Source organism: Helianthus annuus, chromosome 13 (assembly GCF_002127325.2).
Source record: "Helianthus annuus cultivar XRQ/B chromosome 13, HanXRQr2.0-SUNRISE, whole genome shotgun sequence".
Taxonomy (NCBI): domain Eukaryota; kingdom Viridiplantae; phylum Streptophyta; class Magnoliopsida; order Asterales; family Asteraceae; genus Helianthus; species Helianthus annuus.
Genome location: NC_035445.2, coordinates 127,080,426 through 127,152,514, shown reverse-complemented (window position 1 = coordinate 127,152,514; position 72,089 = coordinate 127,080,426). Strand labels below are relative to the sequence as shown.

The window sequence follows — 72,089 nt, the reverse complement described above, 5'->3', positions numbered from 1 at the left end:
AATGATCAGTGATCCTTCAACAAAGCCAACTCCACCCAATTGGGAGAAAGCCAAGCAAGTGGATCCGGATGAGGCATTGAAACTTAAGAGAATGAGAACATAACTTGTGGTTGCTGATTATGGTTCAGCTAGAACAATTGCCAGCTAGAACAATTGCCAGATGGTCAAAACTGAATATATTTGAGACCTACAAAAAGTTGGAAGAGCTTAGAGCCAAAGATCCTAATGTTTCTCAAAAGTTAGTCTATGCTACAACCACTGTTGGCAAGCCTCAACAGACCCTTACCTCCAAAAATATTCTTTCGTCATCTGCTTTATCCGCAAATGCCTTAAAATAATTAAAAGGGTAAAAGCAGACTAATGAGGAAGATGAGCAGAGGTTTGAAGAATACAAAAAAGAGGCATTAAGGTGTCAACTTGAGTTTCAAACTGTTGATGCTGCTGAACTCAAAGAAACACTTACAAAGTTAATCAGCAGACCACAATAACCAAACTCATCATTAATAAGTCTTGTCCTTGGACTTTGAATTACAATCCAAATGGCAAATCCAGGAGATGTTGATGAGAAATAAAGATCAAGAATAAAGAAGGGTTTTGGCATCTTCTGTTCTAGTGGGAGATTGTTGGCTCATGTGGATCACACCTTAAAAGAACAGATGATTGAAAGCCAAAACAGTCTTCAATCCACTATCCACTGATCCTTCATAAATGTGCTTGAAGACATTCTCCGCCCAATGGCTAAGGCATCAAACAACAACTGTTGATACGAAAGGTCTGCTACAAGCATAAAGTTTGTTGATTTATAAAGTCTGCTGGTTCACAAAGTTTGCTGAAGTAAACCACTGATGAAGACTAAAGTCTAATGAAGAAGGTCTACTGAGGCTCAACGGAGGATAGGCACAACAGAGGATAGGCTCATCAGACGTTGAATCAACAGATGGTAGATAACAGTGCTTTCAATGTAACAGTGTCTTTGTTTATAGCAGATGTTAGAAGTTGTTATATTTGTTAGATGTCATTGTCTTGGTGACGTTAGCCTAGATTCCACAGTGGTTTGCGCTGTACTGCAAATAGAATGATGCATGTACTGTTCTATTTATCACTTCACACACTTGACATTTTGTACGAGCAAACTGAGTGCTCTAAGGCTGAGGGAGAGTTTGTATTCATGCATACGTGAATCATTGTATTTTCAATCATTCAATTAAAAGTGTTCATGATGAAAGCAAATCTTCCATTGTTTGTAAATTAACGTTTATCTTCATTCCGCTACACTATTTCATATTTGTTATCATCTTCCATTAATCATCTTAAACTTTTGCAAACAATTGAAACTCAGTTCCCAACAATACAGATTTTATTACATAGTTTATAAATCAAATTGTTAGAGTTGGTACCTACAATTTATCACTCAAATTGTTGTTGATTTCTTTCTTGAATAACATATCTTTTTTTTTAGAAACCATTTCTGCGATCACCCCATTGATTGCATATCGAGTATATCCATTAGTTTTTTTTATTAAAATATAACTTTTTTTTATTATTTTGGTATATAAAATTATATTTATCATTCACGTTATGTTTCTTTGATTTTCATTTATGTTGCTGCATATGTAATAAAGTAAATATTATAGTTTGAATTGTCAAAGATAAAATATTGCTGAGATATACTTTGATAAACCATAATAACTATAATCTGGATTTAACCGAAAAATATATCACTTATAATCCGATTTTGGCTTTTTATTAAATTGCTTTAATAAAAATGCATGAGAAAAATTAAATTTCTGGAAATTTGCCTCTGGAATGCATTCGTAGTTCAGACAATTCACAGACAAATTCACTGGAAAACTGTAAATTTTCTGTAAGTTTTAAGCCATTGCGTTTTTAGAACTGCATTCCTGGTTCAGACAATTCACAGACAACTATTGTCCTGGTTCAATGCGTTTTAGAGAGAACACTTTCTTTGGTGTTTTTATGCCATTACGTTTTAGAACTAAGACATTTTATGCGTTTTCTGGTAATTGTGTTTTAGAAAAACACATTTTTGAAGTGTTTTTAGTCATTTCGTTTTAGGTAAAACACATTTTTAGGTGTTTTCGGTCCATTGCGTTTTACAGAAAACACTTTCTTTTGTTTTTTTAGGCCATTGCGTTTTAGAAAGGAGACATTTTTAAGTGTTTTCTGGCCATTGTGTTTTATAAATAAGACATTTCTTTGTATTTTTGGTGCATTGCGTTTTAGGTAAAACACATTTTTATGTGTTTTCAGTCCATTGCGTTTTAGAAAACAGACATTTTAAGTGTTTTCTGTCCATTGCGTTTTAGAAAAAAAGACATGTGTTTGTGTTTTTTGTGCATTGTGTGACAACTCGAACTTTACCGTCTCGTACATTACGTGTAACCATTGAACTAATGTGAATTATGTGATTAAGTTGTGTGATCGAGTGTTATGTGCTATATAATTTCATAAGAATGTGTATGTTACTACTTGAACCGAATGCCCAACCGAACACAAACCCACTCGGTCCATTTAGTGGACTCGAGACCATGAGATAGCCCAAGTGGGGTTTCGGCCCACTTCCTTTCCATACGTACATGTATCTCATTAGGGTTTTGTTTTCACAATCTTGGCAACCAAGAACACACACAAACACCAAGCTCTCTCTCTCTCTCGGCTCGGAACCGAAGACTGCCGAACACCCTTCGAAGCTTTTGAATCTGAATTCCTCTCTTCCCATCTCGGTTAGTATGATGTTCATGATGACGTGTTTATATGATTTTGTTAGTAACCGGATCACATGCTAGTTGGATCGATTGATGATATTTTGTATTTGGTTATATGTTGTATGAATGCATGATAACCGAATGGTATGTTTCTAATTGTTCTTGTTGTAACTCTGGATCGGTTTGTATACTTGTGCTTGTAATCGGCTGTGATGATTCTAATGTGCAAACATGTTTAGGGGAAGGCATGGTTGATCTAGAATTCGGTTATATAATTAGATTACGGGTTAGGTTTATGTAATTATTGTGAACTAAGGTCGAATATATGAACTGATGATATGAACATGCTTGAAAGATGTTATGAAATTGTTAAAAACTGTTAATTGATCTGAATTGTGAAACTGCCTAAGTTGTTTGCTAGAATCACGGATAAGTCAATGCAGGAATTATGGAAATCAGTTACACACACGGTTACGACTCAGATTGCGAGTCGAAACCTCACCGTCTCGACTCGAGACCACAAACAGCACCAGCCGAGACCATGGTTGCGAGTCCCGTTGCGACTCGTAACCGGACCATGACGAACCGAGATCACCATTGCGACTCGTAACCAGCTGTTGCGACTCGTAATCTCCGGTTGCGACTCGAGATCGCCGGTTGCGACTCGAGACGAGTTAATGCACGTACACTGTTGGGCCTTCACTGTCACGGGCCCAATCTGTTGGGCCCAACGATTGAATTTGTGGACTGTTTGCTATTGGACTGCGTATAGTATTTGGGCCGAGACCTTTATGATTGGACTTGTATAATTCTGGGCCGGGTATAGTCTGGGATTAGACATTCAAATCACAAGTGATGTTTACGACATGTTGACTGTTTACGTGCATTACGTGTTGCTATGACATATATACGTGAATTACTTGAACCAAACCTGACTTGTGTGGTAACCCTATTAGGACGTGGTTGACCACTGTTAGTTCAAGAACCCTCTTTCCTTTGTGTATCTGCCGAGCAAACCAAGGTGAGTTCACACAGCCAAGGCATGGGATTCCCGGGTTGGGAATTGGGTTGGATATGTTGAATATGGAAGGATTACTCGTACTTACGCATACTCTAGACTATAGACCATCGTCCTCAGGTTAGTCAGGACACGTTACGTAAAGCCTACGTAACCCAGTATTTGCCATTTGTCTCCCGGGTCGGGAGGACACGTTACGTAAAGCCTACGTAACCCAATACCATCCGCTGGCTTCCAGGTCGGAAGGCCACGCTGCGTAAAGCCTACGTAGCCCCCACGCGTACCATGTCCTCGGGGAAGGGCACGTCACGTAAAGCCTACGTGACCCTGTACGTTTTCCTGTTCTCGGTAAAGAAGAACACATGGTCGGAAGTTAGTCTAGTAAGTACCGTTAATGAGAAGCCCTCATTGGCCAGGATAAACATGGGAAGCCCCCACCAGTTTTATGAACACAAGGTTTGGGAAGCCCCCACCTTTAGTACACACTAGTATGGGAAGCCCCCACTAGCTATACTTATGCATTATGTTATGAACTTACTTTCTGTGAACTCGCTCAACTAGTTTGTTGATTATTTGCTGCATGCCTTGCAGGACCTTAGGTATTTTATGGAGCTTGCACAGGGAGGAGCAGGTCGTTGTGGGATTTGGATTCATGAACGTTATTCGAACTTATAATTATTTTGAGATTACATACTATGCTTCCGCTACTTAAACGATGTGTGGTTTTGAAACATCAATCATGTCATGATGATTTACATTAATTACTTTTATATTAAATGCTATGTTTGATATGATTGATGGCTTGATCCTGGTCAGTCACGCTCCCAAGCGGTGGTACTCCGCGGGTGGATTTTGGGGGTGTGACAGATTGGTATCAGAGCCATTGGTTATAGAGAACTTGGTTTTAATATGGGAAAAACGTTTTTATTAAAACCGGACTATAACCAGAACAGTGCTCTCAACGATCCACAACGACGCTTCGCTCCACGTGCAAGACTCGACATCCTAGGTAATAAGGTTATGTTTATTGCCTGTTTGCTAGAACTGCTTAGAACTTTGCTCGCATTACGTTTAGATACACATGATACTATAGCATGAGAATCCCTACGTGCTCACACTTTTCTGTCATCGCCCTACTCGCGAACCATTCTTACGTATGCTACTTGTTACAATGAAGATCATGTCTGGACGAATCAACATGACACAAGCCCAGCTAGAGGCTCTCGTTCAAGCTCAAGTTGCTGCGGCAGTTGCAGCAGCTCAAGCAGGTAGTATATCATGCAGTATAGGCACACACTAGGATCCTACATTAACTCTCGTATTTAACTTCGTCCTATTCGTACACAATAGGTCAACACGCGCAGCAGCCTGTCTGCACATTCAAGAACTTCATGGACTGTCGTCCAAATTCCTTCAGCGGCACCGAGGGGGCAGTGGGACTCCTCCATTGGTTTGAAAAGCTAGAATCAGTATTCGAAATGTGCGAGTGCCCTGAGGCTCGCAAGGTCAAGTTTGCCACCGGTACTTTGGAGGGAATAGCATTGACTTGGTGGAATGCCCAAGTTCAGATCTTAGGGCTGGCAGCTGCTAACGCCACCCCATGGAACGATTTTAAGGAACTCATCAAGCGTGAGTATTGCACGCGTGAAGATATTCACAAGCTGGAAGACGAGCTGTATAACCTGAAAATGGTTGGATCGGAAATCGAAGCGTATACTAAACGGTCGAATGAGCTGGCCGTTCTGTGTCCAACTATGGTGGACCCTCCATACAAACGCATTGAGTTGTATCTCAAGGGATTGGCGCCAGAAATTCAGAGCCACGTGACGTCGGCTAACCTCGAAAACATCCAGGAAATCCAACGCCTCGCTCACCGTATCACTGATCAGGCAGTGGACCAGAATAAACTACCCAAGCGTGTTAATGCTACTGCTAACGTCACCACCTCAGTTACTCCTGCTACATCTGGTGACAGTAAAAGAAAATGGGATGGAGATTCTAGTAAAGGTTCAGCATCCGTTCAGTCTCAAGCTCAGCAACAGAAGACTGACCACTTCCAGAGTCCTGGTCAGCAATCCTCTGGTGGTCATAGACGGGGAAGATATCAGGGTAGTCAACCCAGGTGCCACAACTGCAACAGGCATCACCACGGCCCATGTAACAAGGGTCGTTGTCAAAGGTGTCTTAAGATGGGTCACGAGGCCAAAGACTGTAGGAGTCCACGGCCTGCGAATCAGAATCAGCAGCCTCAGCAACCAGCTCCACAGAACCAGCAGCAGCAGCAGCAGCAGCCACAGCGTGGGAACCGGGGATGTTTCCAGTGTGGGGCTGAAGGTCATTTCAAGCGCGATTGCCCTCAGTTGAACCAGAACCAGAACCGCAACAACAATAACCAGGGCAACGGGAACAACAATGGGGGAAACAACAACAACGGCAATGAAGCTCGTGGTCGTGCATTCGTGCTAGGTCGAGGTGACGCAGTGAACGATCCCAACGTTGTCATGGGTAAGTTTCTCCTTGACAATATATACGTTACTGTTTTGTTTGATTCGGGTGCGGATACAAGCTATATGTCTGTGAAAATGTGTCGACTGCTAAAACGTGCACCAACACTTTTACCCACCAAACATGTAGTAGAGTTAGCTAACGGTAAAAGTCTAGAAGCCACGCACGTAGTTCAGGGTTGTAATCTTATCTTAGCTGGCCAAGCTTTCTCTATCGATCTCATTCCCATAGTTTTGGGTAGCTTCGACGTCGTGATTGGGATGGATTGGCTTTCCCAACACCAGGCAGAAATCTTATGCAGCGAAAAGGTTATTCGCATTCCTCGTTCTGGTCAGGAACCTCTAGAAGTTCAAGGCGACAAGAGTGGTGCCGTGGTTGGCATCATCTCTTTCTTAAAGGCTCAGAAGTGCTTACGTAAAGGTCACACAGCCATTCTGGCTCTCGTTACAGACGCATCAGCAAAGGAAAAGAAATTGGAGGATATTCCAATTGTACGTGAGTACCCTCAGGTGTTTCCTGAAGACTTACCTGGTTTACCGCCTCATCGTCAGGTCGAATTTCAGATCGAGCTCGCTCCAGGAGCAGCACCCATAGCTCGCGCACCATATCGTCTAGCTCCATCAGAATTGGAGGAATTGTCAAAGCAACTGCAGGAACTCTTGGAAAAGGGTTTCATTCGTCCAAGCTCTTCGCCTTGGGGAGCTCCAGTACTTTTCGTGAAAAAGCAAGACGGTACGTTCAGGATGTGCATCGACTACCGTGAACTCAACAAGGTGACGGTGAAGAACCGTTATCCTCTTCCGCGCATCGACGACTTATTCGACCAGTTGCAAGGGTCGTGTTACTATTCGAAGATAGACTTGAGGTCTGGGTATCATCAGCTGAGAGTCCGGGAGGAGGACGTCTCTAAGACAACATTCAGAACTCGTTACGGTCACTACGAGTTTCTTGTCATGCCGTTCGGGTTAACGAACGCGCCTGCTGTATTTATGGACCTTATGAACAGGGTGTGCAAACCCTATCTCGACAAGTTCGTCATAGTATTCATCGACGACATTCTGATTTACTCCAAGAGTCAGGAGGAACACGAGCAGCATCTTCGCTTGATATTGGAACTCCTTCGGAAGGAACAACTGTACGCCAAGCTTTCTAAATGCGACTTCTGGCTTCGTGAAGTCCACTTCTTAGGCCATGTAGTGAACAGGGATGGGATCCATGTCGATCCATCCAAGGTAGATTCGATCAGAAACTGGCCTGCACCGCGTACGCCGACAGAAATACGCCAATTCTTGGGTCTGGCAGGTTATTACAGACGGTTTATTAGAGACTTTTCGAAGATTGCTCAGCCGCTTACGTTACTGACACAGAAGGGTGTTACCTATCGCTGGGGAGAGCCCCAGGAGACTGCTTTTCAGCACCTAAAGGATAGACTTTGCAGTGCACCTATCCTCTCATTGCCAGAGGGCACAGACGACTTCGTGGTTTATTGTGATGCATCCATTCGGGGACTTGGATGTGTGTTAATGCAACGCGACAAGGTTATTGCTTACGCCTCTCGTCAACTGAAGGTTCATGAACGCAACTACACGACGCACGATTTAGAGCTGGGAGCTGTTGTTTTCGCGCTTAAGATATGGCGACACTACCTGTACGGTACCAGGTGCACGATTTACACCGATCACAGGAGTCTCGAGCATATCCTTAAGCAGAAGGATTTGAACATGCGTCAACGACGATGGGTCGAGTTACTTAATGACTACGAATGCGCCATCAAGTATCATCCAGGCAAAGCCAATGTGGTGGCTGACGCTCTTAGTCGAAAAGACACTTTACCTCGGCGCGTGCGAGCGCTACAGCTTACGATTCAGTCCAGTCTTCCTGCTCAGATACGAGCTGATCAGACAGAAGCACTAAAGCCCGAAAACGTCAAGGCTGAAGCCTTACGCGGCTCACGACAACAGATGGAACAAAAGGAAGACGGCGCCTACTATGTAACGGGCCGGATTTGGGTCCCTCTCTATGGCGGTTTACGCGAACTTGTAATGGATGAAGCACACAAGTCTCGCTATTCGGTACATCCAGGGTCGGATAAAATGTACCACGATATAAGCACTACTTATTGGTGGCCTAGTATGAAGGCCCACATCGCTACGTACGTTGGAAAATGCTTGACCTGTGCGAGAGTCAAGGTAGAATATCAGAAACCAGCTGGCCTACTTCAGCAGCCTAAGATACCACAGTGGAAGTGGGAAGAAATTTCCATGGATTTCGTTACAGGCCTACCCAGATCCCAGCGGGGAAATGATACCATATGGGTGATCGTGGATCGACTCACCAAGTCTGCACACTTCCTACCTATAAAGGAAACGGATAAGTTCTCCACTCTCGCAGACGTCTATCTTAAAGAAGTTGTCTCGAGGCACGGGGTGCCCACATCTATCATTTCGGATCGCGATGCACGATTCACGTCAGAGCTTTGGCAAGCAATGCACAAATCTTTCGGCTCACGGTTAGACATGAGCACAGCATATCATCCTCAGACGGATGGGCAGTCTGAGCGTACGATCCAAACACTAGAAGACATGCTTCGGGCATGCGTTATTGATTTTGGCAACGGCTGGGAAAAACACCTCCCTTTAGTGGAGTTCTCATACAATAACAGTTACCATACCAGCATTCAAGCCGCTCCATTCGAGGCATTGTACGGGCGTAAATGCCGGTCACCTCTCTGTTGGGCAGAGGTGGGGGATAGTCAGATCACGGGTCCAGAGATTGTAGTGGACGCCACAGAAAAGATTGCACAGATACGACAACGCATGGCGGCAGCACGCGACCGTCAGAAAGCCTACGCGGATAAGCGTAGAAAGCCATTGGAATTTGAGGTCGGGGACCGGGTTTTATTGAAAGTTTCACCCTGGAAGGGTGTGGTACGTTTTGGCAAACGGGGCAAACTGAATCCGCGGTACGTCGGACCATTCGAAATCATAGAAAAGATTGGCAAAGTAGCCTACAAGTTGAAACTATCAGCTGAACTCGGGGCAGTTCACAATGTCTTTCATGTATCGAACTTAAAGAAGTGCCTATCAGATGAAAACCTCATCATTCCTTTTAAGGAACTCACGATCGACGAGCGGTTGCAGTTCGTCGAGGAACCAGTTGAAATCACGGACCGGGATGTGAAGGTCCTCAAAAACAAGAGAATCCCTCTTGTTCGAGTTCGTTGGAACTCCAAACGTGGCCCAGAGTACACCTGGGAACGCGAAGACAGGATGACAGAAAAGTACCCCCAGTTATTCGAAACCAATGCTACCACTACTGAGGCTGAAGCTACTACTTCGGAATTTCGGGACGAAATTCCAGATCAACGGGGGGAGGATGTGACACCCCAGGAAAACCAGTGAACGCTATTACTTACCTAGCTTCCTCAGTGAGTGCATACCAAATTTCGGGACGAAATTTCCAATTAGTTGGGGATAATGTGACAACTCGAACTTTACCGTCTCGTACATTACGTGTAACCATTGAACTAATGTGAATTATGTGATTAAGTTGTGTGATCGAGTGTTATGTGCTATATAATTTCATAAGAATGTGTATGTTACTACTTGAACCGAATGCCCAACCGAACACAAACCCACTCGGTCCATTTAGTGGACTCGAGACCATGAGATAGCCCAAGTGGGGTTTCGGCCCACTTCCTTTCCATACGTACATGTATCTCATTAGGGTTTTGTTTTCACAATCTTGGCAACCAAGAACACACACAAACACCAAGCTCTCTCTCTCTCTCGGCTCGGAACCGAAGACTGCCGAACACCCTTCGAAGCTTTTGAATCTGAATTCCTCTCTTCCCATCTCGGTTAGTATGATGTTCATGATGACGTGTTTATATGATTTTGTTAGTAACCGGATCACATGCTAGTTGGATCGATTGATGATATTTTGTATTTGGTTATATGTTGTATGAATGCATGATAACCGAATGGTATGTTTCTAATTGTTCTTGTTGTAACTCTGGATCAGTTTGTATACTTGTGCTTGTAATCGGCTGTGATGATTCTAATGTGCAAAATGTTTAGGGGAAGGCATGGTTGATCTAGAATTCGGTTATATAATTAGATTACGGGTTAGGTTTATGTAATTATTGTGAACTAAGGTCGAATATATGAACTGATGATATGAACATGCTTGAAAGATGTTATGAAATTGTTAAAAACTGTTAATTGATCTGAATTGTGAAACTGCCTAAGTTGTTTGCTAGAATCACGGATAAGTCAATGCAGGAATTATGGAAATCAGTTACACACACGGTTACGACTCAGATTGCGAGTCGAAACCTCACCGTCTCGACTCGAGACCACAAACAGCACCAGCCGAGACCATGGTTGCGAGTCCCGTTGCGACTCGTAACCGGACCATGACGAACCGAGATCACCATTGCGACTCGTAACCAGCTGTTGCGACTCGTAATCTCCGGTTGCGACTCGAGATCGCCGGTTGCGACTCGAGACGAGTTAATGCACGTACACTGTTGGGCCTTCACTGTCACGGGCCCAATCTGTTGGGCCCAACGATTGAATTTGTGGACTGTTTGCTATTGGACTGCGTATAGTATTTGGGCCGAGACCTTTATGATTGGACTTGTATAATTCTGGGCCGGGTATAGTCTGGGATTAGACATTCAAATCACAAGTGATGTTTACGACATGTTGACTGTTTACGTGCATTACGTGTTGCTATGACATATATACGTGAATTACTTGAACCAAACCTGACTTGTGTGGTAACCCTATTAGGACGTGGTTGACCACTGTTAGTTCAAGAACCCTCTTTCCTTTGTGTATCTGCCGAGCAAACCAAGGTGAGTTCACACAGCCAAGGCATGGGATTCCCGGGTTGGGAATTGGGTTGGATATGTTGAATATGGAAGGATTACTCGTACTTACGCATACTCTAGACTATAGACCATCGTCCTCAGGTTAGTCAGGACACGTTACGTAAAGCCTACGTAACCCAGTATTTGCCATTTGTCTCCCGGGTCGGGAGGACACGTTACGTAAAGCCTACGTAACCCAATACCATCCGCTGGCTTCCAGGTCGGAAGGCCACGCTGCGTAAAGCCTACGTAGCCCCCACGCGTACCATGTCCTCGGGGAAGGGCACGTCACGTAAAGCCTACGTGACCCTGTACGTTTTCCTGTTCTCGGTAAAGAAGAACACATGGTCGGAAGTTAGTCTAGTAAGTACCGTTAATGAGAAGCCCTCATTGGCCAGGATAAACATGGGAAGCCCCCACCAGTTTTATGAACACAAGGTTTGGGAAGCCCCCACCTTTAGTACACACTAGTATGGGAAGCCCCCACTAGCTATACTTATGCATTATGTTATGAACTTACTTTCTGTGAACTCGCTCAACTAGTTTGTTGATTATTTGCTGCATGCCTTGCAGGACCTTAGGTATTTTATGGAGCTTGCACAGGGAGGAGCAGGTCGTTGTGGGATTTGGATTCATGAACGTTATTCGAACTTATAATTATTTTGAGATTACATACTATGCTTCCGCTACTTAAACGATGTGTGGTTTTGAAACATCAATCATGTCATGATGATTTACATTAATTACTTTTATATTAAATGCTATGTTTGATATGATTGATGGCTTGATCCTGGTCAGTCACGCTCCCAAGCGATGGTACTCCGCGGGTGGATTTTGGGGGTGTGACACATTGCGTTTTAGGTATCAGTCCATTGCGTTTTAGAAACTACACTTTCTTTTGAGTTTTTAGGCTATTGCGTTTTAGAATTAAGACATTTCTTTGTGTTTTCTGGCCATTGCGTTTTACAAATAAGACATTTCTTTGTGTTTTTGGTGCATTGCGTTTTAGAAAAATGTCATTTTTAGGTTTTTTTTCGATTGCGTTTTACGCAACTGGGTTTTCAATTTTTTTTCCGAAAATATAGCAATAGTATACTCGTTTTAAAGATTAAAAAACGCTCGTTTTTTTGGTGCAATTTTTATAAAAAAGTAACGTCGTATGAAAGAGTTATTAATGTTTAAAAAATGGGAGGAATTGGAGGAGAGATAAACTATTGGCTTGGATTGACTAAAACACCCCTAAACAAACTCACGCGCCTCTTTTCTTACCTTCAATTTCCCTCATTTAATCTTACCTCTTCATTAACTAAACTAAATGAATGGTAAAGATCAATTTCTAGCCTTCTTAGCCAAATAAACTTTCTATTGTATCTTCACCCACTATAACTACATCTATAATCAATAATACATTATTAGGAGAAAGGATCCTCATAAAAGTAAATTACACATATTTTTATATGGCATGTGCAATGTTTCGTTCACAAATTTTCTTTGCCATCAACTATTTTCTAAAGTGCTCCTCCTCACAAAAAAGTCAAAGAATTGATAATTAAAGGTATTCTTAAATGCAATTAAATTGATAAATTAATACAATTTAAGTTATAAATAAGTGTACACATAATGAGATAACGAGCTCTATATATTTATTAAATAAACATTTTATTAAATATTTGAAACACTTTATTTAATTTAAAGGAAATCAAGACGTATCTAATAAATAAACATTTTATTAAATATATTGTACTCTAAAAAAACTAATAAAAAATTAATGATGAATTGAAATGTAAATTAATAAACGTTTTGTAGATGACTTAGAAGCACCCATATATGTACTCTTAACAAAGATTTTATAACCATCTATATTATAAATTAGTAAATTCTAATAAAATTTATTTTGCTAAGAACTTTTACCGTATCAACAACTTTATTGAAGTGCATAACAAAAAAAAAAAAAAAACTAGAGTAATTGTTATATTAACAATAAAAAACCCAAATAATCATAATATTTTACTTATCATTTTCCATTAATCATCTTAAACTTTTGCAAACAATTGAATTCAGATCTTAACAATACATATTTTATTACATAGTTTATAAATCAAATTGTTAGAGTTGGTACCTACATTTTATCACTCAAAATTGTTGTTGATTTCCTTCTTAAATAACATATCTTCTTTTGAGAAGCCATTTCTGCAATCACCCCATTGATTGCATATCAAGTATATCCATTAGTTTTTTTTATTAAAATATAACATTTTTTTTATTATTTTGGTATACAAAATTATATTTATCATTCACGTTATGTTTCTTTGATTTTCATTTATGTTGTTGCATATGTAATAAACTAAATATTATAGTTTGAATTGTCAAAGAAAAAATATTGCTGAGATATACTTTGATAAACCATAATAACTATAATCTCGATTTAACCCAAAATTATATCAGTTATACTATTTATCACTACTACAAAATTAAGCAACTGCGACCAAAATTTGCTATCGAGAAAAACTGGATAGCAAATTCATTAACGTAAAACAGTTGGAAATTTTGCATTGGTAGCAAATTGGTAGGAAACATAATAAAAGTAGTAATTATACAACTAAATTTATAAAAGAAGTTAAACCACCTCTGTTGCCTCCAATTTGCCCTACATCTAACCCCGAACAACTCATCCTCATTGCCTCCAATTTCCCCTCATCGCTACTCCACCTCCACCGTAGCATGTCCACCGTAGCAACTCCACCATCGCACCATATCCACCGTCGCACCACCTCACTGTTGCCCAACCTCCGCCATCGCACCATTTCCGGATCATTGAAGAATCCTCACAATCTCCGTACGATTTCTCACTCTATAAATCTAATTTTGCCCTAATTTGTTGTAATATCTATTAGTTTTAGTTCGATTGTGTTTGTAAAGTTCACCGTATGATATTTTGACCTAATTGTCCGTAATTTATGTCCCCTCATCCCTACTCCACCTCCACCGTAGCATGTCCACTGTAGCACCTCCACCATCGCACCATATCCACCGTCGCACCACCTCACTGTTGCACAACCTCCGCCATTTCCGGATCATTGAAGAAACCTCACTATCTCCGTACGATTTCTCACTCTATTTTTCTAATTTTGCCATAATTTGTTGGTAATATCTGTTAGTTTTAGTTCGATTGTGTTGGTAAAGTTCATCGTATGATATTTTGAGCTAATTTGTCCGTAATTTATGTTAGTTTTAGTTCGATTTTGTTCGTAGAGTTCAACGTATGATATTTTGACCTAATTTGTTCCTAATTTTTGGTAGTTTTAGTATGATTATGTTCATTAAGTTAAATCTTATGATACTTGACCTAATTTGTTGGTAATTATTATTAGTTTTTGTTCGATTGTGTTCGTAAAGTTCATCTTATTGTATTTGACATAATCTTTTCATAATTTCTGTCAGTTTTCGTTCAATTTTGTTGGTAACTTTATGTAAAATTGTTGATAACTGGTATGGGCTGCGTATGGTTTGAGTTGATTTGATTACTTTCTTGTTGTTAAGTGACTGCATCTGTTCAAACTGAGAAGGAACTTGGTTTAGCTAGTGCCGATATTGTGGCTGCAAAATCAGCTGGGATTCAATGAAAAGGAAGCCGATAACTATCGCCCACACTGGAACCAGATTTCTTGTGGTTTGTCAACAAGGTAACAAGTGTTATAAAGCTTATATTCACTTTTAGATCTTGTTGAATGGTTGATTTTCTTTGGTTATATACAAATACATTAGGGGACGAAAATAGCGTTTTACTCTATAATTAAATATGATTCTTTATTGCCATGATTTTCAGGTTCCACTTGACTATTCACTCAGATCCTATTTAGAAGTTATCTTCTTAGATCCGATGATGAAGATAAAAGTGCAAGGGTCATTGGTATGTAAAGTACATTTTCAAGTTCTTTTTCATGAGTTAATCAAGATGATCACTTGATACCTTGGTTTAAAAAGGTGTGAGGTGCTCTAACGTGTTTAGGTTTCGAAAGCCACGCGGTGAGGCGAGAGCTTCACGTACGCAAAGTGTTGCTCTATGTACAAACGGAAGTTGCATCTGTCTCATTTGTTTGTACATTTTAGCCTTTTAAACCACGCTTGATACCTATAAACTTAACTTGCAACAGGTTAATAGCCGGCCTTTAGCAAAGTTTCTAAACAAGACTAGCATAGAAAATGGTTTTGTATCGGAAAAACCAGTTCAGCTCATTCTTGGACACTCTCAACTAGACCTGGAGCAGGGTAATTGTGGAATTTTTTTATATTGGCACGGCCGGTTGACCTATCGAGGCGAGTTTATATCATTTTATGTTCGTTTCTGTATTGTTTTTAGCATTCTTTTTTTCTTAATGTTTGTTTTATAATTTAAAATCTTTAATGCTTCTTACAGGCTTACAAAAGAGTTGGGAGCATGATACATAATGGCGAAAACAGTCATGGGCTTGTTGGAGTCATTGATGTGACTGATGTGATGGTATGTTTCTTAAAAAAACTTTTTGTTAAGACTGTTGCACCATTTGTTTTTGAAATTTTTGCTGGTATGGTTTATTATGCAGGATGATAGTGGTCGGGTTTGGGTGCATAACAACAAACAAGCGTTTGTAGATTGTATTAGAAGGAAGATAAGCTAGATATGATAGTATAATGTATTTATTATATTACATAAATGTAGTTATATTGATTTTTATAGGTAGTGGCGGTTACATATCTAACCGTCAAGTATATATGTATGTATGTATTAACAATATGATTCACTAATTTGAATAACAAGAACATCATCATTCTCTTATGTCCCTTAAACATCATCATTCACTTATGTATCGGAGAAAACGAAGTCTCACATATGTATATGTTGATTCGGAACCACTTACACAGGAACAAGTTGATGACTTATATAATGATCAGTTTTCAACTGGAGATGCAGCAAATTTCGTGTTATATGCCAATGCAGACCCTACCACGTATAGAGAAGCCCATAAAGATAACAAGTAGATAGAAGCAATGGACAAGGAAATGGAGTCAATTCAAAGAAATGAAACCGGGGAATTGGCTGATCCTTCAAATGATCAAAAACCCATTGGGGTTAAATGGATTCATAAATTAAAATATGATGAGCATGGAAATGTGAGTAAGTAAAAAGCGAGATTAGTGGCAAAGGGTTACAATCAAAAGTATGGAGTGGATTATCAAGATGTCTTCGCACCTGTCATACAGTTTGACACAGTCAGACTAATATTGGCCTTAGCAGCACGGAATGGTTGGCATCTACATCAAATGGATGTTAAAACAACGTTTTTAAATGGAAATCTAAGTGAAGAGATATATACGGAACAACCAGAGGGATATATTAAAATGGGAGAAGAACGAAAGGTATGCCATCTCAAGAAAGCCCTATATGGGCTAAAACAAGCCCCAAGGGCATGGCAGAGCAGGATAGATAAATTTTTTGGCTCAAATGGGTTCAAGAAATGTGTATACGAACACACTGTTTATTAAGAACACAAAAACTTGGAGGATGGTGATCTGCCTGTATGTTGATGACCTTATTATAGCTAGTGATTCACTAAACATGATAAACCAACTCAAAGATTCAATGAAGAAAGAATTCGAGATGACTGACCTGGGAATTTTGCACTATTTCTTAGGCATGGAGGTCAAGTATGAAGGTGGAAATATCACATTATCACAGCAGAAATATGCAAAGGGTTTGCTAAAAAAATTCAATATGGAAAGGTGTAATATAATCTCTACTCCTATGTAATATGGTCAGCGATTATCCAAGAATGATCCTGAAGATGAAGTGGATCAGAATTTATATAGAAGCCTAGTGGGATGTCTTATGTACTTGACGAATACACGGCCTGATATAATGTTTGCTGTTAGTAAGATTAGCCGATTTATGGAGAAACCGAAGAAAAGTCACTGGGAAGCCGGGAAAAGAATTTTAAGGTACATAAAAGGGACAATAAACCATGGAATCATCTACGCTAAGGGAAGTAAAGGGAAATTGGTTGGTTATAGTGACAGGGAAATTGCTGGGAATGTACATGATAGTAAAAGTACCTCAGGATATGTATTTCATTTAGGAACAGGAGCAATTGCATGGCAATCTAAAAAACAAAAGGTTGTTGCCTTATCTTCAACCTAAGCTGAATATATAGCATTATCAATGGCTGGATGCCAGGCACTCTGGATAAAGGGAATTCTCAATGAACTTCAAATGAATATGAATTGCCCACAGGTAATCTTCTGTGATAACAAATCCACAATTTGTCTAGCTAAAGATCCTGTCTATCATGGAAAAAGCAAACATATTAGAGTGAAGTATCATTTCATTCGAGATCTTGTCAAGGAAGATGAAGTTGAAGTCAGGTTCTGAACAACGAAAGATCAAGCTGCAGACATTCTAACCAAAGCACTGCAACCAAAGGACTTCAGCCGTATCAAAGGACTCCTACATGTTGCTGCTATCTAGCTTACGGGAGGGTATTAGAAGGAATATAAGCTAGATATGATAGTTAGTATAATGTATTTATTATGTTACATAAATGTAGGTATATTTATTTTTATAGGTAGTGGCGGTTACATATCTAACCGTCAAGTATATATGTATGTATGTATTAACAATATGATTCACCAATTCGAATAACAAGAACATCATCATTCTCTTATGTCCCTTAAACCCTAATCTGAATTCTAATCTCAATAGATTGTGAACCTTATGCTTTGCTTGAGGATTGGCTTAGTGAAAAGGCAGATGAGTACTTGGACAACACTGTCGACAAGGTCAATGTGGTAAGTCTCATTGCATTTATTTCTAAGTTTTGTTACAGATTGCGAGAACTCAAAATATTTACATCATATATATTGTATAAAATGGCTTTAATCTTACAAGTCTTGGTATTTGTAGTGTAGAAAAAAGGTGGAGTGCGGTACAAACCTGATCTACATTTGAATTCAATCGATCGCGACTAAAACAGTTTCAGATCTTCTTCACATAAATTTGATTTCTAAATCGATCGTTTGTCTCAAGCAACTCAGGTAAATTCGATTTCTAGTAAAACTTACATATTACTTTGGCGTTGTATCCGGTTCTAGTTGTGACATAAGATCTTGTGAAGAGAATTGGTGCTGCCACTGCAGCTGAAGTTAGAGCAACTGGTATTCCATATGCTTTTGCCCCTTGTATTGTTGTAAGTACATTAAGAAATACTTATATTGCTGTTAATATATTGTTTCAAAAAATCTGAACTTGTGCAAATTTCTTTATAGGTTTGCAGAGATCCAAGATGGGGTTGATGTTACGAGAGTTACAGTGAGGATTCCAAACTTGTTCAAAATATGACCGACGTTATTCTATGGTTGCAAGGTGAAATTCCTAAAGGATCACGTCTCGGTGTCCCATACGTTGCTGGAAAGTATGTCCCTTTGGTTCCAGTTTTACTTAAGACCTATAGTTTTGCATGTAAATTTTCTTTATTTTAAATGACCCATCATCATAATTCATCAGGGACAAGGTAGCTGCATGTGCAAAGCACTTTGTGGCAGACGGTGGGACGACTCTCGGCATAGATGAAAATAACACCGTGGCCAATCGGCATGAATTGCTAAGTATCCAGGGTGTATCAACAGTCATGGTGTCGTATTCCAGCTGGAACGGTTAAAGAATGCATGCCAATCGCGATCTTATTACTGGATACCTCAAGGACAAGCTTAATTTCAAGGTATATATTTTTACATCCAATAATTTTTTTCTTTTCTTTTAAAGTGAACTTTATTTTTGTTTTCTTGTCAGGGTTTTGTTATCTCAGATTGGGAGGGAATTGACCGAATTACTTTGCCTCCTCATTCCAACTACACTTACTCTGTCTTAGCTAGTATTACAGCTGGCATCGATATGGTTAGTATATTTTGTTAAATTATTAATGTATTTGTTTCATGAAATATGAAGTTTGAATAAATACCCAAGTTTGAATAAAAACAATTCATGTTTTTGGATGGTAAAAAACTATACAAGGTCAAAAGTCAATGTGATTAAGTAAAAGTGAAAAACAATTAGTATTATATTTTTTTAGTACCGATCTCTAGCCTATAAGTAAGCCCATTTATTAAGAAGCCTAAGTCGGAGCTCCACTTATGGAGCTCGAGTTGGCTCACGAGTCTAAACAAACTTGTTATTTATATACTTTTAGTTTGATATATATCGATATTATATATATTATTATATATAAATTATTTTGATAAATATAACTAAATATATTATGTTATATATAAAAGTTATGTATTAAATATGGGGTTTATAGACCAAATGAGCTCCCTCAACCACCAAACTAGTCTTTTGGAATGAGTTCTCATGTATTAAATGAAATTTGTTGCAGGCTCCCGTTGTCAAGAAGTTTCCCGGCTAAACTTTCATTCACTTGTTTCACATGCTTCTTTGGGTTGATCCAGTTGATAGTCATAGCGGCAGTTTTTGAGAGGGACCCCGTCTAATGAAAAATCATGCCCGGGGAAGAAAGTTTCACCATATTATACGCCCTAAGTAAATGCTTGCTCCATATTATGCCACATATAGATAACTAGATCTACATATGGTGCATTCAGAAAAATATATGTGTTACAGGGTATCATTTCATCTGGCGTTTTCCTATGGCTTCAAACATGGTGCATTCAGAAAGGTGGGCCTGTTTTTGTTGCTATGTTCCAGCCTGTGCAGATTGTTCGTGTTGCTAGTGTTGCTATTATGGCGTTTGCGATTCTTCATGATCAGTTGTACTTGGGTTATGTGATATTTTGATTTGGCTGTTTTTGTTATGAGAATCATTATTGGATGCTTGTTATGATTTTAAAATTTCTTTAATGGTTACATTTTTAGTTTTGCAAAGAATATAAACGGCATAGAAATAGGTATTAAAGGGCAAAAAGAGTAGCATCAGGCAACGCGGTAGCAATATGGTGAAAAAAGTGGTAGCAAAACCGTACCAAGAAAAAGGGTAGCAAAACGATTGCAACAAAAAGCTGTAGCAAAACGGTAGTAAAAAGCGGCAGCAAAACGGTCGCAAAAACTGTAGCAAAAAAATAAACGGTAGCAAATAGGTGGTAATAGGGCAATTGCTACGTGTGTATTTCTTACGGTGTTTTTGGTGGCAAAACGGTGACAAAAGGGCAATTGCCACTGTTTTGCGACCGAAAATGCGGTAGCAAAAGCCCTTTTCTCTAGTAGTGTATAATTTGGATTATTTGAGGAGATTAAAGAGAAGAATAAAACAAGTCTCTAACACAACTCAAAATTGTATGAATTACAATATGCATTATGTATAAGAGAATAATGAATACTGACAAATTAGTTAGACGATTTGATATATCTTATGATGGTGTGATCCAAAGCAAACACACTGATAACGAGTTATAAACAAGCCTAATATATAGCAAGAAGATGAGAAGGGATATTGGAATAGAAAGAGATGTTTAATGTTGAATGGTCTGCCATTTACAATAGAATACATGAACTATCTATAGGGGAAAAGTTTTGTAGAACTCGTTGATTTATATTAGGAGTTGATAATCTAAATATAATTATTTATAACACTCTGCCTTTATATTATTTGCAAAATTTAAGGTTTTTCAAGTCGAGGTCCCATTGAGAGCATCATCTCTATTCTTTAGGGATAGATGTAAGGTTAATCATTATCTCATCCTTATTCGACCCTACCTAAGGATGAGACATTTATTGGGTATGTTTATTTGTTATGTAATCATCTCCTTAGTTTTATCACTTTACGCATGTTTGTGTTGCCTAATGAAATAAATGAATCATAAAATCATATTTTTTTATTACTTTTTCATTTTGCTAGTTTTGTTACTTTAACTTTCTTAAAAAAATCATAAAAAAGTAAACTTTTCATATTTATTTAAAAAACATCCTTACATAATACGTTTCTTATGCATGTCTAATTCTTCTACATTGACAATAATCATGAATACAAAGTGATGCTACACCAGGATGACAAAAACCAAAACAATCATCATCGTCTTTACATGGCCGCAATATATTGGAGATATTAAGTGTGCCCTGAATCGAACTTTCAACAGCGGCGACAGTAGCTGAAGCTGATGTTTTAGCATTAGCATCCCGTATTGCGATAGTATATGTAAAAGTACAAGTATTCAACACTAACGCGACTAAAAAGACAATCTTAAACGAAGAATTCACCATATTTTTTATTGTTGTCTTGAGTGTTAGAAGGGAATAATCTTCTGTGTGTATTACCTCATGAATGATACAATTTATACAGAACATGTGATTGCTACGATCTTGGCCAAATCACTCGAATTAAGCTATTTACAATTATAATAATGATGACAGGAGTATGACTAGGTGATCACAATACTAATAATATAGTTTCCTTTTATACTAATATTGAGTTGTGAGTTTCAGAGACCATCAAGGCGTTATTTATAGCCATCACACTTTTAATTTTTAATGACAATGAAATTAGAAAAAAAATGTCATACAATGTCCAAGAATTCACCGTATTTTTTTCATGATGCTCTTCTTATGGTATATTATTAATGTCGAATATATGTTGGATTATTGATTATCAAACACTAGTAATTAAACTTTTTGCAATGAAAAAGAAAAATATTTAAGGTGTTTAATAATCTAACACGAAAATTTTGTGGTTTGGGAATAATTTACTAGCTAAAAAAGTTATCAAAACTCAAAGGTTTGTTTGTAAACAAATAAACTCTAGTGGTTATTAATTAAAGAGTTAATAAATATTCTGTATTTATTTGGTTATTAATTAAAGAGTTAATAAATATTCTTAATATATTTCTTACACTAGTTGATAAATAATAAATTTGTATCTATAACTATATCTATAATCAATAATACATTATTAGGAGAAAGGATCCGCATAAAAGTAAATTACATACATTTTAAGATGGCATGTGCAATGTTCCGTTCACAAATTTTCTTTGCCATCAATTATTTCCTAAAGTGCTCCTCCTCACACAAAAGTCAAAGAATTGATAACTAAAGGTATTCTTAAATGCAATTAAATTGATAAATTAATACAATTTAAGTTATAAATAAGTGTACATAATATCATGAGATAAGGAGCTCAATATATTTAATAAATAAACATTTTATTAAATATTTGAAACGCTCTATTTAATTTGAAGGAAGTCAAGACGTATCTAATAAATAAACATTTTATTAAATATATTGTACTCTAAAAAAACTAATAAAAATTAATGATGAATTGAAATGCAAATTAATAAACGTTTTGTAAATGACTTAAAAGCACCCATATATATATTCTTAATAGAGATTTTATAACTATCTATATTATAAAAAATAGTAAATTCTAATAAAAATTATTTTGCTAAGAACTTTTACCGTATCAACAACTTAATGAAGTGCATAACATAAAAAAAAAAAAAAAACCTAGAGTAATTGTTATATTAACAATAAAAAACCCAAATAATCATAATATTTTACGTATCATCTTCCATTAATCATCTTAAAGTTTTGCAAACAATTGAAATTCAGATCCTAACAATACATATTTTATTACATGGTTTATAAATCAAATTGTTAGAGTTGGTACCTACATTTTATCACTCAAATTGCTGTTGATTTCCTTCTTGAATAACATATCTTCTTTTTAGAAACCATTTTTCTGCAATCACCCCATTGATTGCGTATCGAGTATATACATTAGTTTTTTTTATTAAAATATAGCTTTTTTATTATTTTGCTATATAAAATTATATTTATCATTCACGTTATGTTTCTTTGATTTTCATTTATGTTGTTGCATATGTAATAAACTAAATATTATATATTGAATTGTCAAAGAAAAAATATAGCTGAGATATACTTTGATAAACCGTAATAACTATAATCTGGATTTAACCCAAAATTATATCAGTTATAATATTTATCACTACTACAAAATTAAGCAACTGCCACCAAAATTTGCTACCGAAAAACTGGATAGCAAATTCAATTAACGTAAAACAGTTGGAAATTTTGCATTGGTAGCAAATTGGTAGGAAACATAATAAAAGAAGTAATTATACAACTAAGGGCATGTTTGGGTAAGCTTTTTGAAACAACTTATTGACTTATTGGCTTTTTGAAAAGTCATAAGCTTTAAAATGATGTTTGGCAAAGAGGGTGTATGTGAGGGGGAAAAGCCAATAAGTCAATAAGTCACAAAATCCTGACTTTTCCAAGAAGCCAATAAGTCAATAAGTTGTTTCAATAAGCTTACCCAAACATGCCCTAAATTTATAAAAGAAGTTAAACCTCCTCTGTTGCCTCCAATTTGCCCTACATCTAACCCCGAACAACACATCCTCATTGCCTCCAATATCCCCTCATCGCTACTCCACCTCCACCGTAGCACCTCCACCATCGCACCATATCCACCGTCGCACCACCTCACTGTTGCCCAACCTCCGCCATCGCACCATTTCCGGATCATTGAAGAAACCTCACTATCTCCGTACGATTTCTCACTCTATTTTTCTAATTTTGCCCTAATTTGTTTGTAATGTCTGTTAGTTTTAGTTCGATTGTGTTCGTAAAGTTCACCGTATGATATTTTGACCTAATTGTCCGTAATTAATGTCCCCTCATTGCTACTCCACCTCCACCGTGGCACCTCCACCATCGCACCATATCCACCGTTGCACCACCTCACTGTTGCACAACCTCTGCCATTTCCGGATCATTGAAGAAACCTCACTATCTCCATACGATTTCTCACTCTATTTTTCTAATTTTGCCTTAATTTGTTCATCATATCTGTTAGTTTTAGTTCCATTGTGTTCATAAAGTACACCGTATGATATTTTGAGCTAATTTGTCCGTAATTTATGTTAGTTTTAGTTTGATTTTGTTCGTAGAGTTCAACTTATGATATTTTGACCTAATTTGTTCCTAATTTTTGGTAGTTTTAGTATGATTGTGTTCATGAAGTTAAATCTTATGATATTTGACCTAATTTGTTGGTAATTTTTATTAGTTTTTGTTCGATTGTGTTCGTAAAGTTCATCTTATTGTATTTTGACATAATTGTTTCATAATATCTGTCAGTTTTCGTTCAATTTTGTTGGTAACTTTATGTAAAATTGTTGATAACTGGTATGGGCTGCGTATGGTTTGAGTTGATTTGACTACTTTCTTCTTGTTAAGTGACTGCATCTGTTCAATCTGAGAAGGAACTTGGTTTAGCTAGTGCCGATACTGTGGCCGCAAAATCAGCTGGGATTCAATGAAAAGGAAGCCGATAACTATCGCCCACACTGGTACCAGATTTCTTGTGGTTTGTCAACAAGGTAACAAGTGTTATAAAGCTTATATTCACTTTTAGATCTTGTTGAATGGTTGATTTTCTTTGGTTATATACAAATACATTAGGGGACCAAAATAGCAATTTACTCTATAATTAAATATGATTCTTTATTGCCATGATTTTCAGGTTCCACTTGACTATTCACTCAGATCCTATTTAGAAGTTATCTTCTTAGATCCGAGGATGAAGATAAAAGTCCAAGGGTCATTGGTATGTAAAGTACATTTTTCAAATTCTTTTTCATGAGTTAATCAAGATGATCACTTGATACCTTGGTTTAAAAAGGTGTGAGGTGCTCCAACATGTTTAGGTTTCGAAAGCCACGCGGTGAGTCAAAAGCTTCACGTACGCAAAGTGTTGCTCTATGTACTTGATACCTATAAACTTAACTTGCAACAGGTTAAAAGCCGGCCTTTAGCAAAGTTTCTACACTAGACCAGCATAGAAAATGGTTTTGTATCGGAAAAACCAGTTCAACTCATTCTTGGACACTCTAAACTAGGCCTCGAGCACGGTAATTGTGGAATTTTTTTATATTGGCACGGCCGGTTGATCGAGGCGAGTTTATATCATTTTATGTCCGTTTCTGTATTCTTTTTAGCATTTTTTTTTCATTGCTTAATGTTTGTTTTATAATTTAAAATCTTTAATGCTTCTTACAGGCTTACAAAAGAGTTGGGAGCATGATACATAATGGCCAAAACAGTCATGGGCTTGTTGGAGTCATTGATGTGACTGATTTGATGTTATGTTTCTTAAATAAATTTTTTGTTAAGACTGGTGCACCATTTGTTTTTGAAACATTTGCTGGCATGGTTTATTATGCAGGATGATAGTGGTCGGGTTTGGGTGCATAACAACAAACAAGCGTTTGTAGATTGTATTAGAAGGAATATAAGCAAGATATGATAGTTAGTATAATGTATTTATTATGTTACATAAATGTAGTTATATTTATTTTTATAGGTAGCAGCGGTTACATATCTAACCGTCAAGTATATATGTATGTATGTATTAACAATATGATTCACCAATTCGAATTACAAGAACATCATAATTCTCTTATGTCCCTTAAACCCTAATCTGTATTAACGATCTGCATTTACAAATATTACAATTACTGTAATTCACTTTAAAAATCATTTTTCCTGTTCGTCCGAATGACAACATCAAACGGCGGAATTCAAACCCAGATCCCGAAACTATTGGGACATAATTACTATCATTGGCACATACAAATGAAGGTTTTATTAGAATCACAAGATCTGTGGACCTGTGTAGAAGAAGGATACAATCAACTTGCCATCGGCGCTTCAGAAAATGATCAAAACGCTCACAGCGAAAAAGTGAAGAAGGATAAGAAGGCACTTCAAATAATTTTTTAGGCAGTCAATGAAACCATTTTTGATCGAATTGCAACAAGCAAAACGTCCAAAGAAGCATGGGATATCCTTCACAAGGCATATAGAGGGGAACATAGAGTCAAAACGGTAAAACTTCAAACCCTAAGATGTGAGTTTGATGCATTACGAATGAAAGACAACGAAACTATAGAAGAATATATCAATAGAACGACAATTATACCGATTCAATTAGGTGTTGGTGCACTTGTGTCTGTACTTTGTCTGTATTCGGTCTCGATGTAAACGATGTCCTTGTCAGTCTTGTAAGTTGACCAAGTCAACCGTCCTCCTGGTTTGACTCAGTCAACAGTTAGTTATTGGTTGTCATTTGTCTGGCTCGAAGGATGAGTGATCGAAGGATAATGTAGATCCTTCGATCACCTCGAAAGATATGCTTCGATAGATAGACCTCGAAAGACAATCTTTCGAGGTCCTTGCTGATCCTTCGAAAGCATTATATTCGAAAGATGATCCTTCGGACCATCTATCGAATCCTTCGACCATGACAACCTGTGCTGGGTATATATACCCATGCACTGTGTTTCGGATAAGATAGATGCACATAGACACACACACCTGAGAGAGAGAGTTCTGAGAGTTTACATAGGTGCACACACCGAAAGAGAGAGAGTTCTTGAGAGCATCTTCCGAAACACACACACTTTGAGAGTTTACAAGTTAGATTTGTAAACATTGTGCTTGTAACTGAAACCTTCATTTGCATTAATACAAGTTGTGTTAATCGGTGAACCCTTGTGTGTTGTGTGTATACTTGCTTAATCCCGGTTTGCTCGCTAGCTTGGATTCCGCACTCGCTAGTGGGTTAGTATAACAAGGTTTGAGGTTCGTCATCCGACAAAAAGGGACCTACAAGTGGTATCAGAGCTTGGCTCTTTACCTTGTTTAAAACCGGGTTTTCAAGTTCTTGGTGTGTGTTTGAACACTTGGTTTAACACCCGTTTTTGTTGGTTTTTCTACACTTTTAAACTGGAAAACGTGTTTTAAACTTACCGGGAGTGTTCGTAAGTGGGTTGGGTAACTTGAAAACTTGTTTTTGAGTGATTTGGTGAATTCCGGCAATATTCCGGTTAAGGTTCCGGTCACCGGTTTCTGGGTTAAATTTACCATTTTGGGTAAGTTCTTGTTTGAAAATCGTGGTTGGTAAGATAGTACAGTCTGCCATACCCTTTTGCCGAAAGTTGACTTACCAACCCATCACCTTTTCACCTACCCGTCACATCTGTGTCAGTGTGTCAGTGAGCATTCGAAAGATATCCTTCGACATCGAAAGATATCTTTCAACATCGAAAGACCATCCTTCGTTCAGAGACAGCTCGATAGATAAATATCTTTCGAGTAGTCCTCCTGAGTCCGAAACATATCTTTCGATAAGGGAATCTTTTCGAAAGATAGTTGTTCGAAAGATAGTTGTTCGAAAGATAAGGATTTATCTCGAAAGATAAGGATCTTTCAGGTGTGAATCTTTCGAGATTTTGAATCTTTCGAAGCCTTTGCTCGAAAGTCAACAGTGATCTTTCGAACACTGTTGATCATTCGAACAAGGGTGATCTTTCGAAAGTCAGCTATACGAAAGATAAGGATATTTAACTCGAAAGATAAGGATCTTTCAAAGGAGAATCCTTCGAGTTCTTGAATCTTTCGACATCATTGTTCGAGATTCAACAGTAATCTTTCTAGTACTGTTGATCCTTCGAACAATAGTTGGTCTTTCGATTGTGGTCAGTTTATTGTTAACAAGTTTCTGTGATCTCAGATCTTTCGATCAGGATTCTTCGGCTGTGTGATCTTTCGGAGTATTCAGTTAGCATTTATTTTGCTCATTAATCATGAATCCGAGTTGGTGGAATCCTGCTCCAGATAGTGGTAAATATACAAGTTCAGGAGTTACTCCTTCATGGTGGGGTACACCGGCTCCTGATAGTGGAAAATACACGTGTACAAGTCTATCACCATCATGGGCCGAATCTCCAGTATCTACATCTTCACAAGTAAATGCTTTACCATCAAATCAATGGGCATTAGTAACGGGTCAAACTCCGAGTGTACAAAGTATCTTATTAAGCGAAAGCGAAACAGGAAGTTTGAATCGACCCCCAAAACTGATGAGTTTGAATGAATATCCAGGATGGGCTGAGAGGTTTAAAACATATGTTCTTGGTCAAAATACGGAACTGTGGATACGTTTCACCACAGATTTCGATCAAGCCATAGAGGTTGCTGCTTCAGAGACTGCGTCATTTGCTGATCTTCCCGAAGATAAAAAGAAAACGTATGATCTGGAAAAGAAAGCATACGCCATTCTCACCCAGGCTTTGAGCAAGGATATTTATCACCAGTTTGTCAGCTTCAAGACAACTAAGAAGTTGTGGGACGGGTTGAAAACAAGAGGAGTAGGGAATGAAGCAACACGTCAGCTGCGTCATGATCTACTCAAGAAAGAATTTGACAGCTTCGCTTGCATGGATAAGGAGCCTCTGGGAGACATGACAAGTCGTTTCTATCACCTGCTTACTGAGTTGAAAAATTTTGGAGTTACAACAACTCAAGCAGAGGTGGTAAAGAAGTTTGCTGATGCCTTACCTCCTCAATGGAGTAGTTTCTTGGAAATCCTTAAGTATAACGGAGCGTTGAGAACTACAAGTTTTAACGACTTCGTGCAGCTTTTGGAAAACAAGGATCAGGAGGAAATATTGAAGGCGAAGAGAGTTCCATTGCCACAGAATCCAGAAATGTATTATGGAACTTCCAGCTCTTCGTCTGCAAGAACTGGTTCACATGCTCCAATTCAAACGGCGTTTGTCACAAGCACAGATTGTTTTGGCAATCCAATACAAGTTCCTGTTAAGCCGCCTCCCACCACAGACATATTTGGAAATCCAATCCAACCACCTCCACCTCCTCCTGCTCAACAACAACGTGCATGTTATGGAGGAACATCATCTGCTGGTCAACAATCAAAGCCAAATACAGTACAGCTCGACACTTCAAGCTTTTCTAAAGTCAGTGTAGAAGTAGCCAAGGAACACATGGAGCTACTTAACACTATAGTGAGCGCGTACTGTGGGTTGATAGAAGGTCAGATTGGTAACATTAATCTGACACAGGAAGACTATCGGCAGATAGATAAAGAAGAGATGGACTTGATGGATATCAAGTGGGCCTTTGCTAGTGCTGTGAGAAGAGCAAAGGATTGGATGGAAAGTACTGGCAGAACCAGCTTGGAAAGTAAGAGAGACACCAAGTATGGGTTTGATAAACAAGCAGTAAAGTGCTTCAACTGTGGTGAACGGGGTCACTTCAAGAGGGAATGTGCAAAGCCAGCACAGCATGGAAACCAGAACCCCTTCAGAAACCAGGGCAACCAGCAGAACCAGAACAGGAATAATGAACGTACATTAGTGCCTGTCAACAATCAAGCCAACCGGGCACTTGTAGTTCAGATGGATGAAGGTTGCGACTGGTCAATCCAGTTTGGTGGTGATGCTCCTAATGGTACAGCTTGCTTTGCTCAAGTTGTGAAGGATGTAGTTAACACCAGTGGTGGAGAATCTTTCGCCAGTGGTGGTGAATCTTCTGAAGATGAAGACTCTTCTGGGTACAGCAGGAGTGTTGATGAAGATTCATCTGGGTCAGGCGATGAGAATGTGGGTGAGACATCTGGTGTCTCGGCTGATGCTGATATTGATGAACGTTTGGATGAAGCTGCAGCACTAAGTGTTGGAAGATCTATTCTAGTGGACCAAGCTGCTTGTACTTCGTCTTCTCTCCATTCAGCCTTTATGGCTAATGTCTACAGTTCTTCAAGTCAGGTATGTGTCGATGAACCCATTGCTGTAAACTGTGATAACTGTGATAGCTTGCAGGCTAAATGTGTTAAGTTAGAGGCAAACATGTCTGAGTTGCAAGCCAAACATGATGCTTTACAAGCTAGTTTGTTTGACTGGCAAGACAAACATGGTTCCTTGAATGATGAGTGGTGTGCATTGCAAAGCAAACACGAGGCTTTGCAAGAAAAATATGATGTGACATTCATCCACAATCAGAAGTTGACTGTGGATCTTTCAAAATGCACAGAAGCCAATATGTTTTATGAAAACCATGAAAAGGAATTTAAGTCAATGATTGAGACATTAAAGAAAGACAAAACTGAATTGACTAAAATGGTTTCCAGAAAACAAACGGACATTAATTTGTACATCTCACGTCTTGAGGCAATGCAAAAAGAAATGGTCTGTGTAAAAACGGAAAGTGAGGCAATCCAACTCAAGCTAGACAGCTATTTGAGCTCTAGCTATGTGTTGGATCACATCATTGACGTTCAGAAAGAAAAACGGGATGTCACATGCATAGGTTACAAAAAATGTCCACCACCAGTCAGACACAATTATGATGCCATGCCTGATGAGGAGGATAGAGTGTTCTTCGAACCATCTGTTCCTCTTGATGTGAAGGAGTTTGCAGCAGGACTCGGATACCAGAAAGAAGTATCCTCAGATTCAAATGTGTCAGCAGATACATCTGTAACTGCTGAACAGAAACAGGATCCTCCAGTTGAAGTTGAGGATGCTGATTCTTCAGATGATGAATCTGATGATGCTGCTCCAGCAAAGTCTGATGCGGTAGTCAAAAATGAGGACATACCTCTTGAGAATCACATTCTGTGTGATCCCCCTGTCAAACCCGCTAAGACTGTTGCAACTGAGTCCTCGTCTGAGAAGGAGTCGGAGAGTGTGACCTTGCTGTACACTTTGGTTGGTGATGATAAAATTTACTCAGACAAAGATTTTCCTATTAAGAACGTTAATCAATCCTTAATCAGTAAAGTCTTTGAAAATTCGACAAGTAAGTTTTTGGGGAAGAAAGGACCACATGTTACAGTTACACAGTGTCCTCCAATCCCAAAGGCTGAAGTTCGAAAACAATTTGGCAACAAGAAATTACCAGCAATACCAAAACAGCAAAACCACACCAAGCCCAAAGGAAAGGCACCGGCTCAAGTCCAGAAGAAGCCGAATCAAAAGAAGAAGAAAAATGTTAACTTTGTGAAATCGACGGGAACGGATAAAATTGAAACGTTTGAAAATAAATCTAACTTAGATTTTGTCAAGAAAGCTACTGTTTTGAAAAGAAATGAACAAAACAGTCCACAGCCTAGTACCTCGGGTTCACAAGGTTCAACATCATCGGCTAAGAGAACGCATGATTCTTCGGGGTATGTTGAATGAAGATCATGTTTTGAGTGTGGAACCATTGGGCATATAATTCGAAATTGCCCTTATCTTCATAAGCAGAAAGAAAAGGTTGATGCTCCCCGTGATCACAATGACCGTAAGCGATCTGCTTCTGTCAGACAAGATCCCCGCCTTGTAAAAGAAAGGGAAAAGAAGCAGAAACGCCAACAGGTCAAAAAGATTGAAAAAGCAATTAAAACCGATGTGGTTCAAAAACAATCTGTTTCTGTAAAATCAGCAAATTCAAAAACTTCAAACTGTAATGAAATTAAAATTTTAAAGAATGACACTGATAAAACAAAACAGAACTGGAAACCAAAAACGGTTAATGCATCAGGGGGACCATCACAATTTACAAACCATCAAAGACAAGAAGTTATTGTCATTGATGAAAATGGAAGACCCAAGACCACAATGGCTTGGGTCCCACTCTCCAACTAATCTCTGAGTGAGTGTGCAGGAAGTTCCAGGAGGAACTATTGATAGTCTTAGGATTGTTGATAGTGGAATGTCCTTGCACAAGATAGGCGACAGAAGAAATTGTTGCCTTTGATGGAGAGAGAGGAAAGAAAAAGAAAATTTGGATGAATGAAGTTGCAAAATTCGACCAAATGAAGAACGTGTCAAAATTTGGTCATTATGGTTTTTGATCGGGTCCACAGGAACGAATGAAGTGAAATGTGTGTCGATGCCTTGGCGTGGATTGAACATCCGCACACCATTTCTGAAAGAGAAAGTCAAAGACCTTCGCTGGTGAAATGTGGAAGACCAGCCGGACCCGGAGGTTTATGAGCTTGTTGCTGTCAAGAGATTTTTCAGTAGTTGCAAATTCGACTTTGAAGTCCACACCGGGTGGATATCCAGTTGGGAGAGTGCTTAGATTCCTTGCAATGCACGGAACAGTTGCAGGATACGCCTTTAAATTCTTAATCTCTCCTATACTTGTCGATATTTAAGCTACTTTGTGAATTATTATTATCTCGATCAGCACTCTTTGACCTGACACATTGATCTCGAATATCACCTCACACGTGATTGTTTCAATATGAAATTCATCAATGTTGTCATGGTCCGCACCGCTTACCGACATGCCAACTCACTTTTCCAAAATTTGTTAAATCTTTTCTGATAAAACTTAATTTTGGTAAACGGCATTAAGGTCAAGCACAAGAGTAAACCAACATCGGAAAATCATTTTTGTAAATACCTTTGTGTTTTAAATTTGTCTTAGTTTATTGATTTTAGGGGGAGTAAATCCAAAAATCTGAAAATCCAAAAACATCGAAAAATTTCAAAAACACAAAAACAATAGAAAAACAAAAATGAGTTTCCTGGCGAGCAAAAGAGAAAATGATAGTACATCAGTGGTCTATCCAAACCTCTTTAAACCTTAAATGAAAAACGATAAGCAGCTCTATATAAGATGTATCGGTAGGCTCACAATCATTTTAAAGTGTGCAGGGTGATATAAATCTTAATCGACTGAAGACCAGGTGGGAACCATTCATTGGCATATGGTCTTAGTACCGAAATTTCGTTTGATAGATTGCCGAGGTTCTGAGATATTCGGTCTTTATGCTGCTTATCATCTGGGTATCATGGTTGTATCTTTTACCGAAAAATAACGGGGACGCAAGTCTAGAACTTCCATGATACTATACATACGTGTACATATTTCATACTGCATTCGACCTCAATAAGTGATAAACAATCACATGTCCATATCAAATAAGTGATAAAATATCACATTTATCCGGGTGTCAAGTTCGTCTCTCTGCTGTACGGAAGTACTGACCTGTTCACGGACTTGCACCTGTGCCCTCATGCATATGAAAATCAAGTTCCTCATCAATAAGTGATTATATCACAAAGGGCTTGTTTTCAAATCAAAATAAGTGAGTATCTCACAATTTATACGGTCAAACAGATGATAATCGGTATACTCACCGGTAAGATGAACTCTCGTGCATACCTTGATACGGGAATGTGTCGTGATGTGGATGAACACCGGTCGGTAAGTATAAATCATACCTTAACGTATCCCCTAGCCATGATTACATCTGATAAGTTGAGCTTAAGTGGACAACAATACCGATAATTGTTATAGGATGCTTATCTTAATGTTAACTAACTGAACAACAAGAGTATTTTGGCATGACCGTACACTGATATGATTCTCTTACCCTCGAAACTCGCAAAAAAAAAAAGGAATGTCTGTATATATTTATTTACTGCTTAACTTTTATTGTTTTTCTTTTAAACAAGTTTAGTCGTTTGGTGCATATCAGCACGACATTAGCGGTGATGTCGTTTGATAACACTCAAAGGATTTTAAATTATTGTCTTTTAATTTCAAAAACACGCCTAAAATCCGTGTTTTAATATAAACTTTATAAAAGCCAAAAAGATTTTATTTCTGCTTTATTTTCGATCGTACGATGTTGGAGCTCGAGTCTTCGTTGCCTGAAACCTGACTGAAAACCGAACTGACTAAATCTTCATAAACGGTCAAAATTTGCATGTTTGAAAGTTAAGGACTAAAAATTGACAAATTTATTAAACTTTCAAATTGTCGGACGGTGTTTGATTACGACATGGTCATTCGTGTGTCATTTGGTTATACTAACTATTCCAAGCAGTTGTTCTCATTACGTGTTTAGATTTCTTGCATGTGCAGATTCTAAAGGCTAGGAGAACATGGTCGATGACACGCTTTGGAATGAAGACACGACGAGAAGGCGCTCAAAAGATGAAGATGATCGAGTTGCCGCTGGCCATCATCAACACCACAAGGATCTCACTTCATAAAGATCAAGTTATTCACGAGCATAACTCAAGGGGGAGCTTATGTTAAGGGGGAGTTTGTCAACACACTTCCTACATGACACGGGTAGTTTGTTGATACACTCTCTGCTTTCAAGACGTGAAGACTTTGAAGATCCTCCGACTTTGAAGACTTGAAAGGACATCCGAGTTTTGAGAACTCGAAGACCAAAGACCGTCGAAGTTCGAGACGAGTCTACAACTATAGAAGATAAAGACAAAGCTACAGCCAAGGGGGAGTTTGTTGGTGCACTTGTGTCTGTACTTTGTCTGTATTCGGTCTCGATGTAAACGATGTCCTTGTCAGTCTTGTAAGTTGACCAAGTCAACCGTCCTCCTGGTTTGACTCAGTCAACAGTTAGTTATTGGTTGTCATTTGTCTGGCTCGAAGGATGAGTGATCGAAGGATAATGTAGATCCTTCGATCACCTCGAAAGATATGCTTCGATAGATAGACCTCGAAAGACAATCTTTCGAGGTCCTTGCTGATCCTTCGAAAGCATTATATTCGAAAGATGATCCTTCGGACCATCTATCGAATCCTTCGACCATGACAACCTGTGCTGGGTATATATACCCATGCACTGTGTTTCGGATAAGATAGATGCACATAGACACACACACCTGAGAGAGAGAGTTCTGAGAGTTTACATAGGTGCACACACCGAAAGAGAGAGAGTTCTTGAGAGCATCTTCCGAAACACACACACTTTGAGAGTTTACAAGTTAGATTTGTAAACATTGTGCTTGTAACTGAAACCTTCATTTGCATTAATACAAGTTGTGTTAATCGGTGAACCCTTGTGTGTTGTGTGTATACTTGCTTAATCCCGGTTTGCTCGCTAGCTTGGATTCCGCACTCGCTAGTGGGTTAGTATAACAAGGTTTGAGGTTCGTCATCCGACAAAAAGGGACCTACATTAGGATTAAATGAAGAAAACATCACAGAACAACGAATAGTTGAAAAAATTCTTCGTAGTTTAACAAGGAAATACCAATCGGTTCTAGTAGCCATAGAAGAATCAAAGGACGTAACAGTCATGTGCACGGAAGAATTACTTGGGATCTTACAGTCTCATGAATTAAGGTTGAAGCAGTAAGATGATGTACCCATGGAACCAGTGCTTCAAATACAAAGCCAAAATCAGAATCCATCAAGATTCTTTAGATCATGATTTTACTGGAAAAGGAAGAAGCAGAGGAAGAGGAAGATTTAGTGGACAGATCCGCTGTTATAATTGTCAAAAACCGGGACATACGGGACGTTTTTGTCAAAAAAGGAGAAGAAAGTGATAAAAGTAATAGTGCTCTATTACATGAAGATGAGACGGAAGAGGGAAACGATGAAACCCTATTTATGATTTTTAACGTAGAAGAGATAACCAAAGGGGATTGCTGGTATTTAGATAGTGGATGTAGCAATCATATGACCGGGAACAAGAGTCTGTTTATTACTCTAAATGAATCAGAAAGAAAGAACTAAGAACCAGAGACAACAAGAGGCTCATTGTATTAGGAAGTGGTGATCTAGCCATTAAAGTGAGAGGAGTAGAGAAAAGAGTACCCAACGTCTTCTATGTTGAAGGCCTAAAACATAATCTATTAAGCTTGGGACAACTTGTACAAAAAGGATACGAAGTAAACTTTCACAATCAGGAGTGTGTCATCAAAGATCCAACGGGAAAGCACATGGGAACAATTAGAATGACTGGAAACAAAATGTTTCCTTTAAATCTAAACTACGATGTAACTCCACGCGTTTGCAATATAATGACTCAAGATATCTCGGTATTATGGCACCGACGATATGGTCATATAAACTTCGAGACACTACACAACATGGGAGAAAAAGGAGTCGTAAAAGTTTTAAAAAAACTGCATCCAAATCATCACAGAGTGTTTGTGACGGGTGTCTGTTTGGAAAACATGCTCGAAAGTCATTCCCTAAACAAGCAACATGGCATGCAATTAAGCCACTGCAACTCATACACTCTGATATATGTGGGCCGATGAGAAACATGTCCATAGGTGGATTTAGATACTTCATCGCCTTCATAGATGATTTCTCGAGGAAAACTTGGGTTTATATCTTAAAGTTAAAATCAGATGCATTAACACAGTTCAAGAATTTCAAAAGGTTAGTAGAAAATCAAGCAGAATTCAAGATAAAGGTAATACGTTCAGATAGAGGAGGAGAATATTGCAGTCATGAGTTTCAAAACTTCCTTAAAGATAATGGAATTCGTCATCAACTTACTACGAGCTATACACCCCAACAGAATGGAGTTGCTGAACGAAAAAATAGAACTCTCATGGAACTAAGCAGAAGCATGTTGAAAATGAAAAGACTATCACATACCTACAAGGTAGAAGCGGTATCTTGTGCAACATACCTCTTAAATCGAGCAACTACTAAAGGGGTACAGAACATAACTCCCCAAGAAGCATGGAGTTGAAGAAAACCAAATGACGCTCATTTAAGGATTTTTGGATGTGTGGCATACTCTCATGTTCCTAAGCAACATCGTGGAAAATTGGATTATAAAACGGAGAAAGCAATCTTGATAGGTTATAGCGAAAACAGCAAAGCTTATAAGCTATATAATCCGATAACCAACAAGACCATCATCAGTAGAGATGTAATTTTTGATGAAGGTAAGGACTAGGAAAGAACAGAAAGACATGAGAATGAAACAAGCATTTAATTAAATTTAATTAATTTTTCCAGATACACTTGTTGCAAGTCTGGAGAAGGAAACAACTGTTCAAGATAATAACACTACATCTCAAAATAATGATCAAGGTGATAACATGTTAAGTGATGAAGAAACAGTAGGACATGACAATGATCATGAAGAAGAAGACTCATCATCGTTATCAGAAAATGAAAATGCTGAATTAAGAACACCAAGTCTCACAGATGTATATGTTGATTCGGAACCACTTACACAGGAACAAGTTGATGACTTATATAATGATCAATTTTCAACTGGAGATGCAGCAAATTTCGTGTTATATGCCAATGCATACCCTACCGCGTATAGAGAAGCTCATAAAGATAACAAGTAGAGAGAAGCAATGGACAAGGAAATGGAGTCAATTCAAAGAAGTGAAACCTAGGAATTGGTTGATCCTCAAAAAGATCAAAAACCCATTGGGGTTAAATGGATTTATAAATCAAAATATGATGAGCATGGAAATGTGAGTAAGTAAAAAGCGAGATTAGTGGCAAAGGGTTAGAATCAAAATATGGAGTGGATTATCAAGATGTCTTCGCACCTGATATACGGTTTGATACAGTCAGACTAATATTGGCCTTAGCAGCATGGAATGGTTGGCATCTATATCAAATGGATGTTAAAACGGCGTTTTTAAATGGAAATCTAAGTGAATAGGTATATACCGTGTGACAACCCTCATAACTACAGGTATCCGTACAATTAATTAATATTAAATTTGTGCTTAATGACTTTGCTTAATTACAACTGATGACGTAAACTGCTTTATGATTTCTGTATCATATATACATGTGCATCACATTTCATACCGTCACACCATTTATTACATACAGATTTTAGTGACATACATGATGCACAAAGCACAGATAGCACAGTTAGCACATAACTCAGAAACATACTCACAGTGCCAGTACATAGACAGACAGTGATTTGAAACCCAGTATGGGCCAGAGACATGGTACTACACTAGTATGGAGTGTAGGGAAGTTAGGACCATAAAACTGCATCACTAGGTGATAGTTTAAGTGCCGGAAAGTGCCTAAAACCCACTCAAAGTGCAGAATTCTGCATTAATCATCAAAATTCAGCATTTTAACATGCTAGTAGCATGCAAAAATATGTCAGAATGGTCCTGTATGCTTTCCTAAGTGTCGGGAATTGAAAGTGTCACAAAAAGTTACAAAAATGACACTATACGGTATAACTTAGCACTTTAACGGATCCGTATCTAACCGGACAACCGGACATTACCCGGAACACTAAAATATTGCTAAAAACATTGTTTTACTTTTTCTGAGCTAGTTATGGTTCCCGAACACCCTAACACCCACTAAAATATCTAACAACTAACTACACCAACTAAACACTTAACACTTGATGTTGATTTATAATCTAAGTAGTTGGTTAATATTTACATCTAGACCCCTCCCCCATGTAAGTAATCAGCCAAGGTGATGGCCCCACCTAAAAATCCTTACAAGATTCATAATCTTCCAAAATCTCTTTAAATCTTCCTAAAAGATTGGATTAGATGGTGTTTGTACTTGAGGGAGCATTAGGATCTTTGGTTAATAAGCTTATGATTATAAGTAAACTCATCATCTTCACTCATCACCACAACACTTCCTCTCCCTCTCCTTCTTGTCCACGGCCGAGAACAACACCCCACCCAACCATCATTCTTCATTCAATCTCAAGCATTCCAAGTGCAACTCAAGGTGTATCGAGGTCACTAACGAAGCTCGGTACTCACGGAACTTGAAGGACCTCATTCGTCTGCTTTTATCCACCACACCTTCAACATTGTTCTTCCCTAGCTTTAAGCTAGTTGTAAGATCCTTATAAACCCTTGTTTACTTCATATTTTTAGTGGTTAAAAGTTGTTGTTTGATGATTAACACAAGAACACTAAAAGACTTGAACTTGAATCTTGAAACATAAAGATGAAATATGATGAGATATTGTTTGTATGATGTTGTTTTGTATATGTTGATGATTGCTTGTTGATTTCTTGGTAATATGATGTTGATCATCATATGAAACTTGTTAGATTATGATTAAAAACATGATCTAACAAGATAAGAGGTGATTATGTGTTTACATAAAATGATCATCTTCTTATTAAGACATGAACTTAATAATGAAATGATTTTCTTCTAAAGTAATAAACCAAGTGAACTAGTAAACTTATAGGTCCAAGATTTATGAATGATTTTCAATGAAAACCAAGTTTAAAATATGATTTTTGGAAGATCATAGCTTTTACTTAAACTTACATCATTTTTAGTGGAAAAACAAGTGTATAAACACTAGAGAAACAAAAAGATGTTATAAATAAACATTTTTGCAAATTGTGTTTACAAGTTGTAAACGTCTAAAATCCTCAAGAATGAAGTTTACCAAGTAGTAAATATATTTTGGAGGGTAACAAAGGCTACTAAATACTTTTCCAAGTTACTACACATTTTTGTGAAAAATCAAGTTCATGTTATTATGTAAAATATATAGTTTTTGCACTTAGTAAGTGTAAGATGATTAGTGAATTGTTGTTGATTGTTTGGATGATTTTTGAAAAGAAAATGATATGCTAAATAGCATGGACACCTCCATTTACAAAGGAAACTATGGCAAAATTTTCAAAAAATTCCAACACTTAGAAAATATTTTCTAACAAGTGTTTATAGGTATGCTTTTAACTTTGTTTTTCAATATAAACTTACCATAGGTTTTGTTACAAAAATACAAAGTATTGGAGGTTGGTTTTGTAAATAAAAATGGATAAATATATATTTAGAATATATATTAAGACACTTGCGTGAACACTTGTATACTTTGTGGAATAGTTATGTTATTTTAGGGTAAAATTATATAACTAAACAAATACCATGGAAATTACAACTCCAAAATAATACCAAGAACCACAAGGAATAAATATTCAAGTTACATACTTGATATTGTGAAACTGAACGCAAAAACGTAACTTATGGGATATTCCAAAAAAATACTGTTACAATATATTTTTGGTATATTTTATTTTCGAAACGAGAGGAATGAAAATATGATTTTTATAATATTACCAAGTATATCCTATTTGCGACAAAAAGAAAATATATTATTTTTGGAAGATAAAAATATATATTTTCCCAGTATATTTAAAAGATATATAATTTCTTGGGAATACATTATTTTTGACAAATAAGTTATATATATTTTCTAAGTGGAACTTAAAAATATATCTTCAGAACTACAAATATACATGTATAAGATACCCCCATCCTTAGGAAGGAAAATACGAAGTTAAAATACTTGAGAAGTATTAATACAAAAATATTGATTAAACAATTATTCCAAAACCAAATATAATTTAAAGTTAAAATAGTTATCATTTTAACAAATATTTGTAACTTGGAATAATATTCGGAGACATAAGAACATAACTCAAAAACATTAAACTCTAAGCCAAGGCACGGCCCGTTCGTCTAATAGACGTTAGTACACTGTAGGTAGTCGTGATTACTGTGAGTTCATGTCCCCCTTTTCTTTAAACAATTTTGTTTATTTACTTCGGGGGTGAAATACATGTTACAAAGGATTACTTACAATACTATGGGTATGATTATCCTAGGAAAGAACCATAGATCATGTGATAGGGTAGGCGGATACTTGGGACCATTAATCCTCGTATCAGGACCGTGGGGCATGAGTGATAGATCTATCTGGGTGTACCGAGCCCACACCCATGAGGCCGGAGCGGCCCATAGTGGTGACTATGTCTTCCGGCCAGAAGCCCGGTACAACTTGCTAGGTTTGAGTCTTCCTACACCGTCACACATATCAGTGGCCTTTCAAACCATTGGTGATCTTTTCCTTGTTTGCAATCATACCGGGACATATATAAATTCACTGTTTACAAAGGTTTATACATACTCACATACACATGAACTCGCTTAAATTTTGTTGATTTTTCAAACTACATGTATTTCAGGGAACTAGTGGATCTGGCAGTGTATGCATGTGTCTTCAAGCTGCGTAGTGAAATAAAAGATGTTATCCATGGTTGTTGAGTTTAGAGGGTGTATCCTAATACTGGACGGGATACATGATTCTAAACTCAGGTTTTATTTAAGTACTTTTGTTGAGTCTTTATGAACTCTTTTGAACATGTCATGGTTTGTAACTTAATTTGGTATTGATGTTTTTAGAAAATGGTATTGTGGTATTTTCTAAATTCTTTCAATGGATAAACATCTTGTGTTTTTATCATATAGCATTGTTATGATTGTTTGCTATGGTATTAAGAAGTCGCACCAAATAACCACGCTTCCGCAAAAGTCAGGGTGTGACATACCAAACAACCGGAGGGATATATTAAAATGGGAGAAGAACGAAAGGTATGCCATCTCAAGAAAGCCCTATATGGGCTAAAACAAGCCCCAAGGGCATGGTACAGCAGGATAGATAAATTTTTTTGCTCAAATGGGTTCAAGAAATGTGTATATGAACATACACTGTTTATTAAGAACACAAAAACTTCGAGCATGGTAAACCAACTCAAAGATTCACTAAACATGATAAACCAACTCAAAGATTCAATGAAGAAAGAATTCGAGATGACTGACCTGGGAATTCTGCACTATTTCTTAGGCATGGTGGTCAAGTATGAAGGTGGAAATATCACATTATCACAGCAGAAATATGCAAAGGGTTTTCTAAAAAAATTCAATATGGAAAGGTGTAATATAATCTCTACTCCTATCGAATATGGTCAGCGATTATCCAAGAACGATCCTGAAGATGAAGTGGATCAGAATTTATATAGAAGCCTAGTGGGATGTCTTATGTACTTGAAGAATACACGGCCTGATATAATGTTTGCTGTTAGTAAGATTAGCCGATTTATGGAGAAATCGAAGAAAAGTCACTTGGAAGCCGGGAAAAGAATTTTAAGGTACATAAAAGAGACAATAAACCATGGAATCATCTACTATAAGGGAAGTAAAGGGAAATTGGTTGGTTATAGTGAGAGTGATTATGCTGGGAATGTAGATGATAGTAAAAGTACCTCAGGATATGTATTTCATTTAGGAAGAGGAGCAATTGCATGACAATCTAAAAAACAAAAGGTTGTTGCCTTATCTTCAACCGAAGCTGAATATATAGCATTATCAATGGCTGGATGTCAGTGTTGATACATATTATGTGGACGCGACTCGGTTCGGTGAGACTCGATTCGGCACGACTCGGTTCGGTTCGACACGGTTAGGTCCGGCTCAAGCCCGACGTCACGACATTCCTCCGCCGTGCGCCCCAGAGTTCGACACGCGAAGCACGGAGAGCCGCGAACCAATCCCGCCAACACATCATCATGACATCATCATGATGATGTCATGATGATCTCACAACTTTGACTAAACTTCAAAGATATGAAACAGATTGAATCGTGTACGTGCATGTGTTGATGCAGATTTTGTGTCTGATGCTTGTCGAATAGATTAGTTATTATTGTACGCTGAATTTGTAATAGTTAGTGAAACGGTCAAACAAACGTGTATAGACCCGCTCGTTTGAAGTGGTCAAACGAGAGGGTTATTTGGTTGACCGTGTGGGTTTTGCTAGACAAATTATGGTTGTATAATGTTTGGTGTCGAAGGATAAGGCATCGAAGGATTGTGTATATCCTTCGATGAGCTCGAAAGATATCCATCGATAGATGAAGATGGACCTCGAAGGATATGTCATCCTTCGAGGTATATGTGTATCTTTCGATAGCTGAATGATCGACAGATGATCTATCGATCAATCAGTTAGATCCTTCGACCATACAACCTGTGTTGGGTATAAATACCAACACTTTGTCATTTGCAAGACCAAGAGAGTGTAAGAGTTTGAGAGGAGGTTTGAGACCTCACCGGGAGAGATCACCACTTGGTCTCTCCCCGGATGTATACTCCTTTGGTATTAGTTCGGTTATCATGTAATCGGGCCGATTTGTAATGTTTTACTACCGGATTAATACAAAGTTGTTTGTTTATCATCTCTAATCTCTTCCCGTCTTGAACATTATCATGAAAATCACGGTTTTGATCCCGAAACAGGGACCTACAATTGGTATGAGAGCCATGGTGCCCGATTTAGTAAATCTAACCGTTTACTAAGTCACATGTGCTCTAGATTTGTGATTTTTGTGCTTTTTGTTCAAGATGTAAAAAAGGTGAAAATCAAGAAAAACTCAGATCTGGGCCCGAATATTCAGATCTGTGCTGAAACGAGTGTTGGGTTTTATGTTTTTCACCTAAACATTCAAGTTATCATCATCAAAAACTGTATACAAAGTGTTTTCGCCAAATTTGCAAAATTACACAGAGGCTGTGTTCTTGATGTTCTTGGCAGCTTCATATTTCGAAAGATCATCCTCACCCTTCAACAACTTCGAAAGGTCAGTCAGTTTCCTTCCATTTTTCGAAGGATCATCAGTTCTATCGAAGGGTCATCCTTCCATTTTTCGAAGGATCATCAGTTCTTTCGAAGGGTCATCTTTTCTTGTCGAAGGATCAACAGATTTCGAAGGGTCATCATTCTCAACAACTTCGAAATGATTCATCTTTGAAAGATCAACAAATTTCGAAGGTTCATCATCTCAACAGCTTCGAAAGATCAGACAGATCTCGAAGAGTCATCCTCAATCTTCAACAACATCGAAAGATACCAGTTTTCGAAAGATATCTGGATCGAAAGATCAAAACAGATGTCGAAGGATCCAGATCTGGAACTCATTTGAGGGTTCAACAATTTTGAAAGATGAAAAAGATCAGGTTGCTGTGTATCGAAAGATCAAGCATGTTTCGAAGAAATTTGTTAAACGAGAGATCTAGATGTTTCGAAGAGAGAGAGAAAGAGCTGCTGCTGTTGTTCACCGACATGAAGAATAGCGGCTGCACTTTTTTTTTGGGTTTTGATTTGAGTTGGCGGCTGCACTAATATTGCAGGAGAGAGAGACCTAGAAGATGATGTTGGTGGCTGGCACTTTTGAGTCTAGGTTTTGATCGATATTTTTGTCATCAGAATTAAAGTTTTTGGATGTGGGCCAAATTGTTCAAGAAAGGTTTAACATATGGGCTTCATGGGTATTTGGGTAATTGGAAAATGGTGTATATCTTGGGTCACCAAACTTTCCTTTATGTTTCTTGGCCCCACCCAATTTGTTGAATTATTATGAACATGTGCATGGGCTAGAGTAGTGTGATGAGCCCAATCATTGTCATAATATTTTCAATAAATTATTCCTTTGTGCCCACTTGTATTATGGACGTTGGTTGACTTGATGAAGCAACTGGGGTTTTAGTGAGTCAAGATGTCTCTAATGTGGGCAACCGGCGGCATCTATTACTTATTTGGTGGATCTACAAAATGAAAATCTAGCGCCTAAAGTTATATTTTGCTAGGTTTTTCTATTGGGCCCATTTGGTGTGAAATTTTGGGCAAATGTTAAAAAAAAAAAAGAATCCATTGGAACAAATGTTTTTGATGCAGATAGGGGTCGGGTGTCCGCAAAATTTATTTGAACCGCGCTTCTACATGTCAACGTCAAATTCGTACGAATTTGGGAGCACGCGGGATGATGCGGCATGATGAAAACAAGAGATGATGAAAACTTGATTGTTGAAAAATGTGGGGTAGTCACGGTTACCGATGAAAATGTCAAAAATGGTGACGTGACTACTATGGGCCAAAAACAACACGGTATGTTCGCTTCCGCACGTCAATATTTATGATTGTTACCGGTTATTCGTAAATGTTCGAAAGCATTTTGTTTATTGTCATATTCTCGCATTTGAAAACGAACGTATGAACCTAGAACGTCAATACCGGTCCTAACGAGTTCACAAAGTTTTTGGAGGGATACAAGTCGGATCCTACGGGGTACTAGGCGAAATTTCTTTATCAACTAGAATATGCAACGAAGAAATATTTTTGTTTATTGTCATATTCTCGCATTTGGTAACGAATGAATGAACCTAGAATGCCAATACCGGTCCTAACGAGTTCACAAAGTCTTTGGAGGGATACAAGTCGGATCATACGGGGTACTAGGGGACGTTCTTATTCAACTAGAATATGCAAAGAAGAAAGTCGTTTTCGTGAATTTTCGGAACCGAGAACATTCAATGAAGATTGATGACAGTTCCGCTCAGTGGAGGGAATTGGTGAACATTTGAAGATAAATTCTACTCAGTGGATAGAATTTGTTACGTGAAATTGACGACAGTTTTCTTTGAAGTGGAAAGAATCTGTTAAGGTTTAGAGATTTTACCAAAGAAATGGGGGGATAAAAATTTTCATATGTTGAATTTCTTCGGTAAATTTCTAAACGCAATCATAGGTGGTAGAGTTTGTGATTTTCTGGTGATACAAACGGTTCTGCGTGGAATGTTTTGCACAGACACATATTTGAGGATTTTAATTAATTCTCCAGCCAGCGTGAAGAGTTTTGCACGGAAACATACAGGTATCTAAAGTCGACAGTAGTGTCAAAGCGCTGTTTACTGAAGACCTGGGGAATCTTTATGGAAGTTGATAGTTCAAGGCTGAAGACCTGCAGGATTCGGTTTTGGGTTTGATGTTTCTTTGGGATTTTACAGGGATCTGGGGGTAACTCAATTCGTTGAGTTTGCAAACGATGTACTTGGTCAAGCTGACTTCCTGAGTACTGATGCTGAAGATCCGTAGTGCATTACGTGGTCAACTTCACAAAGGCGAGACAATGAGATCTGGATGTAGTTCAACTAAGCGTGCCGTTTGGTTGAGCTTGCAAGGGATACACTTGGTCTAGCTGACTTTCATGAGTGTTGATGCCGAAGATTAAAGTGCATTACTTGGTCGATTCCACAAAGACGGTTTACAGAAGACAGTTCACCAGAAATCTCTATCAATGTAGTATGCTTGAAGATCAAGACTTGATGCAGTTGTTAAAGAATGGAACCCTTATCAAATGCCGGTTGGAGTATTGGAAGATCAGCGGAAGATCGGTCAATTGAGCCTTTTGAGGAAATTGCATAACACTCAACACGGATACGCGTACTTTGAGGGGGAAATATTATACAAGGAGCATCAAGATACTACTTACCTGGATCATCGGTCAAGGGGGAATTTGTTAACACAGAGAAGATGAATACGAATACTTGACTGAAGATCGATTGCAGTTGCATTTTCAGCATTCGACAACAACGGACAAGGGGGGATTTGTTGATGCAGATTTTGTGTCCGATGCTTGTCGAATAGATTAGTTATTATTGTACGCTGAATTTGTAATAGTTAGTGAAACGGTCAAACAAACGTGTATAGACCCGCTCGTTTGAAGTGGTCAAACGAGAGGGTTATTTGGTTGACCGTGTGGGTTTTGCTAGACAAATTATGGTTGTATAATGTTTGGTGTCGAAGGATAAGGCATCGAAGGATTGTGTATATCCTTCGATGAGCTCGAAAGATATCCATCGATAGATGAAGATGGACCTCGAAGGATATGTCATCCTTGGAGGTATATGTGTATCTTTCGATAGCTGAATGATCGACAGATGATCTATCGATCAATCAGTTAGATCCTTCGACCATACAACTTGTGTTGGGTATAAATACCAACACTTTGTCATTTGCAAGACCAAGAGAGTGTAAGAGTTTGAGACCTCACCGAGAGAGATTACCACTTGGTCTCTCCCCGGATGTATACTCCTTTGGTATTAGTTCGGTTATCATGTAATCGGGCCGATTTGTAATGTTTTACTACCGGATTAATACAAAGTTGTTTGTTTATCATCTCTATTCTCTTCCCGTCTTGAACATAATCATGAAAATCACGGTTTTGATCCCAAAACAGGGACCTACAGCATGCATGATCATTGGGCCAATCAAACTTCACATGGGCCAGGACTTTCAATTGAGCCGAAGCCCACTTGCTGTTTCAATACATGTCGACGAAACAGAAGTGTTTCGTCGACTTTGTATGTGTTTCGCCGAGATGAGTGTTTCGCCGAGACATCAACCCATTTCGTCGTTTATTGGGCTTCTTCAGGCCCAAATGACTGGACCAACTTGTTTCGTCGTTGTTGTTATGCTAGTCCTATATAAACAGCAAGCTGAGACAGAACACAAGTAAGAGAAAACAGAACACACACAGAGGACACAAGTGTGAGAACCAGAGAGAACTGAGAGTTTGGTTGTATTTCTTATGATATATTTCTGTAACAAAACTCTATCAGTTTGAATATACGATTGTTAAACGGTATTCGTGTCTTGTATCTCGTGTTCTTGTCCATCTCTATCTCGGTTTGCTATCTCAGTTGGATTCCGCAGAACCGGGTTGGTTTGTACACAAGGATTAGGCGACTAGATCCTCCCCTAGCCGGACCTACAGTCAGGCACTCTCGATAAAGGGAATTCTCAAAGAACTTCAAATGAATATGGATTGCCCACCAGTAATCTTCTAATCTTCTGTGATAACAAATCCACAATTTGTCTAGCTAAAGATCCTGTCTATCATGGAAAAAGCAAACATATTAGAGTGAAGTATCATTTCATTCGAGATCTTGTCAAGGAAGATGAAGTTGAAGTCAGGTTCTAAACAATGAAAGATCAAGCTACAGACATTCTAACCAAAGCACTGCAACCAAAGGACTTCAGCCGTATCAAAGGACTCCTACATGTTGCTGCTATCTAGCTTAAGGGAGGGTATTAGAAGGAATATAAGCTAGACATGATAGTTAGTATAATGTATTTATTATGTTACATAAATGTAGTTATATTTATTTTTGTAGGTAGTGGCGGTTACATATCTAACCGTCAAGTATATATGTATGTATGTATTAACAATATGATTCACCAATTCGAATAACAAGAACATCATCATTCTATTATGTCCCTTAAACCCTAATCTGAATTCTAATCTCAATAGATTGTGAACCTTATGCTTTGCTTGAGGATTGGCTTAGTGAAAAGGCAGATGAGTACTTGGACAACACTGTCGACAAGGTCAATGTGGTAAGTCTCATTGCATTTATTTCTAAGTTTTGTTACAGATTGCGAGAACTCAAAATATTTACATCATATATATTGTATAAAATGGCTTTAATCTTACAAGTCTTGGTATTTGTAGTGTAGAAAAAAGGTGGAGTGCGGTACAAACCTGATCTACATTTGAATTCAATCGATCGCGACTAAAACAGTTTCAGATCTTCTTCACATAAATTTGATTTCTAAATCGATCGTTTGTCTCAAGCAACTCAGGTAAATTCGATTTCTAGTAAAACTTACATATTACTTTGGCGTTGTATCCGGTTCTAGTTGTGACATAAGATCTTGTGAAGAGAATTGGTGCTGCCACTGCAGCTGAAGTTAGAGCAACTGGTATTCCATATGCTTTTGCCCCTTGTATTGTTGTAAGTACATTAAGAAATACTTATATTGCTGTTAATATATTGTTTCAAAAAATCTGAACTTGTGCAAATTTCTTTATAGGTTTGCAGAGATCCAAGATGGGGTTGATGTTACGAGAGTTACAGTGAGGATTCCAAACTTGTTCAAAATATGACCGACGTTATTCTATGGTTGCAAGGTGAAATTCCTAAAGGATCACGTCTCGGTGTCCCATACGTTGCTGGAAAGTATGTCCCTTTGGTTCCAGTTTTACTTAAGACCTATAGTTTTGCATGTAAATTTTCTTTATTTTAAATGACCCATCATCATAATTCATCAGGGACAAGGTAGCTGCATGTGCAAAGCACTTTGTGGCAGACGGTGGGACGACTCTCGGCATAGATGAAAATAACACCGTGGCCAATCGGCATGAATTGCTAAGTATCCAGGGTGTATCAACAGTCATGGTGTCGTATTCCAGCTGTAACGGTTAAAGAATGCATGCCAATCGCGATCTTATTACTGGATACCTCAAGGACAAGCTTAATTTCAAGGTATATATTTTTACATCCAATAATTTTTTTCTTTTCTTTTAAAGTGAACTTTATTTTTGTTTTCTTGTCAGGGTTTTATTACAGCTGGCATCGATATGGTTAGTATATTGTTTTGAATTATTAATGTATTTGTTTCATGAAATACGAATTTTATATTGAATTTCTTAAACAGGTTATGGTCCCGAATAATTACATTGAGTTCATTAATGACCTTAAATATTTCGTCAAAAACAAATTTATCCTAATGGATCGTATTGATGATGCTGTGAGCAGAATTTTACGAGTCAAATTTACAATGGGACTGTTTGAGAACCCTATTGCTGATTTCAGTAAGGTTAACGAGGTTTGAAGCCAGGTCAGTTATCAGTGAATTATTCACTTCTAACTGATTCCTTAACTTTATGTAATTTATATTTTCGTTGCATATTATAGCCACACAGAGATATAGCGAGGGAGGCAGTGAGGAAATCATTGGTGCTGTTGAAAAACGGGAAACAAGGAAGTGAACCGGTTCTGCCCCTGCCCAAGAGAGCATCCAAGGTTTTGGTTGCTGGAAGTCATGCCGATAATCTTGGCTACCAATGTGGCGGCTGGACAATCGGTTGGCAAGGGTTTAGTGGGAATGCAAACGCAACAGCTATTGTCTATCTTATGGGTGGGCACAGGCACTAGAGCTGGCAAAATGGGTGGGTTGTGTAAAGTTAGCTTGGTGCTTTTTAGTGGCACATCAAACTAGCCGGATCAGGTCTTCGCTTGTTAAATACACTACTAGAAAATTAGGCAATAGTCACCAAAATTTGCAACTGAAAGAAAATGGTAGCAAAATCAGTTACCATTTTTCAACCAAAATATTATTCGTAGCAAATACATCTCAAATATCGAAAATAATAATAATTTATATAATACGGTCGTAAAATGGTGACAAATATATAAAAATATAACGTTTTATGTAAGTTGCCACCGTTTTAACGGACATTCAGCTTGCCACCGTCACATAGTCACAATTTAGTGAAAAAAAAATTAAGCGGAAATATCAAAAGTTTACCCGCTCGCCCAAAATTAAAGCGTGAATATCAATTAAGTTATCAGATCTAGGGTTTTGATTCTGAAGTGTGCTCCTCAAAATCACTAGAACCATAAACTTCGCTCCACCATCACTGATCGAATCATCCTCTGCTCAACCATCACCGATGAATCATCCTCCGTTCCACCTCACTGTCAACGATCTCCCCTGAATCATATGGCAACGATTGCACTTCACTACCGTCCGTTTGCCACCACCACTCCGTCACCGGAACACTCGCAGTCATCACCGGCCACTCGTTTCAAACCCTCAGGTAACCTTTCTCTTCAACTCATTGAAAAATCTATCATCATCAGAACTAAATTTCAAACAAATTTATAACAAACTGCTCGTTATCAATACGACCAGTTGGGATTTGAGTAATCAATCATTCGAGTTTATGAATGTGAACATGCCCTTTAGTAAATACTGGTACAACATCAGCTATGTGTATAATAATGAAGAAAGATATTTGTAAGTGCAGTTCCTGCCGGGTAACTGTCGCTTATCAGTTCTGTGTCAACCAAAGCAGAAGTCCAAGTTAAAGTCAATGATATTGAAGATTATCAATTGCTGAAGGCATTCCGGACGACTTTCTAGTGTTTCGGATTATTGTATTGTTTTGTATCCCGGACAATGTGTTTTGTCCGGGTTTAGTCCCTAGCCTATATATATGTGTGTATTGTTTAGATTAGGGCAACTCTTGAAGCTTTGTGCACCTCTCCCAACTTGTTCATTCTCCTGGTGTGAATTCTAGAGAGAGAGAGAGACTATGTGTTAGTGAGAGAAAGCTAGGGATTAGATCTTTGTGATCTAGACCAGCTTGTAGAAGATGATGTATACTCGTTTGGTTTGTGTAATCTGTGATGACTGATTCATCAATAAAGAGATTCATCTTCTACATATTTCTCCCTATTTTGTTCTTCATGTCTTGAATCAAGTGCAATGTTTGATGTTCGTCATCGAACCGGTGCTTTAACAGTGTCTCCCCCTTAACTGTTGCATCAGTTCTGTGTGGCATCGATAATCTTCAATCACCGGATACTGCATTTACAGACTCCCCCTTGACTGATGATATCATGCATGCTTTCAACTTAAGCTGAGACTTGATCTTTTAGGTAGAGCACAACGATCTTCAACCCTTCTAATTAAAGACTTGCTGAGGATCACTTAAATGGCCACTTTGAGAAACCCGAAGAATCCGACATCAAACACTGCAGATCCTCCCCCTCAAACTACTCCCGAATCAAGTTAACGCGAACCGACCTACAACCACATGTAAGAATATCGCTCCATACATTAATCTTCAAACTTAACCGGTAGAAGAACGAAATGTCGGATTTCCAATGCCTAACATCAAAAACTTCAAATTCCGCAAAGACATGAAGTTTTGTTCGATAAGTTAATAACAAACCAGACTTTGAAAATGTACATCCACCATCTTGATCAAGGTCTTCAACTGAGTGCCTGAGATCATTTCATCTCGAATCTTCAAGATCCAATCTTGTATATTCACAAATCCAACAATTACCCGATGACTTTCGTCTCTGATCTCCCCCTCTCTTCAAAATGAACAGTGTGGAGTCAATCGTGCCACGCGAGAACCCATGCTCCAATAGATGCTTTGACAACGTCTCGTACCATGCTCGAGGGGCCTGATGGAGACCGTAGAGAGCCTTGTCCAACAAATAGACCTTGTTGTCTAACCCAGGAGCTTCGAAACCCGGTGGTTGGGACACATACACAGTTTCATGCAATTTCCCGTAAAGGAAGGCGCTTTTCACGTCCAACTGATAGACTTTGATGCGCATGTGTGCAGCAAAAGCTAGAAACAAACGAATAGCTTCCAGTCTTGCCACCGGTGCATAAACTTCGGTATAATCAATCCCTTCCTCTTGATTAAAGCCTTGAACAACCAACCGTGCTTTGTTTCTGACAATGACACCCTTATCGTCTTTCTTGCACTTGAAAACCCATTTCGTGTTTATTGCATGCTGGCCCTTTGGAAGATCGACCAAATTCCACACCTTTAACTTGTCGAACTGAGCTAACTCTTCTTGCATCGCCTCACACCAAGAATTATCCTTCAGAGCCATTTGATAGTTCTTCGGCTCTATCTGAGAGATAAAACATTCATGCAGGCTAAGATTGTAGATTTTTTCTTTCTTGATAGCAGAGAACAGACATTGCATCTCTGAAATACTCATTCGCGTTTGCACTCCTGCATTTGGATTCCCAATAATATTATCAACAGGATGATGAATATTTGTTCTTGGAACTGGGATTTCCGGAGCTTGAAGATTGTTTCCCAAATTCGATTGAATCTCCCCCTCAGCATTTGCATCACTACTAGAAGCTTGATCATTACCAGAAGACGCATTAACATTTGGATATGCTGAAAAGTCAACGTATAGATCTCCACTTGTAGTTTGTGCAGCTGCATTGGGGATCTGCTCAGCAACAACATCATTTACGGTCGAAGAATCAGCGACTGGAACATTCGAAGACACATTAGTAGGAATACTTGCTCTCCAGCTCGCATCCACTTCATCTTTGTTCACAAGTTGTGTGTATACAACCTCCGAATCTTCTTCTGAAACATCAGGAAGATCAAACGAATCAAATAATTTATCATAATCATAACCACTTTTGGGACCGAATTCGGACGGTGGAGGATCGAAACTCAAAGGAGTAATATCAAACACGATCTCCACTGTTCGCTTCTTTATGTTATAAATGCGTTTGTTTGGAGTTCCATTGGCATAACCCAAAAAGAATCCCACTTCACCAACTTCCCCCATTTTAGGAGTATCTTTGGTGCGTTTGATAACACACTTAATCCCAAAAGGTTGAAAACCAGATAAGTTCGGTGTCCTGTTTTCAAGCAATTCATAACATGTTTTATCTTCTCTTTTGACTGTAAGCACATGATTTAACACATAACATGCAGTGTTTACCGCCTCGGCCCAGAAGAAAATTGGCAATTTTGATTCAGAAAGCATAGTGCGGGCCGCCTCAATCAGGGTACGATTCTTCCGTTCTGCAACTCCGTTCTGTTGAGGAACATATGGAGCGCTAAACTGATGAACTATTCCCATTTCCCGACATAACTCATCCATATAATGATTTTTAAACTCAGTGCCGTTGTCACTTCGGATTTTCTTAATAGGAAGTGAATAATTTTTCTCAAGTTGTTTGAATAAGTCTCTTAAAATACTAGCATTTTGATCCTTTGTTTTTAAGAAAAATACCCATGAATAACGTGAGAAATCGTCAGTGACAACTAAGCAATAAGACATCCCACCAATGCTAGCAACATGGATCGGGCCGAAAAGATCCATGTGAAGCAATTCAAGTGGTTTTTGGATTGAGTTAACTGTTTTCGGTTTATGAGGCTTTCGTTTGATTTTTCCTTTTTCACATGATTCACATTTGTTGTGCATATTGAAACTACGTAAAGGAACCCCCAACACTAAGTTGTTTTTCACTAAGTGGTTCATTTTTCGCAGATGCACGTGGCCCATTCTCCTATGCCAGAGATACGATTGATCTTCAGTCGCCTTCGAAAGTAGACATGTCACTGGAGCAGACGAGTTAACCAATGGCACATGTCCATGACATATGTGTTATTCACCCTTGGAGCCCTCATAACGATCCAATCTTCAGGAACAGCAAATCCCGGACGCAAAACGAAGCAATCTTTATTAGTGAACAACATCGTGTACTTGTTATCACAGATTTGAGAAACCGACATCAAGTTATGCTTCAATTCTTCAACGTAGTTCACTTTATGCAGCGTGATTTTTCCATTTGACACAGAGCCTTCACCGGTGATGTATCCACCCTTTTCACCGGCAAAGTTCACATAACCACCACGAATTTGTTTAAAATTGTTCAATAACTCTTTATTTCCTGTCATGTGTCTGGAACAGCCACTATCGATATACCAAATATAGATAGCCCTCTTCAGCTGCTCCTACACTCCCCAACAAGAAAATTTAGTTAGAGTGTGGGACCCAAGCCATGATGGTCTTGGGTCGTCCCGATTCGTCAACATAAGAAAACTCTTTGAAATAACCATCATCGCCTCTGTGTCCACCACTTCCATTTCGGAAATTGTTGGAATGATTCCCCGTAAATCGTGGATTATACGGAGTTGACGATCTGTTGGTATAACCAGAGTTTCCATAACCTCGGCTTCCATAGTTTTGGTAACTGTATTTTGATTCCTGGGTGGCTCAAAATTCCTACCAAATCTAGGAGCATCATCGTGTCTTGAGAATGATCGTGGATGATTATCCGAATGCGGTCTTTGATTTGGAAATCGGGGGGGGGGGGGGGTGACGCATTTCGGTCATTCACGAATCTGTTCTGTGCATGAGGTCTAACATAGTTGTTGTTCGAACCTCCAGAGCGTTGGTCATTCTCAACTACTTGAAAGGTGACATGATTTTGTCGTCTGTGAGGGGTTTTCTCACGAGTATCATGTCTTTGAGATACATTTTCTGATCTGTCCCCACGGTTAATAACAACGGGTTTGTCCTCTTGATCCTGATGTTGTTGTGATTTAACATTTGGTTTGACAACTGGTTTTACTTCTTGTTTAATCACTTTGTTTTTCTCAACCTTCTAATTTTTACCAATTTTCTTTTCAACATTAACTTTTTCATTTTGTGGTTTTTCAACAAAAGGTTTCTTTTGATCAGGATCAACAACAGATTTACCCTTGTCATCTAGACAGTCTGCTGCTAAGTGTCCTTTCCCACGACACTTATAGCATTTGCGAATTTTTGTAGCATTTTTTGGACGTTCCTCATGATCGGTCGAAGATAATGAGACGTTAGTGGAATTCTTCAAAATTTGGTTCACAAACTGAGAGTTGGAACCTGTTTCGGTTTTTACTTCTTCTTTGACAAAATCCTCTCCTTTTACAAACTCAGTTTTAGGGACATTTTTCAAAGCCCTTTTAGTTTTCCCATGTGACTTTGGTTTTGACTTCACATTTTGAACTTGATCGAAAATTTCCAAAATCTTATTGCTTATCAAATTTTCAATGTTTTCGAGATTCACCTCATTTTTCTTTGAAACTCCACTCATCTTCGACTGATCTGAGTCAGTAACTTCATCTGGCTCAGATTCTGACTCACTTTGCGGTTCAACCCTCAGAGGGGTCGTTGGCACAAAATTTGCCAATTTAGGATCAATGCTTGGCATCGATGTATAATTATGGTTTACCGGAGGAGGCACCTTAGTATAACCAATGCCGAACATTTCTTCCTCAGATTCTTTGAGACGTTGGCTGTTAATACAGAAATTCATCACTTCGGATGAATCCCTGAACTTTTCAATCTTTCGTCGCAAATCTAAAATCAGATTATCTTTTTCCAAAATGATTTTGTTCTTTTCCAAAACACAATTTTGATTCATTTCAAGTTCAGATTTTAATTCCTGATTTCGAAGATTTCCCTGAGCCACAAGTCTCTCAAATTCAGAGATATCATTTTTCAGCGCTTTTGTCTTAATTCGGTGTTCTTTATCCGAATTAGACAAAACAGCAATGAGTTCTCTGGATTTTTCTAAATCTGCAATTAAGTTTGTGTTATGAAGTGCATATCTATCAATCTTAGTCACAAACTCAACACATCTAGCACATCGCTTATCTACAGAAGATGATTTTACCTCAATGCCAGCCATGAATGCACAAGCCTCGTCTTCAACGGAGTCTTCTTCCAACCTTTTAGCTTCTACATCCGCAAATTGCTGCATTTCGGCTGTGGAGATGTTGAATTCAAAGCGTTCTCCCTTTTCTCCATCTTCTATCTTGTTTGACTTTTCAACAGTCTCTTCAATCGAGGGATTTTCATTCTCAGCAACATTCCCCGAATCCAACTCTTCCCCCAAAACCTCAGCTACAACCGCAAGCTCCTCAATACTAGTCTCTTCGACAACCTCTTCATACACTTCTTCGTTCACAATTTCAGCTATAAATGCTTGTGACACAATAGCTCCTGAGATGTCTTCCAAAGCACAACCCCAGTCATAAGGCTCAGTCACACTCTGCAGAGGTTGAGCCACCATAGCATTGTTTGTCGAAGGTGTAAGATTCTCAGACCCACTTGAACGAGCACTTGAGTTAGAGGTAGCAGTTGATGCATTGTTGTGAGGTCTTGAATTATTCCCTCGGGAATTGTTGTCAGATCTTTCCATTTTCGGCTTTCGACAATCACGTGCGAAATGACCGTAGATACCGCAGTTGTAACATTTTACTTTGACATGTCGACTCCCATTCGAGTCTTTGTCTGACCTCCTATGAACTTCCTACCCATTCTCAACAGAAACTTCTTCGCTCTACGGAATAAGAGTGCCATGTTGAGTTGTAGATGAAGTTCTTCCATTTCGTCTTGATCTATTTGATCAAATTCCTCATCGAGACTTGACGATTCAACGAGTTTTCCAAGACAGAAGTTCTCGTAGGCTGTCTTGAAGGATGCCAAAAGACTCATGTTTTCTTCAATCAACTTAAAACAACTTGCATCTATCTTAGGAATGTTCAAGCTTGTTCCTTGAGATTTCTGAGCTCCACTAGAAGAGTACATCCCTTGATTGGAATTGGTTGTTCCACCTGAACTGTCGTTGTTGCTTATAAAGGCGTGTTCACTTGCAGGACCTTCATTCTCCGAATACAAAGCAACACCGACACCACCATTACTACCCTTATCCGTTGGTTTCGAAGCCTCATACAACTGAGGATCTTGGATCTTCTCGAAATCAGATGCTTGATCTTCCATATTCCAAGCATAACCCCTCAGTTTCTAGTTTCTGAACAGCTTCTTCCAAAGACAGCTCCTCATAGAGAACACCCTCTCTAATCAATGCAGTGTACATATTCCATTCTCTGGAAAGACAATTCAGAAACTTCTCAACCTTCTCAAATTCGGTGTAGATACCCTCTTGACTTCTATCAAGTTCGCTCAACAGATGATAAAATCGGTTCACTGTGTCATCAAATGATTCATTTCTTAAAGCCTTGAATACAACAAACTGAGTCTTCAAACGTTCGAGACGTCGCTTCTTATACATTTCATTTCCTTCATATCGCTCGCTGGATCATACTATCCCACAATTCCTTTGAGCTACTTTTCTTACGGAATGTATGAAGTATAGATTGTGTCATTGCCATCGTTATCATTGACATAGCTTTCTCTTTACAGTCATAAAATTTCTTCTGGTCGTCAGTGAGTGCCAAATACGTATCAATCGTCAACGTACGTACTGGAGTAGCTCCACATCCCTTAACGATACACAACCAGATTTTGATGTCTTTTGCTCGTACATACCTTTCGAAACGCTCCTTCCACTCAGGAAAATTAAGCTCGTTTATCAACAAAGGAGGTTTGTCGTTACTCCCTACCTCAGCATTGTGCTTGAGGTTTTGCACCATTGCAGTCAGATTGTTGTTTGCCATTTCAGAAAACAACAGTAGGTTACCAAGCAAGAACTGTGTCACTGGAAAGTTTTTCTAAGTCCAAACTCGGAGAGAAAACACCGAGTGAAATGTCTGAGCTTTAATCAGAGTGTGAAACCCGGATCACAAAACCTGAAATAAAACACAAACAGAAAAACTCGAACACTACACTGTTAGAAGTTTAAACTCAGACCACCTAATAAGAGAATTTGGACTCCCTAACAACACAAAACACAAAGTTCTGACTCAAATAAGGAGAAAAAGTACGGACTCTACTAACAATATTATAAAATTCGGACAAGAATAAAAGGATAAAAGTCAGACTCTAATAACTATTAGGATATAACCTAAAAATTCGGAGATAAAAGTCGGACTCTAATAAATAAAAGTTAAAAACTCGGACTACTAATAAAACCTAAAATTCAGACCTAATAAATAAAAGTTAAAACTCAGACTCTAAGTACAAAATTCGGACTCAAAAAGGAAGACAAAGGACTCCTACATGTTGCTGCTGTCTAGCTTACGGGAGGGTATTAGAAGGAATATAAGCTAGATATGATAGTTAGTATAATGTATTTATTATGTTACATAAATGCAGTTATATTTTTTTTATAGGTAGTGGCGGTTACATATCTAACCGTCAAGTATATATGTATGTATGTATTAACAATATGATTCACCAATTCGAATAACAAGAACATCATCATTCTCTTATGTCCCTTAAACCCTAATCTGAATTCTAATCTCAATAGATTGTGAACCTTATGCTTTGCTTGAGGATTGGCTAAGTGAAAAGGCAGATGAGTACTTGGATAACACTATCGACAAGGTCAATGTGGTAAGTCTCATTGCATTTATTTCTAAGTTTTGTTACAGATTGCGAGAACTCAAAATATTTACATCACATATATTGTATAAAATGGCTTTAATCTTACAAGTCTTGGTATTTGAGGTGTAGAAAAAGGTGGAGTGCGGTACAAACCTGATCTACATTTGAATTCAATCGATCTCGACTAAAACAATTTCAGATCTTCTTCACATAAATTTGATTTCTAAATCGATCGTTCGTCTCAAGTAACTCAGGTAAATTCGATTTCTAGTAAAACTTACATATTACTTTGGCGTTGTATCCGGTTCTAGTTGTGACATAAGATCTTGTGAAGAGAATTGGTGCTGCCACTGTAGCTTAAGTTAGAGCAACTGGTATTCCATATGCTTTTGCTCCTTGTATTGTTGTAAGTACATTAAGAAATACTTATATTGCTGTTAATATATTGTTTCAAAAAATCTGAACTTGTGCAAATTTCTTTATAGGTTTGTAGAGATCCAAGATGGGGTTGATGTTACGAGAGTTACAGTGAGGATACCAAACTTGTTCAAAATACGACCGACGTTATTCTATGGTTGCAAGGTGAAATTCCTAAAGGATCACGTCTCGGTGTCCCATACGTTGCTGGAAGGTATGTCCCTTTGGTTCCAGTTTTACTTAAAACCTATAGTTTTGCATGTAAATTTTCTTTATTTTAAAATGACCCATCATCATAATTCATCAGGGACAAGGTAGCTGCATGTGCAAAGCACTTTGTGGCAGACGGTGGGACGACTCGCGGCATAGATGAAAATAACACCGTGGCCAATCAGCATGAATTGCTAAGTATCCAGGGTGTATCAACAGTCATGGTGTCGTATTCCAGCTGGAACGGTTAAAGAATGCATGCCAATCGCGATCTTATTACTGGATACCTCAAGGACAAGCTTAATTTCAAGGTATATGTTTTTACATCCAATAATTTTTTTCTTTTCTTTTAAAGTGAACTTTATTTTTGTTTTCTTGTCAGGGTTTTGTTATCTAAGATTGGGAGGGAATTGACCGAATTACTTTGCCTCCTCATTCCAACTACACTTAGGCCACCCGGGGTGGTCCGTGATGGAGGTGCCATCACTCGTTATTTCATCACTCAACACCGCCGCCACCCCTTTCTATCACTCGTGGAAGTATAACGAGTGATGGTGGTAACGCGTTGAACTTTGAGGATGATAGGGTATGGACTTGTACATTGTTCATTAATACTTGTACATTGGAATCCCATCACTAGTGATACCACCCCCACTACATTTCTATCACTATCACTAGAATATTGGGTGCTGACATGACATGATTTGATTGGGTGCTCCCATCACTAGAATCTATCACTAGTGAACCACCCCGTCCCCCCTTACTCTGTCTTAGCTAGTATTACAGCTGTCATCGATATGGTTAGTATATTGTGTTAAATTATTAATGTATTTGTTTCATGTATTAAATTAAATGAAATTTGTTGCAGGCTCCCGTTGTCAAGAAGTTTCCCGGCTAAACTTTCATTCACTTGTTTCACATGCTTCTTTGGGTTGATCCAGTTCATAGTCGTAGCGGCAGTTTTTGAGAGGGACCCCGTCTAATGAAAAATCATGCCCGGGGAAGAAAGTTTCACCATATTATACGCCGTAAGTAAATGCTTGCTCCATATTATGCCACATAGAGATAACTAGATCTACATATGGTGCATTCAGAAAAATATATGTGTTACAGGGTATCATTTCATCTGGCGTTTTCCTATGGCTTCAAACATGGTGCATTCAGAAAGGTGGGCCTGTTTTTGTTGCTATGTTCCAGCCTGTGCAGACTGTTCGTGTTGCTATTATGGTGTTTGCGATTCTTCATGATCAGTTGTACTTGGGTTATGTGATATTTTGATTTGGCTGTTTTTGTTATGAGAATCATTATTGGATGCTTGTTATGATTTTAAAATTTCTTTAATGGTTACATTTTTTTAGTTTGGCAAAGAATATAAACGGCATACATTTTTTTGTGTTGCCTAATGAAATAAATGAAACATAAAATCATATCTTTTTTGTTACTTTTTCATTTTGCTAGTTTTGTTACTTTAACTTTCTTAAAAAATCATAAAAAATTAAACTTTTCATATTTATTTAAAAAACATCCTTACATAATACGTTTCTTATGCATGTCTAATTCTTCTACATCGACAATAATCATGAATACAAAGTGATGCTATACCAGGATGACAAAAACCAAAACAATCATCATCATCTTTACATGGCAGCATTATATTGGAGACATTAAGTGTGCCCTCAATCGAACTTTCAACAGCGGCGACAGTAGCTGAAGCTGATGTTTTAGCATTAGCATCTCGTATTGCGATAGTATATGTAAAACTACAAGTATTCAACACTAACGCGACTAAAAAGACAATCTTAAACGAAGAATTCACCATATTTTTTATTGTTGTCTTGAGTGTTAGAAGGGAATAATCTTCTGTGTGTATTACCTCATGAATGATACAATTTATGCAGAACATGTGATTGCTACGATCTTGGCCAATCACTGGAATTAAGCTATTTACAATTATAATAATGATGATAGGAGTATGACTAGGTGATCACAATACTAATAATATAGTTTGCTTTTATACTAATATTGAGTTGTGAGTTTCAGAAGACCATCAAGACGTTATTTATAGCCATCACACTTTTACTTTTTAATGACAATGAAATTAGCAAAAAAAAATGTCATACAATGTCGAAGAATTCACCATATTTTTTTTATGATGCTCTTCTTATGGTATATTATTAATGTCGAAAATATGTTGGATTATTGATTATCAAACACTAGTAATAAGATATGATTCAAATAATTAAACTTTTTGCAATGAGAAAGGAAAAATATTGAAGTGTTTAATAATATAACACGAAAATTGTGTGGTTTGGGAATAATTTACTAGATAAAAAAGTTATCAAAACTCAAAGGTTTGTTTGTAAATAAATAAACTCTAGGGGTTATTAATTAAAGAGTTAATAAATATTCTTTATTCTTTATTTGTTTGGTTATTAATTATTAAGGAGTTAATAAATATTCTTTACATATTTCTTACACTAGTTGATAAATAATAAATTTGTATCTATAACTATATCTATTATCAATAATACATTATTAGGAGAAAGGATCCGCATAAAAGTAAATTACACACATTTTAAGATGGCATGTGCAATGTTTGGTTCACAAATTTTCTTTGCCATCAATTATTTCCTAAAGTGCTCCTCCTCACACAAAAGTCAAAGAATTGATAATTAAAGGTATTCTTAAATGCAATTAAATTGATAAATTAATACAATTTAAGTTTTAAATAAGTGTACACATAATATCTGTTGATGCACTTTTGTGTCTGTAACTTGTCTTGTATTTACCATGTATTTTGTACGGTCTTTTGTCGTTTATCGAGTTTGTATTTGCCGTCGACCAAGTGGGATATCCTCCTATATGATTGTGTCCGACTTGTTTGTCTCTGTTTTGATATGTAATGATATATGAACGATGCATGTTGCATAAAGGGTATTTATGTCTTTAGTTTAAGTGTTTATAAGTGTTGCTGTGTGTTGTCTGTTTGCAGCAGACAACTTACAAAATGCAGCCTTCGACGAAACGGCTTCTGTTTCGTCGAACACATAACGACGAAACAGAATGTTGACCATTTCATTTTGTTTCGTCATGATTAGCGACCCAACGAAACTGACTTGTTTCGTCGTCTGATTGGGCTTCTTCAGGCCCAATGTCTGGCCAGTCTGTTTCGTCGAGCCCATGTTGGTTTCGTCGAACACTTTAGCCCAGGCTGCTATATAAACACCATGTGTTTCACTTAGAAACCAGAGATGAGAGAATACCGTTAAAGTTACTCTGTCAAATTGTGTGTGTATTAGTTTATCCCGTTTAATCAATAGATTGTGTTTCGTTGGTTAAACCGTGTTCTTGCTTACTGTGTTTGATTTGGCATAGTTACGGGGATTCCGCACCTGTGACATTGTTTGTTATAAACAAGGGTTTGGTTTTGTTATCGATCCTCCGATTTCAGGACCTACAATATCATGAGATAACGAGCTCTATATATTTATTAAATAAACATTTTATTAAATATTTGAAGCACTCTATTTAATTTAAAGGAAGTCAAGACGTATATAATAAATAAACATTTTATTAAATATATTGTACTCTAAAAAAAAACTAATAAAAAATTAATGATGAATTGAAATGAAAATTAATAAACGTTTTGTAAATGACTTAAAAGCACCCATATATATATTCTTAATAAAGATTTTATAACTATCTAAATTATAAAAATTAGTAAATTCTTAATAAAAATTTATTTTACTATGAACTTTTACCGTATCAACAACTTTAATGAACTACATAACATAAAAAAAAACTAGAGTAATTGTTAGATTAACAATAAAAATGTTGGCGCACTTGTGTCTGTACTTTGTCTGTATTCGGTCACGATGTAAACGATGTCCTGTTCTTGTGTTGTAAGTTGACCAAGTCAACCATCCTCCGGTTTGACTTGGACAACAGTTGGTAAAAGTTGAAAGATGTACTGTCTCGAAGGATAAGAGACCGAAGGATGATGTGGATCCTTCGATCTCATCGAAAGATATGCTTCGAATGATTAGACCTCGAAAGGTGATCTTTCGAGGTCCCTGCTGATCTTTCGAGTGACTTGTCTTCGATAGATGATCCTTCGGACCATCTATCGGATCCTTCGGACTGCACATCATGAGTTGGGTATAAATACCCATGCAGTGTGTTGTGTTAGATAGAGAGAGACAGACAGATAGAACACACACATCCGAGAGATAGCTTTGAGAGCTTTCTGTCCGAAACTCACACACACACTTTGAGAGTTTACAAGTTAGGTTTGTAAACATTGTGCTTGTAACCGAAACCTTCATTTGCATTAATACAAGTTGTGTTAATCGGTGAACCCGTGTGTTTGTGTTTATACTTGCTTAATCTCGGTTTGCTCGCTAGCTTGGATTCCGCACTCGCTAGTGGGTTAGTATAACAAGGTTTGAGGTTCGTCATCCGACAAAAGGGACCTACAAGTGGTATCAGAGCTTGGCTCTTTACCTTGTTTAAAACCGGGTTTTTCAAGTTCTTGGTGTGTGTTTGAACACTTGGTTTAACACCCGTTTTTGTTGGTTTTTTTCTACACTTTTAAACTGGAAAACGTGTTTTAAACTTACCGGGAGTGTTCATAAGTGGGTTGGGTAACTTAAAAATTGTTTTTAAGTATCTTTGTGTTTTCCGGCGAAAATTCCGGTTGAACTTCCGGTGACTGGTATTAGGATAAGGTTTTCCTTTTTTGGGCAATATTTTCAAAGTTGGTAGGAAAGGACATTCTGCCATACCTTTTGCCGAAAGTTGACTTTCACCAACCCATCACCTTTTCACCAACCCGTCACATCTGTGTCAGTGTGTCAGTGAGCATTCGAAAGATATCCTTCGACATCGAAAGATATCTTTCAACATCGAAAGACCATCCTTCGTTCAGAGACAGCTCGATAGATAAACATCTTTCGAGTAGTCCTCCTGAGTCCGAAACATATCTTTCGATAAGGGAATCTTTTCGAAAGATAGTTGTTCGAAAGATAGTTGTTCGAAAGATAGTTGTTCGAAAGATAGGGATTTATCTCGAAAGATAAGGATCTTTCAAGTGTGAATCTTTCGAGATTTTGAATCTTTCGAAGCCAGTGCTCGAAAGTCAACAGTGATCCTTCGAACACTGTTGATCATTCGAACAAGTGTGATCTTTCGAAAGACAGCTATACGAAAGATAAGGATATATATACTCGAAAGATAAGGATCCTTCAAAAGGGGAATCATTCGAGTTCTTGAATCTTTCGAAATCATTGTCATTGTTCGAGATTCAACAGTAATCTTTCGAGTACTGTTGATCCTTCGAACAATAGTTGATCTTTCGATTGTGGTCAGTTTATTGTTAACAAGTTTCTGTGATCTCAGATCTTTCGAACAGGATCGTTCGGCTGTGTGATCTCTCGGATTATTCACTTAGCATTTATTTTGCTTATCAATCATGAATCCGAGTTGGTGGAATCCTGCTCCAGACAGTGGAAAATATACAAGTTCAGGTGTTACTCCTTCATGGTGGGGTACACCGGCTCCAGACGATGGAAAATACACGAATACAAGGTTATCTCCATCATGGGCCGAATCTCCCACACCACCTCGAATTACTGCAGAAATGTGGGCATCAGTTACCAATCAGAGTCAAAGTGAACCGAAAATAACAACAGATTGGTTTGGCAATCCAATACAAGTTCCTGTAAAGCCGGCTCAGACCACAGACTTGTATGGAAATCCATTACCCCCAGTTGGTTTACAACACCATCGTCCTACTGTAGAACCATCATCTCTTGATCCAAAGAACAGTAGTCAGACAAAATCGGCGTTGTATGCTGAAATTGTCAAAGATGCAAGTAATGGTGAATCCTCGGGAAATGATGACAGTTCTGAACATGACGGAAGTTCAGATGAAGATGTCTCAACTTCAGTTGAGGGTGATACTACTTCGAGTTCAAGTTCGAGCGAGGATGGATCTAAATGTGAATCGTCAAGGGAGGTTTTTAATTCTGATGCAGAAAGGCCAACACCTGAGAGTGATTCCAGTCAGGTATGTGCCGATAAACCCACTGCTGTAGATTGTGATAATTGTGCTAGATTAAGAGTTAAGTGTGCTGATCTAGAAGCAAACATGTTTGAGTTGCAAGGCAAACATGATGCTTTACAAGCTAGTTTGTTTGACTTGCAAGACAAACATGTTTCATTGAATGTCAAGTGGTGTGAATTGCAAAGCAAACACGAAGCTTTGCAAGAGAAATATGATGTGACATTTATCCACAACCAGAAGTTGACCGTGGATCTTTCAAAATGCACAAAAGCCAATATGTTTTATGAAAACCATGAAAAAGAATTTAAGTCAATGATTGAGACGTTAAAGAAAGATAAAACTGAATTGACTAAAATGGTTTCCAGAAAACAAACGGAAATTAATTTGTATATCTCACGTCTTGAGACAATGCAAAAAGAAATGGTCTGTGTAAAAACGGAAAGTGAGGCAATCCAACTCAAGCTAGATAGCTATTTGAGTTCTAGCTATGTGTTGGATCACATCATTGACGTTCAGAAAGAAAAACGGGATGTCACATGCATAGGATATAAGAAATGTCCACCACCTGTGAGACACAATTATGATGCGATGCCTGACGAGGAGGATAGAGTGTTCTTTGAACCATCTGTTCCTCTAGATGTAAAGGAGTTTGCAGCAGGACTCGGATACAAGAAAGATGTATCACCAGACTCAGATACTTCAGCGGATGCATGTGTGTCTTCGGCTGAACTGAATCAGGATCCTCCAGTCATCATTGAGGATGCTGATTCTTCTGATGATGAACCTGATGATATCATCCCAGCAAAGTCTGATGCAGAAGTCAAAGATGGGGACATACCTCTCGAGAATTACATTCTATGTGATCCACCTGCAAAACCCGCTAAGACTGTTGCAATCGAGTCCTCGTCTGCAAAAGAGTCGGAGGGTGTGAACTTGCTGTACACTCTCATTGGTGATGATAAAATCTACTCTGACAAAGATTTTCCTATTAAAAATGTTAATCAATCTTTAATAAGTAAAGTCTTTGAAGATTCGACAAGTAAGTTTTTGGGAAAGACAGGACCACGTGTTACAGTTACACAGTGTCCTCCTATTCCAAAGGCCGAAATTCGAAAACAATTTGGGAATAAGAAATTACCAACAGTACAAAAACAGCAAAATCATGCCAAACCTAAAGGAAAAACACCGACTCAGGGTCAGAAGCAACAGACCCAAAAGAAAAACAAGAATGTGAACTTTGTGAAATCTAAGGGAACGGACAAAATCGAAACTTTTGAGAACAAATCTAACTTAGATTTTGTTAAACAAGCAACAGTGTTGAAAAGAAATGATCCAAACTTTTCAAAACCTAGTACCTCGGGATCACAAAGTTCATCATCGTCGGCAAGACGATCACATGATGCTTCGGGGATTGTTGAACGAAGATATTGTTTTGAGTGTGGAACAATTGGACATATCATTCGAAATTGTCCATATCTTCATAAGTTGAAAGCAAAGGTTGATGATCCCCATGAACAACATCATGCCGCCCAAGAGAATAGAAAAGGCAAACAGGGCGAAAACAAGAAAAAGGATCGGAAGATAAACTTCGTGAAATCAAAAGGGACTGATAAAATTGATACTTTCAAAGGCAAATCCAATAAGGATTTTGTTAAACAAAGTAAAATTTTGAAAAGAAACAGTCAAAACAACTATACACAACACACAAACGGTTGTGATGTAGGACCAAGTACCTCAAGATCACGAAGTTCATCATCCAGCTATTACAGTTATGATACTCCGAGGTTTGTTGAGCGGAGATCATGCTTTGAATGCTGTGAGTATGGTCACATCATTAAGAATTGTCCATATCTCACCAAGAGAAAGACAAAAATTGATGCCCCCCATGGTAACAATTACCATAAAAGATCTGTTTCACCAAAACAGGACCCTCGTCTTGTTAAACAACGAGCAAAGAAACAGAAAAAGAAACAACGAAAAGAAGTTGAAAAGATTTTAAAACCGGAGATTATCCAAACAAGATCTGTTAAATCGGATGTTAAACATGAAAAACAGAAAGAGATTTGGATACCAAAACCGGTAACTGTTTCAGGGGGAGCTACATCAATTCCGAATCATCGGGAAATGGATGTTACAATTCTCGACGATGACGGACGACCCAAGTCTGTGAAGGCTTGGGTCCCCCTCTCCAACTAATCTCTGAGTGAGTGTGCAGGAAGTTCCAGGAGGAACTATTGATAGTCTTAGGATTGTTGATAGTGGAATGTCCTTGCACAAGTCAGGCGACAGAAGAAATTGTTGCCTTTGATGGAGAGAGAGGAAAGAAAAAGAAAATTTGGATGAATGAAGTTGCAAAATTCGACCAAATGAAGAACGTGCCAAAACTTGGTCATTCTGGTTTTGATCGGGTCCTCAGGAACGAATGAAGTGAAATGTGTGCCGATGCCTTTGCATGGATTGAACATCCGCACACCATTTCTGAAAGAGAAAGTCAAGACCTTCGCTGGTACAATGTGGAAGACCAGCCGGACCCGGAGGTTTATGATTTTATTGCTGTCAAGAGACTTTTCAGTAGTTGCAAATTCGACCTTGAAGTCCACACCGGGTGGATATCCAGTTGGGAGAGTGCTTAGATTCCTTGCAATGCACGGAACAGTTGCAGGATACGCCTTTAAATTCTTAATCTCTCCTATACTTGTCGATATTTAAGCTACTTTGTGAATTATTATTATCTCGAACAGCACTCTTTGACCTGACACATTGATCTCGAATATCACCTCACACGTGATTGTTTCAATATGAAACTCATCAATGTTGTCATGGTCCACACCGCTTACCGACATGCCAACTCACTTTTCCAAAATTTGTTAAATCTTTTCTGATAAAACTTAATTTTGGTAAACGGCATTAAGGTCAAGCAAGAGTAAAACCAACATCGGAAAATCATTTTTGTAAATACCTTTGTGTTTTAAATTTGTCTTAGTTTATTGATTTTAGGGGGAGTAAATCCAAAAATCTGAAAATCCAAAAACATCGAAAATTTCAAAAACACAAAAACAATAGAAAATCAAAAATGAGTTTCCTGGCGAGCAAAAGAGAAAATGATAGTACATCAGTGGTCTATCCAAACCTCTTTAAACCTTAAATGTAAAACGATAAGCAGCTCTATATAAGATGTATCGGTAGGCTCACAATCATTTTAAAGTGTGCAGGGTGATATAAATCTTAATCGACTGAAGACCAGGTGGGAACCACTCATTGGCATATGGTCTTAGTACCGAAATTTCGTTTGATAGATTGCCGAGGTTCTGAGATATTCGGTCTTTATGCTGCTTATCATCTGGGTATCATGGTTGTATCTTTTACCGAAAAATAACGGGGACGCAAGTCTAGATCTTCCATGATACTATACATACGTGTACATATTACATACTGCATTCGACCTCAATAAGTGATAAACAATCACATGTCCAAACAAATAAGTGATAAAAATATCACATCTATCCGGGTGTCAAGTTCGTCTCTCTGCTGTACGGAAGTACTGACCTGTTCACGGACTTGCACCTGTGCCCTCATGCATATGAAAATCAAGTTCCTCATCAATAAGTGATTATATCACATAGGGCTTGTTTTCAAATCAAAATAAGTGAGTATCTCACATTTTATACGGTCAAACAGATGATAATCGGTATACTCACCGGTAAGATGAACTCTCGTGCATACCTTGATACGGGAATGTGTCGTGATGTGGATGAACACCGGTCGGTAAGTATAAATCATACCTTAACGTATCCCCTCGCCATGATTACATCTGATAAGTTGAGTTTAAGTGGACAACAATACCGATAATTGTTATAGGATGCTTATCTTAATGTTAACTAACTGAACAACAAGAGTGTTTTGGCATGACCGTACACTGATATGATTCTCTTACCCTCGAAACTCGCAAAAAGAATGTCTGTAAATATTTATGTACTGCTTAACTTTTATTATTTCTTTTAAACAGTTTCGTCGTTTGGTGCATATCAGCACGACATTAGCGGTGATGTCGTTTGATAACACTCAAAGGATTTTAAATTGTTGTCTTTTAATTTCAAAAATACCAAAAAGATTTTAGGCGTGTTTTAATATAAACTTTATAAAAGCCAAAAAGATTTTATTTCTGCTTTATTTTCGATCGTACGATGTTGGAGCTCGAGTCTTCGTTACCTGAAACCTGACTGAAAACCGAACTGACTAAATCTTCATAAACGGTCGAAATTTGCATGTTTTGAAAGTTAGAAATTGAAATTGATAAATTTATTAAACTTTCAAACTGTCGGACGGTGTTTGATTGTGACATGGTCATTCGTGTGTCATTTGTTTATACTATATTCCAAGCAGTTGTTCTCATTACGCGTTTAGATTTCTTGCATGTGCAGATTCTAAAGGCTAGGAGAACATGGTCGATGACAAGCCTTGGAATGAAGACACGACGAGAAGGCGCTCAAAAGATGAAGATGATCGAGTTGCCGCTGGCCATTATCAACACCACAAGGATCTCACTTCATAAAGATAAAGTCTTTTCACGAGCATAACTCAAGGGGGAGCTTATGTTAAGGGGGAGTTTGTCAACACACTTCCTACATGATACGGGTAGTTTGTTGATACACTCTCTGCTTTCAAGACGTGAAGACTTTGAAGATCCTCCGACTTTGAAGACTTGAAAGGACATCAGAGTTTTGAGAACTCGAAGACCCAAGACCGTCGAAGTTCGAGACGAGTCTACAACTATAGAAGATAAAGACAAAGCTACAGCCAAGGGGGAGTTTGTTGGTGCACTTGTGTCTGTACTTTGTCTGTATTCGGTCACGATGTAAACGATGTCCTGTTCTTGTGTTGTAAGTTGACCAAGTCAACCATCCTCCGGTTTGACTTGGACAACAGTTGGTAAAAGTTGAAAGATGTACTGTCTCGAAGGATAAGAGATCGAAGGATGATGTGGATCCTTCGATCTCATCGAAAGATATGCTTCGAATGATTAGACCTCGAAAGGTGATCTTTCGAGGTCCCTGCTGATCTTTCGAGTGACTTGTCTTCGATAGATGATCCTTCGGACCATCTATCGGATCCTTCGGACTGCACATCATGAGCTGGGTATAAATACCCATGCAGTGTGTTGTGTTAGATAGAGAGAGACAGACAGATAGAACACACACATCCGAGAGATAGCTTTGAGAGCTTTCTGTCCGAAACTCACACACACACTTTGAGAGTTTACAAGTTAGGTTTGTAAACATTGTGCTTGTAACCGAAACCTTCATTTGCATTAATACAAGTTGTGTTAATCGGTGAACCCGTGTGTTTGTGTTTATACTTGCTTAATCTCGGTTTGCTCGCTAGCTTGGATTCCGCACTCGCTAGTGGGTTAGTATAACAAGGTTTGAGGTTCGTCATCCGACAAAAGGGACCTACAAAAAAAACCCAAATAATCATAATATTTTACTTATCATCTTCCATTAATCATCCTAAACTTTTGCAAACAATTGAAATTCAGATCCTAACAATACAGATTTTATTACATAGTTTATAAATCAAATTTTTAGAGTCGGTACCTACATTTTATCACTCAAATTGCTGTTGATTTCCTTCTTGAATAACATATCTTCTTTTCAGAAACCATTTCTGCAATCACCCCATTGATTGCATATGGAGTATATCCATTAATTTTTTTTTATTAAAATATAACTTTTTTATTATTTTGGTATATAAAATTATATTTATCATTCACGTTATGTTTCTTTGATTTTCATTTATGTTGTTGTGTAATAAACTAAATATAATAGTTTGAATTGTCAAAGAAAAAATATTGCTGAGATATACTTTGATAAACCATAATAACTATAATCTCGATTTAACCCAATATTATTTGGTTATAATATTTATCACTACTACAAAATTAAGCAACTGCCACCAAAATTTGCTACCGAAAAACTGGATAGCAAATTCATTAACGTAAAACAGTTGGAAATTTTGCATTGGTAGCATATTGGTAGGAAACATAATAAAAGAAGTAATTATACAACTAAATATATAATAGAAGTTAAACCTCCTCTGTTGCCTCCAATTTGCCCTACATCTAACCCCGAACAACACATCCTCATTGCCTCCAATTTCCCCTCATCGCTACTCCACCTCCACCATAGCATGTCCACCGTAGCACCACCACCATCGCACCATATCCACCGTCGCACCACCTCACTGTTGCCCAACCTCCGCCATCGCACCATTTCCTGATCATTGAAGAAACCTCACTATCTCCGTACGATTTCTCACTCTATTTTTCTAATTTTGACCTAATTGTCCGTAATTTATGTCCCCTCATCGCTACTCCACCTCCACCTCCACCGTAGCATGTCCACCGTAGCACCTCCACCATCGCACCATATCCACCGTCGCACCACCTCACTGTTGGACAACCTCCGCCATTTCCGGATGATTGAAGAAACCTCACTATCTCCGTACGATTTCTCACTCTGTTTTTCTAATTTTGCCTTAATTTGTTCGTAATATCTGTTGTTTTAGTTCGATTGTGTTCGTAAAGTTCACCGTATGATATTATTTGGTTATAATATTTATCACTTGATACCTTGGTTTAAAAAGATGTAAGGTGCTCCAACATGTTTAGGTTTCGAAAGCTACGCGGTGAGGCGAGAGCTTCACGTACGCAAAGTGTTGCTCTATGTACAAACAGAAGTTGCGTCTGTCTCATTTGTTTGTACACTTTAGCCTTTTAAACCACGCTTGATACCTATAAACTTAACTTGCAACAGGTTAAAAGCCGGCCTTTAGCAAAGTTTCTACACAAGACCAGCATAGAAAATGGTTTTGTATCAGAAAAACCAGTTCAGCTCATTCTTGGACACTCTCAACTAGGCCTGGAGCAAGGTAATTGTGGAATTTTTTTATATTGGCACGGCCGGTTGATCGAAGCGAGTTTATATCATTTTATGTTCGTTTCTGTATTCTTTTTAGCATTTTTTTTCTTTGCTTAATGTTTGTTTTATAATTTAAAATCTTTAATGCTTCTTACAGGCTTACAAAAGAGTTGGGAGCATGATACATAATGGCGAAAACAGTCATGGGCTTGTTGGAGTCATTGATGTGACTGATGTGATGGTATGTTTCTTAAATAAACTTTTTGTTAAGACTGGTGCACCATTTGTTTTTGTAACATTTGTTGGCATGGTTTATTATGTAGGATGATAGTGGTCGGGTTTGGGTGGATAACAACAAACAAGCGTTTGTAGATTGTATTAGAAGGAATATGAGCAAGATATGATAGTTAGTATAATCTATTTATT

At 38.0% G+C, this 72,089-nt stretch overlaps 3 long non-coding RNA genes and 1 other non-coding gene across 10 annotated transcripts; all 4 read left to right on the top strand.

Moving 5' to 3' along the window:
• Positions 1-13,726: 13,726 nt before the first annotated feature.
• Positions 13,727-49,370, top strand: LOC110899315. Its single transcript, XR_004877607.1, has 13 exons — positions 13,727-13,961; positions 14,117-14,224; positions 14,952-15,035; positions 15,110-15,394; positions 15,543-15,626; positions 17,862-17,947; positions 18,068-18,193; positions 18,274-18,345; positions 18,425-18,570; positions 18,663-18,876; positions 18,948-19,052; positions 48,871-49,053; positions 49,131-49,370. It is a non-coding gene; the product is annotated as a beta-glucosidase BoGH3B (transcript).
• On the top strand, positions 23,465-25,487 carry LOC110899316. 5 transcript variants are annotated; one of them, XR_004877616.1, is made up of 5 exons: positions 23,465-23,670; positions 24,363-24,505; positions 24,649-24,849; positions 24,922-25,036; positions 25,185-25,487. It is a non-coding gene; the product is annotated as an uncharacterized LOC110899316 (long non-coding RNA). The 5 variants fall into 5 exon arrangements; XR_004877615.1 differs by having other exon boundaries at positions 24,922-25,100; XR_004877614.1 differs by having other exon boundaries at positions 24,389-24,505; positions 24,649-25,100.
• On the top strand, positions 47,681-48,641 carry LOC110899337. The gene is made up of 5 exons (XR_002570165.2): positions 47,681-47,769; positions 47,890-48,015; positions 48,096-48,167; positions 48,247-48,392; positions 48,485-48,641. It is a non-coding gene; the product is annotated as an uncharacterized LOC110899337 (long non-coding RNA).
• Positions 49,371-58,551: 9,181 nt separating the features above from the next.
• Positions 58,552-60,018, top strand: LOC110899338. 3 transcript variants are annotated; one of them, XR_002570166.2, is made up of 5 exons: positions 58,552-58,686; positions 58,780-58,993; positions 59,065-59,268; positions 59,551-59,710; positions 59,796-60,018. It is a non-coding gene; the product is annotated as an uncharacterized LOC110899338 (long non-coding RNA). The 3 variants fall into 3 exon arrangements; XR_004877612.1 differs by lacking the exon at positions 59,065-59,268; XR_004877613.1 differs by lacking the exons at positions 58,552-58,686; positions 58,780-58,993; positions 59,065-59,268 and adding an exon at positions 59,287-59,482.
• Positions 60,019-72,089: the final 12,071 nt, after the last annotated feature.